At 38.4% G+C, this 72089-nt stretch overlaps 1 protein-coding gene across 1 annotated transcript; it reads right to left on the bottom strand.

Moving 5' to 3' along the window:
- Positions 1-38473: 38473 nt before the first annotated feature.
- LOC139467914 (uncharacterized) lies at positions 38474-44650 on the bottom strand. The gene is made up of 3 exons (XM_071249501.1): positions 44590-44650; positions 41540-41735; positions 38474-38660 (listed from the first exon to the last, which is right to left on the bottom strand). The coding sequence occupies exons 1-3, from the start codon at positions 44648-44650 to the stop codon at positions 38474-38476; spliced, it is 444 nt and encodes a 147-aa protein (XP_071105602.1).
- Positions 44651-72089: the final 27439 nt, after the last annotated feature.

Here is a 72089-nt window from a genome sequence, read left to right as displayed (position 1 = left end):
AAGCAGTATGTGCATACTGATATTAGCACTTACGTCAGGGACACCTGCTTTCAGGGAGGAATACTTGCCTTTTATTTCGAAAGGTGATCAAGTCACATAACAGCTGCCCACTACTATTATAAGGGACACGGGGATTCCAGTCTTTGCTGTTAGAGGGTGTCCTGACATTTTCGGAAGTGCCTCCTGCTAACTCGGTTGTTTTATTAAAGGGTATTGCTGGAGTTTCTGGTGCACCTCTCCATTTAATTGATTTGCAGTCATTTGGTGTCCCTCTAGTGAAAGTTTATGTCAGGAAAACTCTCCCAGTTCCAGACGTTGACTTGCTCGTTAGTAATTTCTTAGCAAGTGTTACGTGTTGATTCCCAAACTGATATGGGAATATTACCCAAGAAATCGGTACGTGCAGAACTAATTTGTGAAATCAATAAAAAAACACACAAGATGAATGAATAAATAACAAAGTATATTGAAACACACATGATTAGGTTTTCATGGCAATTCAATTCAATGGGTCAGATATGAAGCAGTACTTATTATATTGGTCAGTATAATCACGAGGTGAGAAATAGTCACAATCGAATGTCTTGAAAGACAGTGTAGGGTGAGGGCAGAGAAGTCGTTGTTTCCAATAGTTATGTCGTCCGCACTGCGTGAACAAAGTAAAATGTCCAGGAGGCGAATGGACAAACTCATCACAGCTAAGCTCTCTATACCCGGAGGGTACGAAGGTGTCAAGAGCTGGGACTGCGTTTGGACTATGAATAACCACAACTCTAAATTATTAGCTGTCAAGGTCTCTATCAATATTGTAAGACTTGCTGCCACTTACCAGCATCTGAAATAGAGTAACCCTTTTCGCGAACACCTGGTGTCATCACTGATTCTCAGCGGTCCATTCATATAATTTCCCAATTGCGTGAATCAATTCTCATGATATCAATCACTGGATTGTCTGGTCCAGACTCGATTATTTACAGAGAGGTGGAATATTGCTGAGTGCGTCGTAAAACAAAAACAACAACAACAACAACCAAATCATATAATTTCCACAACTATTCTGCCTTTTACTCCAAATAGAATCTGTTTCGGTGGATCAAGACAGGTTATTCTCTTGAATTGATTTTATATTTACATTAAATTCTGCCAAATAACTCAGGGTCCAAGGTTTCAGCTGATCTGTGTATTGGTATTGAACCAAACACAGAGAGCACTGAATCTCTTCACGTTCCAGGTACATTGCATTTATGTGCCGTGTCTTGTTATATGACTAATGTCATTTAGCAATATTTAGCTAAATCGTGTTATTGGCCCGCCTGATAAATCTAACTTAACTTATAGATCTAATCTTAATGTAATTCCAGGCATATCCAAGTAGTCTATGTACATCGTGTATTACCTTTCGGCCACATAGACACATAGGCGCATACTCATCTGTTCATACACAAGCATATTCAAGTTTACATAATCACTCTAAATTATAATCATAATATAATGATAGATTCGGTGACTCCGCAATAATTATCACCCTCCAATTTATGATACGCAACAACCACAACCATAACAAGTGGCCTTGTTGCCAAACAAATTCTTCTCCTTGTTATCGTCTTTGTTTGTTTCTCAAGTGACGTCATATTTATGACGTCATATATATTACGTCATTTCAAAAACACTCACTTCGCCATCTTTAACCGCTTCAGTACACCAGTATACACCTTCATAAAAAATTCCCACCCTCCCTTCCCTCGCTCTTGTCGCACCTTCATGTACATAGCAGCAAAATGTAAAAACCTCATGAATGTTGTTGATGTTGTTGTTGTTGTTGCTGATTATCGCTTTATATCAATAAATACCGTTAGGTGTGGCAAGGTTTGGACGGGCGCTGGACTGATAAGGTTTCGCTCGTATGCTCGGTTGCCTGCTTGTACAGTGGGAGCCCATTCCAGCCCTCATGTTTCCGTGGGTGGACACAAATGTATATTGCTCATCTGCTGTACAGTAGAGAGCACATGGTTTTCGCTGCTGCTGCTCGGAGTTATCTCCCTTTGCTCGGTCTAGCGCCCATCTCCGCCTTCCACACCTGGCCTTTTATTTCCAAACATTCGCTTCTGTTATTAATCTGTTCCATAGTCCATAACATGTCGGCCGATAACAGATCGCCTCCATGGTCAAGTGCTAGAGCGTCCGCCCGGAGAGCGGAAGGTCGGGGGCTCGATCGCCGACCGCGTCATACCAAAAGACGTTAAAGATGGCTCTTGTTGTTACCCTGTCTGGCGCTCGGCATTAAGAGGCTAAAACAAGGTGTGGTCAGCTCGGAGTCTGTATATTGTGTCTGAGTGAGGTTTTCATGTTAAAGGACATGCTGGTTTCTTCCTCAAAGGCTGTGACTCCAAGGTATTGCAAATTTCCCTGTTCCGGTAAACAGAAAGGACCTTTTGAAATCTTTTGGTATGGTTGGCTACTACATAAAATATGTGAATGTAGGGGACCCTCTTATTCCCTTAGGATAACCACTGCTGTGAAGCTTTTGTTGGGGTAAAAACCATAATCATGAATTCTCCAGTCTTGAAAGCACAATACTTTGAAAAAATACTGAAGATGGCAACTGATTAGACGTGTGTCACTGGTGCTGGTTGTGTACTGTTACAAGAAGGTACAAAGGGTATCAGTCATCCTGTTTGTTACTTTTCAAATAAGTTTGACACTCAACAGAAACATAACTAGAAAGCCTTGCTTTGATTTTGTCATGGCAACGTTTTGAGAAGTATTTGGAAACTACAAATCATTCCATTTATGTGTTCACTGATCACAGTCCGCAAGTTTTTGTTCCTAAGATGAAGAACAAACTATAGATTGAAGAAATGGAGTTTTAAATTATTCGACCGCAGTCGTTTTTTTACGAACATGACAGAATTAATCGTTCGAGAAGTTTCGGGATAGGACAGTTTCTACCTGAACAAAAAAAAGTTGGGGATTATGAATATTTTGGGAGCTTTTGTAAATATTTTTTGTGCTCAATCCTTCCTGCAAATATATGCGAAAACATATTCATGATCCCTAACTTGTTTTGTTCAGTAAAAATATAAGAGCCATATGAGGGCGATTGGAGGCCTTCCGACTTGCGTGTCTTATCAGCTTTCCTGGGTTAACCATTACGTTTCAACTTTGAAATTACCTGGTAATAAATCGTAATATGATACATGTACCTTGTTTCAGGTTACTAAGAATAGGATATATCTAAAGATCAATTCTACTGTCTCAATTCGCTCCCTATATCTAGTTCTACTTCTCGTAATCGTGTAAGGCGAGGCCTATCGAGTTATGGTGATGATAAACCAAGCTTCAGTATCAATTAAAATCTAGGATTCAATCCAAAATCATGGAATCTTGGACGACTGTGGATTAACCCGAGGCCCATCAGACGGATGGTCTTCCCGTAACCACACAAAGCAGAACATTTGTATTGCCTTCGCCTACATGCATACTGTTTATTCAATGTAAGAAATAAACAGTTTTTTTACATTAAAAACGACTGTACGCAAACGCCTTTAGAAATTAAGTAAGGACGGAACACCTACCTAAAGTTCATCTGCAAGCAAGCAGAAATATCAAGATTACACGATTCTCTCGTTTAATTTCATGCTATTTGATACACGTGATCTCAAAAATTTCCGCTCACGCTTTTGATAATGTGTGCATAGGTTATCATCATCGCGGTCTCAAAGGTCTCTGATTGACTTCTAGTTCAATGATAGTGGTTAAAGCATTCGCCCGTTAGGCCGAAAGCCGGTTGCGATTCCCAATATGGATAACTGCAGTATGATAAAAGCGGCATAAGACTTTACTCATCCTCTAGTTCATGGCTATAGTTTCACAATGGAAATTGCAATCACATCCATTACTTTTGTTTTGCAAAGAAATACCCATACAATGAATTCCGTGGTTATTTGTTTGTTGTCTCTTGAAGGTAACTTGTCCTATAGTTTTGATACAGTATTAACCTTACTAATTATGGTTAGTTGGTTACAGCATAAGCCTTTTGGTTAGTGGGTTTGCTTGCGAGGTAGACCATTGGAATCCCAACATAGTTTGGAATTGTGCTGGGGTGTGTGGGTATTATGCACTTTTACAAATGATTACGTATTACCTATACTAGTTTAACCTAAAGTATTGTACTTGAGAACTCGATCTTGAAGACGGACGTACAATTTCGCCACACTTGTTACAGTTTTATTTAAACAATGCCAACTTCAATTATTACTATTGACAATACCAAAAACCAATATTGACTAAAATTCATTATTATGACAAACGTGCATCTAAAAACCAATTAGTTTATTTTCAGTTACATGCCACGAATAAAACATCAACAATAACAGTTTAGTTTGTTTATTGACATCTATTTATTCATCCATGATTTCACAATTTAATTGAAATATACCCAACGTTATTTATTTACTGTTTGGGGAAATTATTTGGGAAATATTTACTCATGGCTTTAAGCAACATACAGACACACTCAAAAACTTAAAAGTAATACTTCCAATGAATACGTCTATATTGTATCAGGTCTCGGAGAAGTCAGACAGCACGCATATATTCACTTCAGACACAATCTTCTTTATGAGTCAAGCAATTTCACAGTTTTCCTCGTGACCTCCCAGGATGATCTAGAGAGTAATCTGCTTCACAGTCGGTGTAAATCCTAAATTTAATTTGTACATGTAGCTGAGTGTGTATTGGGGTGTAGACAGAAGAGCCAGGATCCCAGAAATACTGCAGTCAACGGAAAACACTCCCACAGTTCAAATGGAGGATGAACACAGTGAATTCAACTGTGTCATTGCTCTTAAACAGTTTGTCAATGCTCTGTATATAGATGCACACGATAAAAGTATCCAGAGAATGTTGCTTTATCTTGGGACCATGATGAAATTCAGGAAGTTGTGCACTTAATTGTCTCAGTTGGAAACTAGTCAAACAAAGAAATACATAATCTTGCTAAATTAAAATATACAGGTCAATCAAACCATTTCCATGATCATAAATACAAACGCCAACGCCAGGGAACAACCAGTCTCGACTATCCAACAAAACAGACTCAATTTGGCACAAAAGGCAAAACAGCGGTGAAAACCCATACAACTGTACCACTGGAAATCAGCGATGACACCAGCAATGGAATGAATTTGTGATATGAACGTCAGGCGTACTTAATTTCTAAGATGACCAGACTAATCATTCCTTGTATTTCGGGAAGAGCCATACGCAACTTGTAACTCATATCTAAAGTTGTAATCACATATAACAGTTAGGACAGCTATGCACGTTATCATTGATTGATATACAATCAATGTAAACGTGATGTAAGTTTCATGTGTGATAAAGGTTATTATACCCCAAGTAAATGAATGACATTTGTCATTCGGCGACGGAAAGACATTATCCAACAAAAATACATGGATATTTCTGTACCTATATATATATAAAAATATATAAACAAGATTCAATAATCCTAAGAAATCGTTTAATCTTCGTAGAAAGAGCATGCTCGATTGTACTTCACAAGCTGGGCAATATACACGCCAAATTTAAGGCCGGCGCTAATGGAATTTTGCTCACAAAACGGGCAAGTTGACATTTGGAAAGTTGAGGTCATCCCTTATCTTACAGTCTGGTGGATACATTACTGTGAGTCGGAATATTTATGCATAGATCTAATTATGAAACAAATGAGGCAGTTTCATTGGTCTCTTTTATGTTTGGTTCAGGTGTGTAAATCAGTGAAGGGGAATTGCTATTTGACAATTATTGAACGGTATCAGATCATCAGTATGTACCGGACATTTAAGTTGAACTTCTAGGCCAAATTACAAAGTTTTAATTAAGCAAATCCGAACAAACGAAGTTCTTTGAGCATTTTCAACTTTAATTATAACTTTTCACGTTGGAAGGCACGCCATTAATTGGTTTCGTTTGTATAACATGTATATTCCAATTTTCAAGTTGTCGCTGATTGTGAGTTATAATCAGCTGTTTTTAAGCCGCTTTCTGATCAAAGCTCAAATTATTCTTTTCACTTATCATCTGTAAAACCAACAAAGGATGTTTGTTTTGGATCATGAATTTAGTGTAGAACACATAGGTATAAAAATGTATTAGGTTATAGGATCGTTAAAAATACCTGTCGACCATGAGTGAAAAAAACGCTGCATCGTTTTCATCATCATATCTTTGCCATGTTGACGCCATAAAGACCGTCATGATATAATTACAACAATGTATATTTTCAAACATGTAAACAACAAACATCACACTCCACTCCGAAGATAAATTGATTTATCGCAAATGACATTGTTAATAAGAACACATTTTATTTTGCGAACTTGCAAATACTCTTGTTTCTTTAATGCAATTAAATGCATTGAAGCTTAAACGTTTGTCTACCTTATGGTAATTCACTTGACTATTGCTTGTAATACTTGCACCTTTGATGGATGATAACTGGTTTGCTTTTACGCACATGATACATCACTTACTGGTATACCTGGAAGCATGTACGGAAGTGAAGAAGAAGTCGGCCTCCCTTGCCAATAAAGAGACGATTTGGGTCATCACAGGCGCCAGATGCCCAATGAGTACAGGTCAAAGGCTGACCTTTGGGTAACAGATAAAATATCCCCGAGGGACCATCACAAGAACGTAAACATGGAGGTCAAAGATCTGACCACTAACACTGCAAACACGAAAACGTCGTTTTTTTCCGTATATGGTCATTGGACGGAAAAACGACGTTATTTGGACGTTTTCAAACCATCGTTTTTCCGTCCAAATAACGTCGTTATTTGACATCGGAATTTACTGGGAGAGAACGATAGCGTTAAGCTCCTCCCTTTCTTGATTGACATTGTCAATCAAGCAACAGCGTCTACCGGTATTTCTACTTCTCAGTTTTCATTGGTCAGTCCCCGCGTGTTAGATTACAGGCCCGCGTTTGACACTGCACTCGAAGCGCTTAGCGGAAGTACTGAAATCAATCGTTCTGCGCATGCGGATTACTTAATGCCTTGACCAAATTTTCCGTTCTGTGCATGCGCGATTTCGCGTATTGTTTCCTAGAATTAATGTCACCACTATTTTTACAATGGTTGATAAACACAGTCACGTGAAGGTTCGGAATCGTAACGAGTAACTCCATTTAAATTGAAGAGTATCCCCAGTGATATGGGAGATTCCAAGATGAAACTATTCTATGGCTATCTAGGCTGCCACCCAAACCGATCTAAACGGGACCCGATAGCTTATTGTATGCTATTTAGTCATATGGAAGTGGACAAGAACTATACATTGTATTCCGGCCGATTGTTCTTGCATTTACTTATAAGTCAGGAAAATGGACTTAAAAGGGGAGTTGTTGAATGTAATTTTTTTAATTATTAAATGTTGCCTATACACTAATCTGGACGAACTTCTCATTGTTCTGTTTATGTCATCCTATATACTATTAGTATGTTACCGTTCTAAAGTCATCCTCTCACATAACATTATATTGTTCATAGTATCAAAGTTTAATCAACAATATCAAGAGCAGCGATTTAAACCACTGAAACACCCAAACACAAGGCTGTTATCAAGCGCTAGTGCAGACGTGATGCATCGTAAAACTGTATCGTGATGTCTTCAGAAATACAATTATACTACGAGATAGTACGGCTAACGCGTGACTCACCGGTGGAACAAAGACAATATCGCTAATACAGATATAACGTATTTGAATGTTAATACTAAAGACAAACAATCATTTTTTTTACAGTGACGATATAACACGTATACACGTTTATTGTTAACTTTCATCAGTTTTGCTCTTCATTTTAATAACTTTGTTTTCACATATATATGTAGCAATACCCGACAAGCATGTCATACATAATTATGGGGCAGTTTTCAATCTTGCACTGACTTACTCAGTGTTCATGAGCGAAGTTTATTGGCTTGTGTGTAAAACCCCGTTTTTCTGGTAATCCTATTATTACTTAGTTTATTTCTATCTAATGACACCCTGTTCTCTGGATCATGGCTCCGTGACTTTCCATAACAATTAAGATGAACATTCAGTTCAAGTAAATGAATGAGTTTGTTTTGACGCTACAGTCAGTCAAAAAACCAATGCTGTGAGGTTTGATAACACACTTCCACCAGATCGAACATCGTGGATCCTCATTTTCTGCCTAAAGAGAATCATAGTTCATATGCTAATCCATCTGCGAATACCCTCCCACTCAAGATGACCTTACTTGTTGCTGAATCTATCATCTATCCCCCAAATCTCACCCCCACGCCCCCCCCACACCCCCCCCCCCGCCCCCCGCACGCACGCGCGCACACACGCACACGCACACACACACACACACACACACACACACACACACACACACACAACTGACCTAAATAACCTGGACAGGAAATACTGCTGATAGCCTCTGGTCAACTCAGCCGCGCCACCGCAGAATGTCCGTCCAACTCTGCAGGGGGCATTCTCAGTGGCTTCAAACGTGCTGAAATGTTTTCGCCTTGCATCCACGATGGTGGACAAGTAACATCCAACAAGCCCACATTTACGCACGCATGCACGCACGCGCACACACATATTTGGATTTACCAATCCCTGAATTGAGAAGACGTGCGTTACGAAGCTCCTCCAAGTCATCATCAATATCCGTTTATGTCTGTGATATCATTACCCATCCAAAGCCGAATATACATTTATTGTGTTTTCTTGACAACAAATGTTATAATTGGGATAACACTTTCTGAGTAAAGTACAGATTCTCGTACTTTCTTTGGTTGAGTCCCGTCCGGGATTTGAACCCACACTGTGAGTGAGGCACCCAATCGCCAGAACACAATGTTGGCGATCTAACCCAGCCACCGAACCAAAAATGTTAGTCCAGATGACGTATACTTTGTGTACTCCTCTGACAAGAGAAAAATGGCACGGCTTCTATGACCGAAAGCTTTGAACCAACAATGCCTTTAAGAAAGTGGTCAACAGTAACACACATTATATTTGGATACCACTTTCTCAGTAAACTACATATTTTTAGGGTGGAGATAATAGACGTTGATGGTTGATTATCAATGGACAAATTAAAGCCAAAACTTAACTTATGAATGATTGGTAATGGGAAATGGACAATGGGCAAACGGGAGGCGGGGTAATCAGCGCCATGCCAGTTATCTGTTGGCTTCCCTTGTTGCGTTCCCATCTTTGATATCTTTTTACTTTTGTTGTTCTTACAGGTACAAATATATGTTCTCTGCCTCATAGCATTTAATAATATGCACCTGATGAAGGAGAAAGTATATATTCCGAAACGCAGTGTTCCTCCGTTGACATCCATAAATATTTTTCCTTGTGTGTATCAGTTCTTAATGCCCTTCAAAGACTCAATATAGCTTTGTTTTTAAATGTGGTGATATTTGCGTAGAATATAATATGGTCATGCCTATATACATTTGGGTCTTTGTCTACATAAGCATTTAGACATACAATTTAAAGCTAAGGACATTGCTAATTCTGCAGGCATGAAGTACACGCCATAGCAAGCTGTGATCTTTATTCATACTTTAGATATTCGTAATGGAGATCTGTAACTGAAGTTTACCGTAATCTTCCGCAACTCTCACCTCCTGACCAGTTGAACGTCTTAGTGCATTCAGATCCCATTGTAAAATTCCAGGCTGCCCCTCTTTCTGTGATGTTTTGACGGATGAAATCTATTGCGTTATAATAATCTCTGTTTGCTGATATATAATATGTACATGTTGTAAAATATTTACGATATTTTAAACGTGTAATTCGATGCATATGCAATGCAGTGTGAACATAAGTACGGATGCACGAAGGCGGTTATAGTCATAGTTATACTGCGATGGATGTAGGGGAATGGTAGGGGGGTGTATGTATGTATGAAAGCACGAATACCGATACATGAGGGCGGATATAGTTATAGTTCGATGGATGTTGGGGAATGGTGGGAGGGTGGATTATGTATGAAAGCATGCGCATGGATCCATGATGGCTGACGTAGACATACTGGTGGGTAAAGAAGAATGTGTGTGTGTGTGTGTGTGTGTGTGTGTGTGTGTGTGTGCATGCGTGCATGCGTTGTGATACGAGGGTTGGCGAACATGTTGTCAGATGATTGTGTGAGTAAGTTAAGTGGTTGAGGATGTGGCGGGTATGAGTATTCGTACATGCAGACTTGGGGTTGGGGGACTGGGTGTGCCTGTACTGAGGTCTTTTGTTTCACTCACTTATAGTGTTTTCTTTCACTCAAATACTGTTTTACGCATTTTAATGACTGAAACTGTAGTGACTCAAAGGTCATACTGGCCGGGCATTCAACATATCTACCCCAACTACATACGTAGCCATTTATATGGTGTACAATTCTTCTTCTACCTCTCTCACACACACACACACAAACACACACACACACACACACACACACACACACACACACACACACACACACACACACACACACACACCACACACACACACACACACACACACACACACACACACACACACACACACACACACGCGCGCATTAATTGTTTTATTAAATGTATCTTCGAGAGTCAGTAAGAAACTAGAAATAACTGCCTTTGTTCTGTAAACCTCACCAAGTTTCAGCTTTCGCCTCTTCCTTTGTGGACTGAGGTTTCACATTTGTAAAATGATCTCTCTTATCTGTCTGTACCATCAACTTAACTGCCCTCACCCCCTGCAGTTTTCCCGTCCCATATTGCCAAGCAGGTGACCCACAAGGAGGAATACCGCCCTCCCTCAGTCCAGTGATACTGTTCCTAGCACAATATGTTGGGGATACGTAGCCTTACTGTGGGCAAACATTTTGTAACAATTTGGCAAACTTTGATATGTAAACAGCAAATATTATTCAGTTTTATTTCAACAAAAACGGAAAAAATCGGATCCTACTTATTTTGTGGATACCATAACAATAAATCAAGCCAATAGATCGTTTGAGCAGGCATGAATATAAAATATAATTAGCAAGTCGATAGTCATAATTCCCTCTGTTGGTCCCACGTGAAATGTTCTTCACGAATAGAATAGATGGCTGATAGACGTTCGACCGAATAATATCATTTGCTAACTTCAACTGTTCTCCTAATTTCCATGAATGTATGTTACATAGTTCATATGTTCATGGGCTTCTACACTGAATGTATAATGTGGAGGACTACTTCGCTTGAGGATAAGTAACATAAATAATGATGATAATTATGATAGTATTGCCATTATTATTCCTTCAAATTATTAAAAAAAAAGTTATTATGTTTTCATAGAGAGAAAGAGGTATGGAGATTGTGAGATTATTTTTAGCATCGGAATTGTTAACATAATTCTTAAAGATATTATGTTTTGTTTGTTTGTTGTTAAATGCTGCACTCAGCAACGTAAGGATATTAAAACATTACATTTAGGTTCAGTTGTATTTTTATATTTGTATCATTTTGCAAATGTTACAGAGACCTGATAAGGGATATATAATAATGTATAGTCGCTATTCTTAAAGTAAGAATATGTTAGATTTATCAACCAGAAATATTGCACACAAGAGGATAATCATATTTCATGACACTATTCAACGTCGAAGTCAACGATATTTGTGTATGTTATTGCTACATGACACGGATACGTCATGATAAAGCAATTAGAAATTGGCATTTGATGATATAAGATAGCTACGCGATAAATCACAAAGAACAAAGAAGGAAGCGATATTTATTTCACGATAAAAATTGTTCTATCATGACGTCATTTATTGAGATTCGAACATGCACTCGCAACTTGAAAAGTAAAATTTGTAAATTTGACCTTATTTTTGAGAGGTATGTGTCTAGTGAGTTGTTCACAATAAATGTTGCTGGAGAATCCGAAAGTGAGAGTGATATGACAATCGGTATTGGGAGATAAGGTACAGATGATTGACGAGAAAATTGTGAGAATATGCGGGACCAAACTCAAATCCTAAAATGGATTTATCTAGCATGGCCGCTGTCGGATTCTATTCAAGGAATCATCATTATTTAAGTACGGGTAAATATTGTAAAGCGTGTATTTTTTCCTAATTTAACACCCTAAAAGAGGCTGTACGTAATGTTGATATCTCATATAGAAATAAACGAGTCTCGGTCGTTGTTTATCGTACAATAAACAACTCCCACTCGTCGTTTGTTTCTTAATTACATGACCATATACACTAACTTTATATCTTTTCATGTTTATCGGTCAACAAAAGCGACATAAGCATTTCCATTATCATGAGAAACCCTTGCCAAAAGTAGCGCCAACTGCACCATTGCGACAACATCAGGAGCATGTTTCATGACTCACCATAATAAATGATGACATTGGATGCTCGCAAAAACGCGAGCTCATTCCGATCCACTAGTGGCACCCGCCACAAACACACCCAAAGGCAAGCCAATTGTTCACCCGAAAAGGCAGAGAATTGCATCTGACATCATTTTTGTCATTGATACGTCAAACCTGGAAATGCCGTCTACACGTCCAACACAAAGCCCAAGCCAGGACCCAAATCCTTCAAACCGGGCCAAAGTTTAATTAATTACATACATTTCCCCCTAACCTTAAATAATCTCTACTAGTTCTGAAGTAAATCGTATTTACCCGTATGAATCGTCTTATGTTATTTATTGCCGATAAACAGAATATGCACACTTTCTGAAAGTACTGTGTGATAAGTCACGCACCAAACCTATACTCTCGATATACATGCTGCTCTTACTTAAAAAAGAATAACAAGGGTTAACAGGATACGTATATTAAAATACCATGCTTTCCTGATGTGCTCTCATTCTAATTTGAAATAATGGCATAAATAGTTACCACTCATCTTTCAATATTTTTCAAGGTTGGGTTAATCACGAACATATTTGAATATGTACAACATCTATACTTACTTATCTTTATACTTAAAGGCATCAGGTTTGTCTGTCATAAGACCCCGAAACAAATATGTCCAACACAGCCCAATATTTGGCTCTTGGCTCCTTGTTCTTATATTTTATAAATATTGTTTAAACAACTGTTTTTTTCTGTAAAATATGTTCATTTCAGAAATTAGATGTTATTCTAGCATCAGGTCTGTGGTACGTTTACTGCATCAGCATTACATTAAAACGATATTACATTATATAAATTCATACAGAGGAAATGCTTAACATTTATCTTTTAGGGAAGAGTGCAGGAAGACTTGCTTTATACATATAAATGTGGACATATATGTATGGACATTTGGATGATACAGATATACCTCCTTAAAGATAGTACAGTGTTCGTAGATGACTGTAGACAATGGAATAATTATGTGAGTAATCGGGTTAATACCACGTTCAGCAATATTTAGCCATATTGCGATATTGGTTTCCAACATACAAGACGGACCATGAAATTATGACTTGAATTTGGACCTGGCTTTCTGGTGTGATGTAACACCCCAGAATCTCCGGTAGAAAAAGGGCTCAAAGCACGAATTAAGATCACGAGATGATACTGATGTATGCATCTGGACACATATTTGCGTAGTATTACTACCTTAATTCATCAGTATATATGTATTTTGCATAAAAGGATATTATAGGATCGACGCTGACGCGCATATAACCTATTCACCAGTGCTGTAATATTTCATTTCTTCTGACACATATCGACACGAGAAATTATATTTAAATTTAAAAGGAGCCCAAGTGGGATAGAAATTTGTGGGAAAGTGGGAGTCTGAGCTGTTGAACAAGGCTTGTTTCATTTTGGGCTATAGCATTGCCGCAAGGCCTGGGCGGAAGGGAACACCTGTTTGCACCCATCAGATACCAATCACAGCTTCTCTCTCCAAACAAAAACAAAATACGAAAAATGTCGGAAGTGTATTCTTCTAATTTTCTATTTAGATACATGTTTTAACTTTAAAGTAATTATATGTATCTCATGTATTATTGGTATCTGTGATGCTGGTACCGTTTTGTTGCCATTGTGTAGCTTTTGTGGAGTTATTATGAATATCAAATACATGCCTTGAAATATGGACTTCCATGACGAAAGAATACAGAGTATACATAACTCGCAATTCTATATATTCAGCAAACAGCCCAAAACCGAAACTCCACAACATATCTGATTACACTGATTAAGGCTGTCCCAGTTCTCCATGCGATACTGACGCCTGTTCGTCTCCCAGACCATACAGAATAAATTTAAAAGGAATCCAGCTCAAGTCTAGAACGATTTGGCAAGCCTAGATTGCCTTAATTCTATCCATGAAAGTAAGCATTAATAAAAAAATATTGTTCTTGTCTGCTTCAAATTATATTTTGTAGATACTTATTTTAACTAAGAAAATTGTACTGACACCGGCGCTGTCCCTATTGAAGCTATCCATAAGAATTTCGAATTGCCGTCCATTGTTCGATGTCAATACATCGATGACAAGTGAGGATATCATAACGTAATCGTTGATGCCGCGCTACACTTTGATAAAAATTATAATCAAGTTGACTGGTGTGTACATTACTACAGTGAACATGTACATGATCATGCCCTAATAATCAAATGCCGTAATGTCAAATACTAATTTATTATTGTGTGATGAATTTAACTGGATCAGTGGTAACATGTGATATTAATATTCCATCAATTTCTTTCCTGGTTGGTCCATCCATGTCTACAAAATGAAAATAATACAATTAAAATGGAGCATAGAACAATCCTTAATTTCAGGCTAGAGCTGTGGAAATCTAGACTTTCCCAATCATTATAGACTTGAGTTGGTCTCATGTTTTACATTATTCTCTTGGGTCAACGTCACAGCTCATACCATACACTAACAAGACCAGCTTGCCCCCCGCCGGAGCTCCCGGATTTTGGTTATATCATCTAACATGGCCAACTCTGCTCTTAAGTAAACAAGAACCTAATCAGCGAGGGGTCCTTTATCATCCCTATGTGGCTGCTTATGATAATCTGATATCTTTTCCCAAAGACCTGGTTAATAATATATTTTCTGCTGAATATTCGAAACAAATAGAGTGAGTTGGTACTACATGTACATATGTATACGGTTCTATTTTAAATGACTGCAGCGCTCCATTATGAAAACAATTTGTTTTAACGCCGCTCTCAGCAGTATTCCAGTGATATATGACGGCGGTCTGTTGTATATGAAATATATGCAAATTGAATCTTGAATCTTGAAAGTTGTAACATTTCCGCAAATAAGTATCACATGCAGTATACAGTATATCAACTGCAATATACTGTATACATCAGTATACAGTGTGTCGCGAGCTCTGCGCTGGGCTGGAGCACACATTTCCTACACCTCTCCCTTCGGCAAACACCTCATGAGGGTTGCAACGAGGTCACAGGTCAGGCGTGCACTCGTCAGTTGTCTAATACGGTCAAGAGTAAGATCTTCCGGAAGACCACTGCACTGGAGGTATGTGGATTATTGAGGAGGTACTACGTGTTTGGAACTGGGAGTTGAACACTAAGCACTTTTAGAGAAGAGCTCATAATAAAACGTTATGGACTCGCGGACGGACTTGTGTTTTCATTTCAAGACGTACATTTATCAGGTTGAACTTCCTAACTGTAACAATAACTGAACTTTACGCCTTTTTATACACATTTGTGATGGGGCGACAATGCGACAACGAGACACATTTTGACCTTGAAAATGTCGCGTTACGGCATCGTCGCCCTTTTGTAAAATAAAGAAAAGGATTATCAAAGAGCGACAATGCGAACACGCGACAATGCGACAAATGGCCAATTGTCGCGCTTTTGTTAATTTTGACAGGTTTTGCTTGTTGTTGTAAAGGCGTCAATGCGACAATGCGACAACGAGACAATGTCCCTTCCATAGTAATCCGTGCAAATAAAACTGAGTAATGAAATAGAAGTCTGACATGCCAGTTAAAAGATAGAGTGTTGCAGCTTCTGATTTCATAGATCTTCAAGAAGGGGTTATCAATAATGGGATGGGTGATGAGTTCAACTGCATACTCTGTGATTAACAATAATGCTCCGAGTCAATACATTTTGTCAAATGTATGACATGTATTACGTGAATAAACATATTGTTTATACTCGTCCATGTTTTTGACGGACAAAATAATTTACATGCTCGGTAAAACTGAGGACGGGCATCATTGTGTGTTTCCGTGCTTTGTTCAGGTGAACAATTGACTTGTCCTTGCATGTGTTTGTGACGGGTGCCACTTGTGTGGCAGGATACGCTCACCTTTTCCCGAACACCCATTGGATGACCTGAACCACTTCGGATTTTTATCCCACAGCAGTCTGATACACCATGATATAACTGAAATACTGAAATACTGTACAGTTGAAAATGATGTTTAATGCGATTACCGTAGTGTGTTACTGCAACTGTTCATATTTTGTGCAGTGATGTTATGTAATAAGTAAAAGAAAGCATATTCAATTATCCAATTGATTTGAATAGAATATACTTGCGTCAGTGTATTTTATTAACGCCCCAAATCGTAATTTAAACACATAAAATAACAGATCACGCATGGTGCCTTGACTTACTACTAGATTTAATGGGCCACCCCGGAATAAAATAGTTCCCCCCAAAGCGAGGAACATATGTTTTAGTATGTTTACAAGAAATATATTCCAAACAATATCCTCATAAGATGAGAAGATCTTTTACAGAATTACCTCAGTAAGTCAATTACAATGACAGCGTCGTAATACATTTACATCAAGTACAATACGTCAAAATGGCCGACACGATAAACGTGACGGGAGATATTTTCGAAGTTGTTAATTAACCTGTGGCTATTTCAAGCCTTTGGCATCACTGATCAATTGGCCGATCATTGAAAGGTGATTGTGAAGATGTGTCAAATAGATACTAAGGTAAATTCATAGATTTCTGTAAATTGTCACTGCGACAGTTTGGATTTTTTTTCGTGTTTTTTTTCTCTCTGGGATGGGTTGTAGCGAGGGTATCCTTAAATGGGCTTGCAACCACGCTTCTGTATGAATTCGTACCAGGGAATTCCAAGGGTTTTCCCCAGGAATGTGGAAGTAGTCAGTGTTTACGGCTTTTCAAGAATACAGTCACGTGAAGAACGTCATGTGAACGACCTCGCGTCCAAGTCGTATATCTTGTAAACTTCACATTAAAAAATTAGTTATTGTTATAACCAAATGAAACACAACCCATTATCCGATAGGGGTAACTGTACATAGCCGTTACCACAATAAACTTAGTAACATTGTTTGGTTTGACTTCTTGGCGCGTGTCTGAATTCCATTAACATGTAACATATCCTAAAACTAGCTTATCAGCAAATCTCGCTGCACTGCGCGCGAGAGATACTAGAGCAAGGCATGCCAGAAATACGAAACCTAAAGCTTCCGAAAGGAAGCCTTGGACATCACGTGCGTCGGGGGACCAGCGCCATCTGATTGGCCGTTAACAGTTGTACAAGGCGGAGCAAAAAGCATCGTTTTTCCGTCCATTTTACGCTTGAAAAACTCGACCCTTTTCTGGACACTTTCTAGACGCTGACCAATTAATCAATTTTAATGAATTTTTAGTCGTTTTTCCGTCCAATGACCATATACGGAAAAAAACGACGTTTTCGTGTTTGCAGTGATAATCTGTGATTAGACTTGTGGACGGCTGAGCGTGGCTCTGTCTGGTTATTATAGACTGAGGTCAGTGTAATATTTCAGTGTGGTCTCGGGGGTAGGAGTACTGCTTGATGTGTTCACGTTCCTAACATGTAGGGGCGAGGACAGTGCAGACAGTGCGGACCTTCGATAAATGATCAAACACCTTGATAGTTACTTAACTTTTCACCCAAATCTACAATCAGGACGAATGAAGATAAATGTTTACATTGAAAATGAAGTAAAGTACACCCAGAGGAAATATTAAGGCTTTCATTTTCACATCGCCATACAACAATATAACAACTCGTTTGTGCTATACTTTTGTTTAACCACGAAATTATGCTTTTTAAAATTTTGAACATATCAGAGACGGCAAATGTCTGTTTGCTTGCTCCTGCTTTCATAGCCACGTCAACATTGTCACTTAACGTTTGGTCAGTCGTATAGGGTCTTTATGCAGTGTACTTATAGGACGATCTATTAAATCTGACCTGTTTCACAAGGCAGTGCCGACTGTTAAAGTGTCAGTTGAACATCCTACTTCTTTCCTGAACTCTTTCCCTATCTCTAGAATCGGGATCACAGATATAAATAAATGTCATTTTTTAATTACAAATATGATACATTACGTTTAGATAGAAACAGTTATCCATTTTTAGCAACACTAACTGGGAGATTAGAGTAAAATTTAACATCTCATGTGCTACATGTCTGTTGAACAACATAATTATTCAACGACCATATGTTTCCAAATAATCGAATAGATGAAATACAACAGATGCTTGCTCAGTGAAATCTTTAAACATCAGTTGCTTCTTGTTTTTATTCCTAAGTCAAAGTTGTCCCCTAATGGTTGATCGAAGAGGTCGCGTGCAGGATACAAATCAGAGGATAAGGTGAAGAAGGAATGTAAATGAATCTGCCGAAGACAGCCTGCCCTGAGTCTGACCCAAGCTATAGATTGTCAGAAACTACCATTATCAAAGCAACCATGACCTCTCCTTAATGAAATGGTTGCTGCACAGTTCACGAGGTGTACAGCTGTTTGCCTTTACATTCAAAAGTATGAAGTATACATATGTGCATTAAAAGATAACACAATATTTAGTGAAAGAAAGCGGGAACAAGTATCTTTTTATACTACAAGTGTGAGTGAGTGAGTGAGTGAGTGGCGTTTTTAGTAATATTACCACAATTTATTCTACAAGAAGAAAGTAATTTATTTAGTTTAAAGTATTTGGTCGTGTGAGATTCTTAGTGGTGATCATATTTTATCGATAATCACCTCTCAGCATTATGTGTTTTTTGAATAAGTGAATGTAGTCGAGAACACACTCCTTACTATACCTTACGAACGGTGGTTATAAAGCGTTCGCGCGTCATACCGAAGACCCGGGTTCTATTCCTCTCATGGGTACTATGTGTGAAGCCCATTTCCGGTGTTCCCCGCCGTAATATTGCTGGAATATTGCTGAAAGCGGTGTAAAAACATATCCCCTCACTCATACGTATATCCGCTGCCATCACTGTTTATTACAGAAAAGTAACAAATTCATGTGTGGTGTGTGGGTTTGGATCATAATCTTAAAGACCATCGGTTAGCGACCTTCTTAATGCTTTCATATTGAAACTAGCGGATGAAAAAATACATACAGAATACCTGTTTTGTAAAAATCAATATACAGATATTAAAATAAATCTCACAACATTAACGTAAGAGAATAATCAGTTTAGATATTCTGCAGAAACAAACTCCAGAGGGCGCAAAAGGCAGGATAGTGATGAAAATTATACGTGCGGATGTTAGGGTAACATGTTCTGCTCTACTGGTAGCACCAGCTACTCACAGAATGTTCACCTTAATGTGAGTGTTTGTTGCGCAACGTCGCACACAGCAGCACTCATGCCATACGACGGCGACCTGTAAACAATCGAGTCTTGACCAGACCATCCAGCATCATGAGCAATGATCCACGTCTCAAGGTAACGGCGCAACGCTGTCAACCAAGTCGCCATCTCTGACGACCCGATCCTTGAACGTAAGCGCAAGTGAGTAAGGAGGTGTACATGAGAAAACTCTCCTTAAAGGCCATACCTATGTAGTTCGGGACAAGAACCGGGTCATATTTGGTAAATTCCTCTGAATTTTCTGCCTTTGAATAAGAATGATGGTGAAACCTTGATATGGCTTTCAATGAAATTTGTGAAAAATGTACATGCTCTATTAGTACTTTTGACAATGAGAAATGATGGTATATTACTCGAAATGAAGGAAAATTCACAAACTGGAAAATCGAAATCATCCCTCTTGCCATACAGCTTGGTGCAGAGGTTGCCATTATTATTTATTTCTATTATATAGATGCAGATAGGACACTGAATATGGTTTATCAGTTGTTTCTTTCATTTCCAACTTAGACAACTTGCTGGATAGATAAAGGGAAGATAATATTAATTTATCTATGAATTGTTGAAATAAATAAAGTAATTTATATATCTGAAACTGAGGCTGAACATTTTGAATATTTCTTTGATGTAACTAAATTAGAAAAAAAACATCCGTAGAAGAGGGATACATTTAGTACGCATGGGCTATCTACTACTTGTCTAAATGTTATATCTCCTAATTTGACAAAGATATTGTGAAGCAGGAAAACCAGCAAGTTACATATTTGGTTATCTGATAATTTCTGAGTAGAGTTTCTGTCTGCTTCAGCAAATTGACCACACCCATTAAACATTTCCGAACTCCTTATTTGGACACAAAACGCCTTTGATCTATTTTCAATACCAATAAGGGGTTGGTGAGGTGAAATGGGGCGTAATGTCGCGTCCAAGATTATTGCACGTGCTTGCACGTTTGTGTGTCTGTGGCAGCTTGAACTAGTCTGGACTAATGCCGATTCAATAGTGCTAGCAAACTCAGGTACCATGCCACAGTTTATCATGAATACCCCACTCAGACACATTATGCTGACTCCGAGCCGACCACTTCTTGTCTGATCCCCTAAATGCCGAGCGCCAGGCAGGGTTACAACAAGTACCATCTTTTAACGTCTTTTGGTATGGCGCGGCCGGTGATCGAACCCCCGACCTTCGGCCACTAGACACGGAGGCGGACCAAAACCAATAACAGCAATTTGGTAAATGCTTTGGTTTCACACGCATGATCGCCACTCTATTCTGAAACAGGATAAGTTGATTAGGTTTATTTATAATGCATGTGACAAGAAGCACTTTCTGGCAACATCAGAGGCTAAATAGATTGCCGTGATGGTATGATTGCTTGTTGCTTGTCATTTCCATACAAAAAACATTATATTGTTTCTACATGTACATGTGTCTGAATAAATTTATGTGTCTGTCAGTGACCAGATGATTTGTGATCAAAGCACTGTTAATTAATTTCATAACTTGATCCTTTTCACATATAAACGGCGTATAAACTTGTATACTGGCCTGTACACTGCACAATAACAACATTAATAACAGATACATGTACATGTATCATTGCATTTATTAGCGAAAATACAGTGTTAAGCTAAATTCACTCACTCGTTAAAGTTTCCTATCAGATACAGTAGAGCCCTTAACCAATTAGACACTACAGCAGTGTCTACAATAGACAAGCAGGCACAATATACTTAACACCTTCTATATTACTAGTACCTATTGATAGACGACAAGATCGGAAATATTAACCCGCAGTGGTAAACGATTGCATTAAATTTGTTTGCCATTAAGTCTGATGCGTTTGACGTGAAATTAATCTGACATAAATAGCAATGTAACTTCCTGTCTGCAGATGGTGTATCAGAAGAACTTATTATCCTTCTTGGTGTCATCCGTTTACATGACTTGTTTACCAATTTCAACCCAAGTGTCACTGCTGGAATTTCACTGATTAATTTCTTATTCATAAATTGCATCCACCCTGGGATGGACATGTATTCACCTATTTAATATCTCCATATAAACCTACACATCTGATGTGCTATTGAGCTTTTCCAACTTTGAGCTAAGGAATACCTACAAGGACAGGTGGAGCAAAACATTTTGAGCCAAGTCGTGGAGGATCACAATGATTACAATGAATTTCCGTTGAGCAAAGGTTGCAATACTTCAACATCTGTGATTATTCTAATGACAGCTACACATTGATTTGGCCATGTTACTGTGACGCTGGAGACTTGTCAAATACAGTGGGTGTCCCTGAACAGGGTTCTCAGAAAATTCACAATTATTAGGAAGACGAAAGAAACATCCATGACAACTAGATTATTATGTGGAGTGTGCTCATCTTTCGAAGAATAATGTGTTGAATCCATATCAACGACCAGAAATGTTTATAATCAATAAACATTACGTTATTAACTGCGACTGGAATAATAAATTTCTTGGTTAAGTTGTTATGTAAGGTTGTAAAGAGATGGACTAACAGGCCCTAAAGACTATTTCGACCTTTGATTTTAGGATATAAGTTGTTAGTTATAAGCGGTTGGTGGTGCACTATGAGCTTGGCTTAATTGCCACAGGCCATATGCAAAACATGGTAAAAGGTTTTTAAATAACTACCGTCGTTTGAAACGAACGGACTGCAAAATTAATCTCTCCAAAATATCTTGACACATAGCTTTTGATGTTTTTGTATTAATAGAGCAGCTCAGGATGTGTTGTCACATGACAATTTTATTCTAGAAACAGTCAATATTTGGCGTAGTTAGTTTAATTGGGATTTTAGACCCTGAATATATCATCACATCTTTTCTTGATATACAGCAGCATATGAACTAATATTTACACCGCCATACATGTAGATGTTAATAAGGCTTGAAGAAATGTAAGTAAGGAATAATTTATATCCAATACACATACAAGAGTATTTACATTCAATGACCATACAATGAAATACATATCGATAAAGGCATGGAAATAGCTCTGAGCATTGTTGCCATGGCTCTGATTTCAGTTCAGGATACATCAATGATAAGCGCCAAACAAAGAATGGTGCATATTGTGCTTGAATATTTGTTGTGCTTATTTTTGAACATCCATATGCTCTATTTGCATACAAGTATTTTGCAGGCATAGAAAGTGTGTAGCAGAGCTACTTCATGAGCCAGCATGACGTGGACACCAGTAAAGGAAGAGTAAAAAAGCCCTGCAAGGTTTAGTTTTACACCGTACGTCACTATTTCGACACCACACTGCTCATTGTGACGCAGACAATATGACGTCACAGTCGTCTATCCAAATTTCAAGCTCTCTGCTGTTCCGAAACTTGGAATACACTCTCTCCGTGTTTTCTCAACACATTTTGTGTTTTCTTCACAAAATGTATTGCCATACATACTTTGAAAATCGTAGTTACCGCACATCTGTACTTATAACCTATTATTGTACATATAAATTTTTAAAAATGTCTTCCGACAATGACTGAGAAATAAGTAATCTATAAATATTATTCTCCGGGGTGGTACATTCTTCACATCGTCTGTTTCACTCAGGGGTGTTTTTTGTGATTTTTTGTGACCGACCAATCGGTATCGAGTGTTTCCCAAACTGATTGTAGAATTTACATTTGGGAGTTATATGCATATCAGTATGTTTGCTCTTGAAACTCTTAAAATACTTGATTTATAACACATGTGTTGTACCTTTTGTTTATTAACAAGCAAAGAAAATCACCTCATGTACATTTACAAGGTAAACACATAAGACATAACACAACTGCAATCTTACACTTGTATAAGCAAACTTGGACAGTTCTATAATATAGAAATGAAACTGCCAATAAGCTCGATACTGTATCTGTTATATTCTGCACTCAATTGTAAAATTGGTTTCCTTTCTACATGTTTTCAGTGATTATTTTTAAAATTCACAAATAAAAAAAGGCAGTCATAAATCATAGCTTTATTAAGACATTTTCATCAGCTTGTACTCCACATGATACTTGTTGTCCAAACATGTGCATTAATAACCAGATTTGATGAAGGTTCAGCGGCAAGATTACCGATTGACTCTTACATGGGCAAAAGTTGATGCAACATTCTTACAATGATAATAGATATGTATATGTCTCTACATGTTACATGTCTTCTGTCAAGTTTTTGTGTTTGCGATTTATTGAGAAATGGGTTTCAAATTGTCACTGATAAATATGTAAAGGTGTCAATATCCAGGAATTAAAACATTACAGTTTGAAGTTTTTAAAAATAATTGTCACATTTATATAGATAATTAATTTTTTTTATTCCACAATATTTGACCGTAGTAACGACAATATAATATAATTATATATAATTATAATAGTATATAACTAAATACCATTTGTCATTTCCAACAACATGGTTTAAAGTAGAATCCAATGAATTATAAACACTTGAACCGTATCATATTTGTACAGCACACGTAACTACATGTATATTTAATACACCCGAAATTGGTCTACACTATAATTTCTTGAGATTTAAGCTTCGTGTTTCCTGTTCACGCAGTGGTGGTTGTGTGACCAGAGAAGCATCAAATGTTATCGAACTTCAGTTATTCCGATACGTTTTTGTTTGTTTTTTAACGCTGCAATAAGCAATATTCCAAGTATATGAAGGCGGTCTGTAAATAATCGAGTCTGGACAAGACAATGCAGTAATTGACACCATCAGCATAGAAATACACAATTGGGATACGATGACATTCATCAACCAAATCGGCAAGCCTGACTACTCGATCCGTTGAGTTGCCTCTTACAACAAACAAGTGCCGCTGAATACGAGTGTTACATGTCGTGTGAATGTGATCCATATACTCAGATAGTCTCCCAAATTATCGGAAATATAATAGATGTATTGTTGAGATTGTTGGCATTGTAACTATTAACGCTACGTTTACGTTTTAGGTAATGTACATTATGCTAACAGTACAGTTATCTTTCTTAAAATAAACGCGACAAAACCATTTGCATATCAATAAACAATCTCTGCCAAAAGAGTCGACTGTGCGTTTCCGACAATATCATGAGCAACTGTTTATGAATCACTATCAAATAGTGATAATACCGGTGGCATCCGTTACAAACACATGCAAAGGCAAGTCAATTGTTCACCTGAAAAGACACGGGAACATATACTACTCAAAATTTGATAAGGATCACTAGGTGATATGTGTGTAAGTTACCACAAACATAACAAAAGACATGACTCTGACTCAGAAACGTGTTTAATCATGTTATGAATGAAAATGCATGAACGGCATGAACTTGTATCAATATGGAATGTTTGAAATCTGCAAACACCAAAAGGCATTTCATTAAAAAATGTTAACAGCAAACAAGAGAAAGAATTACACACTTATGAGGGATAGTCCATCATTACACTTAGTCGATGAAGTGTCAATATCGAGTATGACCTCCCCTTGCATCAATGACGGCCTGACAACGTCGAGATATGCTGTCAATAAGCACCCGGATGTTCCCAATGGGAAGGTTGTTCCACTCTTCCACGAGGGCATGTCCGAGCTCTGCCAAAGTCGTGGGTTGTGCTCTACGGCGTGAAAGGGCAACCTGCAGCATGTTCCAGACATGCTCAATCGGGTTCAAGTCCGGCGAGCGCGCTGGCCAATCCATGCGGACAATTGTCTCCTGCTCAAGGTACTGCTCAACCACCCTGGCGCGATGAGGACGGGCGTTATCATCCATCAGGATGAACTCAGGGCCAACAGCACCAGCGTAGGGTCTGACGTACACATCGAGGATCTCATCCCGGTACCTCACCCCCGTCATTGTTCCTCTCTCCAGGACATGAAGATCTGTCCTTCCATCTCTGTTGATTCCACCCCAGACCATGATGGAACCACCACCATAACGGTCATGTTCACTGATGTTGGCATCATGGAAACGTTCACGTTGTCGTCGCCACACCCGCTGCCTCCTGTCTGTAAAGTCCACACAATACCTGGACTCATCGGTGAACAGAACTGGAACCCAATCGTTCCGTGTCCAAGTGACATGATCTTCAGCCCATTCCAATCACTCCCGCCGGTGTCGAACAGTCGGGGGGATTCGGACACATGCCCTTCTCGAGTAGAGACCTGCATTGTGAGTGGACACATTCACCCCTGAGGCGTTCAGGAGGTCGTTACGTAGGCTGGTTGCTGTCCAGAAGGGATGACGTCGTGCCTGAAGAGCCACAAAATGATCTTGGCGTTGGGTTGTCGACCACTGACGACCACCCCCATGTCGGTGTGCTGCTGTACCAAAATTTTGCTGTCGGGACCAGGCCCTGCTTACAACGCTCTGGCTGACGTTTAGTGCATTGGCAACGTCACGTTGTGAATAGCCAGCATCAAGCATTCCAATACATCTGCCCAGTTGTTCTGTCGTCAGGCGACGCCTTACACGTTGAGGGGGCATTGCGTAGATAAACGTAGTGTAAACACTCAATTGAGTTTACAGTTTCACAATGAATCAGACACCGTTGCCTGATTGGAAATCGTGCAATGGTAGCAAAAGCATGAACTGTGATGTGAAACGCATTTCCCATGGCATGAAATGCACGTGCACGTGTGTTGGAGACGTTTTTGATTTCACTTGAACACAATATTGCCAGTTATGCAGTTATTTTGTTTTTTTATTAAGAAAAATATCTACGATCCTTATCAAATTTTGAGTAGTATATGATACAAGTCTTACGTGAATCAATGAATGACTGAAACAAAGGTAATTTACCCTCCAAAATATGTGACTTTCTGTTTTACTTATCTATAAACACTAAAATGTGCATATACCATAACTTGGACCTTGGCGTTCGTCATTAACATTATTCTTGGAACTCCAGGCTCAAAGACCCTTTAATTAACACATTTGATTATTTAGGAAACACCAACATTGATCATGCATATGATCATGCGACGTTCGCAACGTGCCATATGCATGTTGCAGGTTGGCACACGTGACCAAGGGCAAGGACTCCATCCCAAAACAGATTAGTCAGAACGATGACATTAAGAAATCGGTTGCAAACTGCCGCTCTGATAAGGCACCGAATGCAACAGGCAACTGGTGTAAGAGAATAAATGAACATGTCCAGACGGTGCGAAAAGGATTGTGTACCAATTCTTCAAACAGCAAAACATCCATGTCATGCCAGGGTCACCTACCAGTCCCGTCACAATCTACGTCATATTCCACCAACCACCCCCGATAAACTCGGTATTGCTCTCACTGATGAAAGGAACAGCATGAGTAATTGGTCAACTGATAACAAGGATGCCTCGGGGAAGTAGTTCGTGCATGTCAACAGAGGTGTTTTACCTGATATTAGTTACGTTTGCTGCAAAATGCAAATTTGGATTTTGATCCTCGACTCCTTTAACGACCTAGTGCGCCACCATCTCATCACACCAACCATTAGAACCCATTATATCTGATCGCCAACTCCCAAGCAGATATGAACATGTATTTTCCATTTACCAAATCTAAAGATCAGAGGAAATGTTTTGATGATTCCCACTATCCCCTACTTTTTTGGCATAGTATATTTTCAATCAGAGTCTCAGTCGGCTTACTGGAAATATTCTTCATAGCTTTAAGGTGAACAACCAAACCCATACCCTTATACCTTACATTAGTTCCTAACTGCGTGTCTACCTGATTGAAGAAATATATTCTTCATGGCTTTGAGGAGAAATCTCCTCATCTATACAGTAATACCTGACAAAACTCTAGTCTGGAGTCATATATTCTTCTTGTCACTGTAATTTCAGTTTACTTTGCTATCGGTAATACTTTTACATCATCATACCTTGTCTTATGGATGATTATGGATTATTTCAGAGAATAATATACCACTTAATGTGAGCTTATGTAGGAAAATGTTGGCGTCAATAATAGATTTGAGTCCATAAGGATGATAAATGTGTACAAAAAGCTTGGCTACTTGATGCCAGCTGATCCCAATACGCATTGGTATGACCGCTCTGGACAGAGTTGATCCACCACTCCATCAATATGTGTTATATGTTTGCAAGACGTCGTTGATAGCAGTAACACCGTGGCAACAGTGACTGTGTGTGATAAAAGAATGTTAGGCTTAGCATATCTGTCAATGTCAAGTAATATATGGCCTCGTGGATAACATAAAACCATTTACAGAGCTTCAAACACCATGCACTGTGAACCTCAGATTACAGCTTCAAACAATCTTTGTTCTGTGATGTTTAGTCTGATGTGTTGATCTTTGGTATGTTAAAAGAACATGAAATGAAACAAACGCTACAACATATTAATAGTGATATATAGATGAAGTTCATAGGGAAGAGACCAAGGTAGAAACATTGCCATTAATGGACTCATGGGTTCGTCTTTCCATACATCTTGCTGCTTGATGGCAATCTTCACACGTTGGAGAATACAGCACTGTTGATTTTCTTTACACATGTATACATATTACATGAATGATACTATCCAATAATCTGCGATATCGTACGCTGTAACCTATTTGTAATGCCATAACGTAAACGTTGGGAAAAACTCTGCGTATATCAGGAGACCAATATCTCTGAATATTTAAGACTGAAACCGTAAATTCCTAAATCGATATGTGGTCATTGTTATTTGTTTCACCAAGGCATGATGGCTATACACAAAGACATTGTGAAAGAAAGATGAATGCAAAATGTGATGCAAATACATATAAAATCACCAACTATAATGATATAATGTTTTTGTATAAACATGTTTTTTTTAAACTGGGAGAAGTGGTCAACATTCAACAGGAATTGACATTCCTTTAAACGCAAGAAGTATCTTTAACCAATATTTGACTTAAACACACCAGGTAAAGAAAGTAGATAAAGACGCCACGTCCATATCATTAGTGAATATCGATGTCATGGCATTCCGGTATTACAGAACGACGGCAAAACATTATTTCCTTCGCGTTGGGAATAAGAAGTGTCATTCCACAATATACAAATAATCATGAGATGTGTTAAGTGTTTTTTAAACTGATTTTTTTCAAATGGTTACAGCGAAACATTTGAAAGGAACTTTTCCTTTGATATTTGAACACTTTCAGTTTCAGTTTCAATTTGTGCTATGAAGGTCAGAATGAAGAAAACCTAACTAAGCTATTTTCATCTCTTGATTCAACGACCATTCCTCATTTCACTTCAATCTTTAGATGGCGTCATAATTGTTTGCAAACAAGTATGTCATGGCACAATGTTCATTCGTCTGTCCATCGTTAACTATAAATTGCATCTTATCTGAAACACAAACAACATATTGATTGCATTCGTAATACCTTTACAGATTTATTCTAAAGCGATTACAAATGTGTCGACAAGGGTAGCCATATTTGAAGTGTGATTTAAAGGCTTTAACCCGGTTAGGTTACGCATTAGTCTGTCTTACAGACCCTGATACAAATATATATCAAATTCAGCCCATGCAAGTCTATAATGTTTGGCAAGTCTAGATCACTGCAGTATCTGAAAATGAAGAGAGTCACTGGGCTCCTTTTTATTATATTTTTATTAAGATAACTGAACAACTGTTTTTATGTACGATATGTTCATTTCAGAGACTAGATTTTAGTCTAGTTACGCATATGACTAGGACTATTATGAATGACAATTTCTTTAGTATACATACACAACGTTTCAGGCCTACATGTAGCATTTTAAAATGTGAACCATAGCGGGTCGTCGGTGCAGTATACAAGATCATGTTATGTCTCCAAACAAACAAAACTTAGCATGAATTGTCTCTACTATTGTCATTTGTAGATTCCGTTTGTAGATTTTGGTTGGTGTGGTCGGAATGGGGAATAATGTGGACACAATAGATATGTTACATGACACTGTCTTTAATCATATCTTACTGTTTGGCTTATTGAAATCATATACAGTGTCTGATATATATATATATATATTTATATATATATTAACATGAGCTGCAGAGCTCCGTAGCTATACTTTTCATACATATAAAAGGAACACTTTTGACATGAATTTAGATGCATGTGTGATTTACTTTATTAGTGGTGTCAAAGTGAAGTATGAATTCTAAATATTAATACATCTTCAAAGAGAACATGTACAATATATGTTCTCAGTTTGGTCACACAACAGATGATTTATTCACATGTGGCACATTCTCAATTGAATCAAGACTATTTGCCTCCTGACATCCCAGATTTATCTGGAGAAACATCGGGTTTATGTATCTGCAAAGAACTGAAGAACTTCAAGACACCAGAAATGCTGGACGAACCAAGATAATCAAACACCGTCCAACTGGAGGATCAACACTGTGAATTCCGGCGTGTTATTTCTTTCTAAGACTTACCAATGGTCTATATATGGAATGCATACAAAATTCTATCTTTCCCACAAAAAAAGATGTCTTGTCTGATATTTAAATCCTAACAAATTCAGAAGGATATGATGCACGAATAGGATGACGGAAACTTGAAACGGCAGGTAATCGGAAATTATATGCTTTAGAAATACACACACATACCCATTTAACACACATACTTCTCGGCAACCATTCACATACAAAAACTGGCCTTCCCAACTGCGTTTCAGGATGATATTCCTTACTCTGGCCCATTCGGTGAGTCAATCAATATAAGAGTTATCATTCTGAGGAATTAATCCAGCGATCATAGAATAGAATAGAAACAGGTACCCACAAGATTGCTACGATGACTGTGCTTGTGTTAACGTCTACGTCTGACGTCTCCTGCACCACCAACATCAGTCCACTGTTTCTGTGATTATGACCCTTCAGTCGCTTAGACACTATTTTCTCACACGACATATTTTGTGTTGGATAGCTTTCGCGTAAAATGAATTAATATTTGCACAGTGAGGCAACATATATATTTACCACTTAACTGATAAGTCTTTCTTGTCAAAGCAAGTACTATGAATCATAACAGTTATCAATGTGTGGTTTTGCATAAATATGAAATGTAGATTATGCAATGAATTTAATGAGACTGTCCAACAAATTAGCACAAACACGGTGTCTTAAGCGCCATGATTGAGTGGCTGGATCCTTTTATTACCGTCTTCGTCATGCTTGTGGTTTTGACACAGAGGTCCATCCATGGTACGACCCAGAGTATGAAAAGGGCGTCATGGAAAATGATAAATACAAAATTCTTTGGAATAGGCCCGTATACAACCTCTGACCTATCCAGGCCAACAAACCTGATCTTGTCGTTTTTGACAAATCCAATGAAATCACTTATATCCTTGAATTCTCTGTCCCGTCTGACACTAATGTGATTGACAAGATTCAGAAAAAATATGGCAAATATGCGGACCGAAATGCATCCCAAGCACCAAGCAGCTCCACTATTGTTCTCAGGGCCTTAGATTTGATACCTCCCAATCTGTTGACTGACATTGGAGAGTACCCGGGTTTGCTGGCAGGAATACGGCCCTTCTGTCAATCTGGGTAATGCAGGAGGTTGCAGTGTTGGGGAGTCTACACACTCTCCGAAGTGTTCTGGATGGGTCCGACTAGGCAGGGCTTCCTGGGAGAAGTCCCTTTCGCTAATTCCATTCACCAAGTGAACATTCCGGGCATTTCATTATTATTACCAGTGGATCAGAGTGCACTCGATTTTCAGTTTCAGCTCTCTTGGGAGAATACAACCCAAGCTGCTTGCGAGATTAACAGTCACGTTACCATTTCATCCTACCAAGAGAGGGAGTTAGTGTGGTTTTACGCCACTGTTTGCAATATTCATATTCCAGCAATATCACGGCGGGGGACACCAAGAATGGGCTTCACACTTTCTACCCATGTGCGTATCGAACCCGGGTCTTCGAACGCTTGAACTACTAGACTACCCAAACCACTCTACAAGTACTACATAGATCACGGATAGGTCAATACTTTTCCAAGATTAACTGGTTATGAATTCGAATTCCAGACTTATGGTGTTCGATGGTTCCAATAAAGTAATATACGTTATGCTCGTAAATCCTATTTTGTTTGAGCCAGATAATATTTTATTTCGAGGTCTCATTCGAAATTCCACAAAAGCTCAACCGTAACAGCAACGGCCAATAAAGAGACGATTCTGGCCATTACAAGCGCAAAAATATAAGCAACAAAACCTTTCCCATGACTATAAGTGTCCGTTGTAAGATTCAATCGGTCACCTGAAAAACACATGTCTGTGGTTGACCTTTTGTTAAAAGATAAAATAAACCCCAGAGGCCAGTTGAAGAACGTCAACGTGGAAAGCAAAGATCAGATCGCCAAATATATAATCTGTGACTAGACGTCTGGATAGTATGAGAATATTTTTGTTTGTTTATTAAACATTGATGTCAGTGGAATATTTCAGTGTGGCACCAGGGTAGGAGCACTGCATGATATTATGTTCCCGTGCAATAGATGAAGGGATGAGGAGGACGATATGTGAGCCATGACCTGCTTCCCAATTGCAAAGCAATGCTGACTTCTGATAAATGATCTGATATCCTGATATTCTTAACACTCAGAATCAGGGCCCTGGAGTATCATATTTCGGAATTGTAGACATAAAATATACGTAGATTATTTTCCGACGTGCATACGAAAACTAGTAATAACACTGAGTTATTATTACAATCCAATATATCATCTCCAATGTGCTATTTTTCTGTTCAACACTATATTTTCTACAAACAAAAATATTGATATGATTTTAATGATTGTTGAACATGTCAAAAACAGCATATGTTTATTTGCTTAAGCTTTAAATAGTTGTTTCAAGTTGAAAATCCAACGTAAATAGTTAGCCATACCAGCACATACAGGCTACAAATTAGAGGATAACGATGTTGGCGGTCTGTCGAGGACGGGTTATCAGCTGACTCTGAGTCTGACCCAAGTGCTGTTGACTGCTACAGGTTGTCAGATCACTGCCATTATCCAAGCCACAAGGGGCTCCTCTATGAAAGAGTCGCTGGGCTGTTTGTGGACTACTATAGTGAGTGAATGAGATGTCAGCTTTGGAAGAGATTTTAGATGCTCATCACTTTGGTGGAACAAACGAGCATGAGCACAGTGCTGACCAACGTAGAATTATAATCAGGGCGATCCAAAATTCAAACCCACAATCATAGGTTTCTGGCACGACTAAGAGGCGCAACTCTTCACCATGAAATCTGACGACTGTACCGCCAATTTGCTTTTACACTCAATAGTATGAAGTACGCGTGACAGAAGGTACTTGGCGTAATAGTCTAATGTGTTTCCCATAATTACCCTGAAGGATGTCCAATTGTCTGCTATGAGATTAATGTAGTCTTTCTAAGATAGATATTTAATCCGGCTGTTCAAAATGTTTTAGTGTAAATTATATTTTATAGCATTAAGTGCATCGTTTACGACCGTGCCATATTCACGCTTTACAATAGAGGCATATTGCAGAATCTCTCTCCATGTTTATAATACAGCTAAAAGGTATAGGTATAATTATTGAGAGTATTTACTTTTTAGATCTTTATCTATAAGAAAACATCATAATATATACATGTAATTGTGCTATATTCTTTCGCAAGTGGATATAAAATTGTGTTTTCTCTCAAAATCTAACGTGCAGCGAGTGATGTGACATAAAGTGACGTGACATGGCGTAACGAGCTTAAACTGCATAGTTTAAGAATGTTTCTTCTTTGCTACTACTTGTTTGATATAACACGCCATACCTGTGATGCTTTGCCTCAGCTCTAATGTTCTCGGTGCGCTTCGCCGCTTCATCGCTCAACGATACAAGACAGACTGACATTATGTGACAGGATTCACAACGGCTCGGGTTGCGCAATGATTGCACAGTTATGCCAACGGACACCCTTAAGCTTAAGCATTAATAACACTCCGTATATACACATTCGTGGATACATTTCTTAAAGTACATGGGCGTCCGACTAGGAGTACAGAATCTGAGAGACTTTAGCTGTATGTCAATTTTGTAAATGTTCCAGCCCATTGCACGGAAACTGGAAAATATCTGACCCTGCTCTTCAGCGTGACAAACGAACGCTTACAATTCCGACCAGTGAATAGGACGTTCGTGGACGTACATAATTCTGTCACTTGTCTCAGTCATGCGTCATTTAGGGCTTTCCTAGGCCCCCATTTAGCTGATGCACCATAACACCAATAAAACATTTTCCTAATCCACCTCACACACATTATAATTAATCAATACTTCCGTGTTCCTTCTTTAACTTTAACGTGCATTTAGCTTCAATAACTTATCATTGATCAACCTTTTCAGTCGAACAAATAGCCAAATAAAACCATTTGTCTTGTTAGAGATTGTTACAAGATTTAAAAGAAATCCCAGAATTTCGATTTTTACAAATATAACACCTTTGATCAAATTTCAACATCAATAAAAGCAATTGAAAACCCTTTGATCCGAAAAGTAAAATATGACATTTTGTGACATAATGCATTTTGAGTAAACATTACAGTTTCCATCGATTTCTGTGATTGCACGTTTCTCGTCATTGTAATGAACCTTTTGTTGTTTGTACATAAATCATGTCTGTCATTGACTCGATGACAGGAGATCAAAGCTGTGTAATGTTTTCATAACCACATTCTGTGCAGATGTATAGAGCCATTAGCTTGTAAAAATGGCCTGTTGGACAAACACGCAATACGTTTGATATACGCTGATATCGGATGCCAAGTATGCAACTATTTTATGAAGGTTTCTTTTAAAATTGGTTCAGGCTACTTTTGAATCAACGGGATGTTGCAAGAAATATATATAAGTGGGACCAAAATAACCTTGCTAAAATACAAAATAAAAAACGAAATAAAAACAAACAAACCCACAAGAACCATACAAAGTGCATTTGTATAGCATGACTAGTCTAAAGTAAAAAGGCATACCCATGGTACTCTCATTCCACATTGACAACTGGAGATATATGTCTTCGGGGTACGAACTGCCTAGTGTTACAGTACAAGGCGCTGCAATTTCGAGGCAGGTATGTCACCCGAATTCGAAGCCACGCAGGATTCATGCACTTATCCAATGATTTGGGGTTTATGAGCATCGTTTTCAATGACCATGTGCAAAAATCGACTTTCTTCGCACAATAATATAAAGCTAAATTACATTTTACTGTAGCAGTGTCCACACATGTATGAAGTATCCACAACAGATGCGCCAATTAACTCAAGGTGGTTAAAGATCGTTATCGTTAACGATGTATCTGACATAAATAGCAGTACTAGTGTATCGTTTCGTATACAGATGATGCAGCAGAGGAATTAATGATCATGTTAGGTAATATCCGTTGCAGGACTGGCTCACCAGTTTCACACCTGGTGTCATAGGCTGTCATTTTAATGAATAATTTATTGTGTAATTTATTTGTCCAACCGTGTAACGTCAGGAACCAAACGCCAAGTTCATTGCAATACTTGAAGACCTTTAAATAGTTTGATGACATCCATACTATGATTTGATTTGAAACGGATTGCTCGCCTGTAGCAAATCTCCTTGAGTATATTTTCAAGTAGCAATTAATCATCTTGTAATTGTGTACAGATCCATCTGATTGCATGTATGTAGAGAGGTGACAGTGTAGGATATAGTGTGTCCTTCCAGAAATATGGAACTTGAATTGCCATATGCGATTTATGTGAACGCTTGGTTTCATCAGTGTTTGATTATGATATAGTCGGAATTGCACAATCGATTCCAGAAGCGATTTCGCTGAGCAAGGACCTTGAAAACTTTATGGCATCATATCAGTGTGTATTTCACATGCGTTAATGAGGTAATGAATGTTGACGTTAACAGTCCCTCTGTAAATGTTCATGAATCTCAACATGAAGGTTCATAAACAAATGGATACAAGGTGTTGCTTTTTATATGGAACGTGAAGTATATTTTGAATGAAAAACATGACTTGTGTTCGCATTTGAAGTTGATACACTGTTTTATTCAATATAGTTACGACTGCTCATTTAGACATACACATGTATAAAAATATTAAAAAAACCACGACGGTTCATTTTAATATTTATATGACTATTCGTGTAAAAGTAATTATCACTATTTTTATTGAATTTCATTTGTGTTTGGGCTTTGAAATAGAGATGGATTTAAATGTCCCAAGGTTTTAACGTATTGGTTACAGGTAGATCCGTATCATGAATTTTGGCTGCATAAGAACGCAATAGAGGAACACAATCCGATGCTGCAATAATTTGGATATCAAGTAAGTAATTTGTCTCATAATCAAATATAAGTAATGTTACCATATCAAATATATAGTCTGATAGTCTGGACACTGGATGAACTATCTGTTGGTAAGAGCGAAATCTTACATTTGTACAAACAGATCACACGTGGGATTGATAGATTAGCAAGACCTAATTTCAAATTCTTTGCCTTCCATTTATTGGCATTGCGAGTCCAGATATTCCAGAGGCTGTTTGTGGGATATTGATGAAATTAGGTGATATATATCTGTTCAATATCCTATGGAAATATTTGAAAATATAAACGTCGACTTAACACAATACTGTTATACAATCTGATCACCAGTTTATTGTAAAATTTAAAAGATTTAAATCATAGACAGAAAACGTTGCTGTCAGTCAAATGAACTCGCCTAATATTGTTATATCAATATTTAAAAGTTTCTTAGTTTAAGAATTTGACATATCTAGTTTGACCTTACCATACCTCATCCTTTGAAACAAAGAGATGCTATGTTACATTGACTAATAAAAATGTGTAGTAAAATGCATCCTAATCACCATCATTACCTTAATTATCACTAGTATTAGGATTTGTCGTTTTTAATTGTTTTAGGGAGCTCGTCATGCAGGTATTTTTAAACAAAGTACAACTATTGCCTTCTCGCTTTTTCATAACCTTGTCCAAAACATACATATGTGTAGAACTGCGAATATATGAGATACACAAATCAGTCATTACATTCATTGGTAAAAAGAAATAAAATATCGTTATTAACTCCGATCATTTGATTCAACGCAAGACCAAATAACCTCATAAATGGTGGTGTATCCATTTTGGAATCAGCTTCATCCTGGTGGATTATGGGTCCGATTCCTCGCGTGTGTACAATATGTTAGGCGTCCGTTTGATATTGTACGCTACTTTGATGTTTGATTATTTTTTGTTTAAGTCCCGAAGTCCCACATTGAAAAGTCCATGCGCGATTACAGAGGTAGTGTGCGTGTGTGTTTAACGCGGTATTTAGCAGTAGTCAAGCTATATGACAAATACTTAGGGATTGACTGTGTATTTGTTTCGGTTCATTGAGGTATGAATCGAAAAACCGATGTGCAAACTGTATGAATCCGCGTAGAGAATTCTTACAAAAGTTTGCACTTTTGTTTTCGATTCATACCCCAATGAACTGATAAAATACACAGTCAATGCTTATAATTAAAGTCGACAACGAAAACCTGTTTTATCTACAATGATTTAACCACAAACAGTTGTATGTATCAAAGCAGACAAACATGACGAGATAGATAAACATTCCAAGTGTATGAATACATTCTGTGCCGTGTCATGGATCAGGTGATTGTTTAATTTATGCACATAACTTGACACGCCTACAAAGTCAGTAGCCATTCACCTTTTCGGACCTGTCAGTCAAGGTAAGAGGCGAGAAGAACTGCAAGTCACACTGTAACGAAGCGGAACATATATGTCCGGAGAAGGCGGCTGTTTCTAATGGTTAGTCGCCGCCAGATTCGAACATTAGTTCGCTGAGAACGGGAAGACACAGTTGGAAAAATGATAGTTACAAATGAAACCCGATGACATGAAAGTTGCGGAACCGAGGCGATCTATATATCACATTAGTGTCTCACATTGCGGTAGTTAAAGAAAACACGCTGCTCAAATTGAAGCCCTTTTAAAATGTCCCTCCACATTCTCAACGTTCTTTATCAGAAGTGATTGGTCTGTGTCCGGTCCGACTTGTCCCGGGCTGTCAAAATCAATTTTAAACTCACAGATGTATCATCAAACGTGTTTACATCTATAGACTAGCATTATATCTACCTATATACCACTTTATAATGCCACAGTATATCGAATTTTAAGAAAACTGGCCCGTTAAAGTCAAGCACTTTTACTGTATTTTCTCAACCAATCTCTGTCAGAAGTGTTCGGTCCGACTTGGGATGTCAATATCAACTTAAAGCTCACAGATATCTCTTCAAATGTGTTAACATCTTGGTGCTCAAAGTGAAGCCCTTTTCCCTCTACATTCTCAACATAGTCTATATCTGCCGGTTTTAAATATATCTTTCGCCACGACGCGGTCTCCCAACTAACGACCGTCCGCTTCACAGACAGAGGATCTAGTCTGGGACAAGCAGACAGCTATGGTGATAACTGTGTTGAGAAAACAAAAATAAATTCACGGAGTAAGCGGAAAACATTTCCCAGAACATCCAGTGGGGCAATTCAGCATGAGATAAGTCCTTCCATCACAGAGGCCAAGAATTGGCTTCTTACAGTGTACCAATGTAAGGAATTAAAGTCTGGTCTTCGGCGAAACGAGAAACAATCACAAGCATGTTAATAAGACCAAACATATGACTAATTCTGATGTATTTAATTCACATTGTTCAACCTGACCCTTCAATGATTGTATTCACCGCTACCCCGGGCAAGAATACACTTATGGACATGTAGGCGAAACCATGCCACATATTTTGTCGTTGTCGTTGAAGACGAGCCCAGGAGGACAGGGTCTGTTGTCAAAGATGCGACCGGCGTGACATGTAACGTACACGTTGCAGCCGTTGCAGGATTGGTGATCGCCGTCGGCCACACCGTAACAGGAACTCACGCATCTCGTTGGTGGTCTGGAAGGTAAAATTAAAGACTCTAACGCTGCATAATGACATCATGGGACCACCTACTTGAGTGAGTGCGTGGGGTTGGGATGTGAAGGCGGGGTGGGGGTTGGGGAGGTGGATGGTTGTTGAGAATGACAAAGGACGCGTGGGGAGGGGGAGGGGGGGAGGGGGCGGGGTGGTGAAGGGAGCATGATGGTGAGGGAGCGGGAAGGTGAAGGGAGCGGGATGATGAAGGGAGCAGGATGACGAAGGGAGTGGGAAGGTGGAGGGAGTGGAAAGGTGAAGGGAGCGGGATGGTGAAGAGAGCGGAATAATGAAGGGAGCGTGATGGTGAAGGGAGCGGGATGGTGAAGGGAGCGGGAAGGTGAAGGGAGCGGGATGGTGAAGGGAGCGGGAAGGTGAAGGGAGCGGGATGGTGAAGGGAGCGGGATGGTGAAGGGAGCGGGAAGGTGAAGGGAGCGGAAAGGTGAAAGGAGCGGAATGGTGAAGGGAGCGGGAAGGTGGAAGGAGCGGAAAGGTGAAGGGAGCGTGAAAGTGAAGGAGCGGGATGGTGAAGAGAGCGGAATGGTGAAGGGAGTGATATGGTGAAGGGAGTGATATGGTTAAGAGAGCGGAATGGTGAAGGGAGCGTGATGATGAAGGGAGCGGAATGGTGAATGGAGCGTGATGATGAAGGGAGCGTGATGATGAAGGGAACGTGATGGTGAAGGGAGCGGGATGGTGAAGGGAGCGGAAAGGTGAAGGGATCGGGATGTGAAGGGATCGGGATGTGAAGGGAGCATGATGGTGAAGGGAGCGGGATGGTGAAGGGAGCGGAATGGTGAAGGGAGCGTGATGATGATGGGAGCGTGATGATGAAGGGAGCGGGATGGTGAAGGGAGAGGGATGGTGAAGGGAGCGGGAAGGTGAAGGGAGCGGGATGTGAAGGGAGCGGAATGGTGAAGGGATCGGGATGTGAAGGGAGCATGATGGTGAAGAGAGCGGAATGGTGAAGGGAGCGGGAAGGTGAAGGGATCGGGATGTGAAGGGAGCATGATGGTGAAGGGAGCGGAATGGTGAAGGGAGCGGAATGGTGAAGGGAGCGTGATTATGAAGGGAGCGTGATGATGAAGGGAGCGTGATGGTGAAGGGAGCGGGAAGGTGAAGGGATCGGGATGTGAAGGGAGCATGATGGTGAAGGGAGCGGGAAGGTGAAGGGAGCGGGAAAGGGAAGGGAGCGGGAAGGTGGAGGGAGCGGAAAGGTGAAGAGAGCGGGGAGGTGAAGGGAGCGGGATGGTGAAGAGAGCGGAATGGTGAAGGGAGCGGGATGTGAAGGGAGCAGGATGGTGAAGGGAGCGGAAAGGTGAAGGGAGCGGGATGTTGAAGGGAGCGGGATGTGAAGGGAGCGGGATGGTGAAAGGAGCGGAAAGGGGAAGGGAGGGGGAAGGTGGAGGGAGCGTGATGTGAAGGGAGCGGGATGGTGAAGGGAGCGGAAAGGTGAAGGGAGCGGGATGTTGAGGAGAGTGGAATGGTGAAGGGAGCGGGGTGGTGAAGGGAGCGGGATGATGAAGGGAGCGGGTTGGTGAAGAGAGTGGAATGGTGAAGGGAGCGGGATTGTGAAGGGAGCGGTTTGGTGAAGAGAGTTGAATGGTGAAGGGAGCGGGATGATGAAGGGAGCGGGATGGTGAAGGGAGTGATATGGTGAAGGGAGCGGGATGTTGAAGGGAGCGGGATGTGAAGGGAGCGGGATGGTGAAGGGATGGTAATCTCCTGCCTATCTTGGCTAGACTAGATTCACTGAATGTTGCTCTTTCGCTGATCTGTTTGCTTTGTTGAACGTTACCCGAGAGCCAGCTGAGACACTGGGAATACACCTCTCTAATAACTCACACAATGGAACAAACTGTCATTGTTAACGACTCCCTCCTCATAAGTAGCTAAGAATGTAAACACACGGTGCAGTTGATAGTGCTCTGCTTACGGGATATCAATAGATCGATGAGGGGTGGGGTTGGGGTTGGTTCTCGCAACGTTTGTCAGTCTCAAGTGAGTAAGTGAGATGGGTTTAACGCCGCTTTTAACAGTATTCACGGCGTGTCAGCTGAGGGAGGAAAGACTGACGTGATGCAGGTCTCAGATGATTACCACTTTTGGCGAAGCCCACAAGCATGGTATGGTGGTGACAAACCTAGAAACATATTCGGGGAGAACCGGGATTCGAACCCACAGTCATAGGATTCTGGCGGGCCAAGGGACGCAACTCTGTATAACTCTTAGAAGCCTGGGCCAAAAAATAGAACATTTTCATGAACCCGAATGTGATTATTTGTCATTCCCTATCCAAACCTAATCAATTTGAAATTAAGTAATTATTGGTATTATTAATAATTATACAATCGTGTTTATATTTGTAGGAAACACAAATACGTACATACACCCGAAACACAAGTGTCAAAACTTGCGGTGTCACCCTGGGCAAGTGACTTAGTTCAAATGTGCCTCTGTTCACCCAGGAGGGAATGGGTGCCCGATAAGTGAGTTGGATGTAAAAACCCTCGAGTGCCCGAAGGCAGATTGGGGTGTATATTCCCAAGGAAGGTGAGGCAGATAACGGGAATGCACTAGTCGGGAAACAAATACTAGAACCTGGATAATTGTGTTTTTTAAATATGATATGATATGATATGATATGATATGATATGATATGATATAAATTAAATATATATGGCATTTTGGGTGAAATGAAATCGTCATAATTACGAATTTCAACCTTGGTCAATTAAATGTATAAATCTAAGTATTGCAAGCAAAAGCACAATTGAACTCAAATTCCTGAAAATAAATGCCATAAATATTAGCCAGACAACGTCACATGCATATACTAATCCTGAATTGAAGGAACGTACGTGGTGGAGCAGGTTGACGATGTATCTTCACAACGTTTGACGGAGTCGTCCCAGACGGTGTTCCCGACACATTGCCTCTCGTACAGCATCCCTCCCAAACACGTGGCGAAACCGGGGCACCCCATGCACGACTGATAGTCCCCATCCGGTATCCTCGTACAGTTGGACATGCACGGGGTCGATACTATCTTCATGCCTGTTTATACAAAATACAGATATCTTAACTGGTCCCAGACACTTGCTGTTAACATATTAAGGGATCGACCAGTTGATATTCTGTGGCCAGGGATTATTTAAAAAAAATCAAAAGTTATAAAAATAGGTGAATGTTTCTCTCTACTTTTAATAGAAGAAATATGTTTTGATATGCTAAATAATAATAAGTTTCCCAAATATCAAATGGTTAGCCCTTAAGTGAAAGTGAGGATGAACGTTGCGTCCATGATTTTTGCACTTTATAGCCTGCGTGCGTGTGTGGCTGCTTGTACTTGTCCGGACTAATGCCGATTTCATAGTGCTAGCCCACTGAGATCCCATGCCACAGTTTAACATGAATACTCAGACACACAGTATACTGATTCCGAGCCGATTTGTACTTGTTTTTGGCCCTTAATACCGAGCGTCAGACAGGGTAACACTAAGTAACATACTTTAACGCCTTTTGGTATGACGCGGCCGGGTATCGAACCCCGAACCTTCCGTTCACTGGGCGGACGCTCTACCACCAGATCACGGAAGCGGTCGGCCCCTGTGTGATGCGTGACGAGATAGTTATCATATTAAAATGTTAGACGATCTAAGGTAGATCCAAAATGTCACAATGTAATTCCCTTTCTGTACACGTCACCACTACAATATTTTGATGAAACGGAATTTATACCTATTGTACAAAGACCCTCCACTCAAGCCGTTTAAAACAAAGCCGATCGATTTCCACCTTTAAGGTTCTTGAATGTATCGCTTCCACTCACTCACTCATCCACTTACTCACTCATACAGCTCTGGCTTCAACAATATTGTTCCGAAGGGATTCTGGGTTAGAGTGAGTGAGTGAGTTGAAATTTAACGTCACATCGGCAATATTTCAGCTATATCGTGACGAGAACTGACACATTATACATGATTATATAGATTTTCATGGAATAAATACCTGTCAGCGAAGGACAGTGGAATAACTAGAGTATCACAGTTTCGATTTTAAAACTATTTGAGAACATTTAAAAGAATACATTTTCTGTCAACAATACAATATAAAAATGGGCTTTAATTCACCAGCAACCAAAGTTTGGCCACCTTACAATACTTCTGCTACCTGCACGGTTCCCCAGCAGGATTTACACCATCCCTTCAGCCGCTGCTGATGGTACGCAATGGAGCCATTAGTTAAAATAGGTCCCCAACAAACTCTGGATTCGAGGTCAGGCTCGGAGACGTGAGCGCCGTACCCGAGTATCACTATATTGATCACTGCATTGTCTGGTCCAGACTCGATTATTTACATGCAACCGTCATATATCTGGAATATTGCTGAATTTCGCCGTTTTATCAGCAGATATTCGTACAGCTTAGACGCAGACATATTTCACGAGCATTTCAGTGAATTCGCCCCAACACTCAGAATATTCCGCGACACACATGTGTTACAGACTGTGAGTGAGTATTGTTTTATGCCTCGTTATGACATACCCCAGCCACGTCACAGCTGGATTGACACACAGTACACGTTATCACGTGTGGAATCGAACCCGGGCCTCCGGCGTGTCGACAAACTCTTAATCCACCGGGCCCTCCTTCTACAATGTTTGACATAGTGAGTTGGTATAATTTTATTGGATTGGACCTAATCGTTTTGAATAATAGGACCTAATCGTTTGAAATAGTGCGATCTAATCGCGGTGAATATTAGGATCTAATTTTTGTTAACATTAGGATCTAATCGTTGTAGTTAGAAGGATAAATCCTGGTAATTCCTGTTCGGATAGATCACATTTCACCGTTAAGGTGTTAAAAGACAAATTAAGTCCTCAACATAAGGACTTAGAAATAACAATTTATAAAGGGTAGATAATCTGTAATTTCTAATCCCTCGTGCGTTACTACTCATTTTATGCACAAGTGCATTTTATGCAATGTACCGTATATAATGTTTTATTGACACAACGCTATAATCTATGAGTGAGTTAAAATTTAACGTCGCATCGGCATTATGTCAGCCACCGGAGACCAAGTTAATATATTCCCAAATGAGCCATTTATGCAAAGTTATATTCATAAACAATTTATGAAACATTTGAGCATAACAATATCATGTATACAGTTTTAAAACACGGGCTATGGCCACCAGTAACCAAAGCTAGGCCACCTCGCTTGGGATCATGGGGGTTACAGTACTCTGCTTTCTGCATGATACCCCAGCAGGATTCACGTCATCACTTTAGCTAATGGTGGTTGTGGTCAATACTAGCCAATATAAAAAGAATTCTCAGCAGTGAGTTGGCTTACATAATTTTATATCTACCCTATTTTCTACACTATGAGGAAGCATTATTTAAGCGTGATCATCCGGGTAATCATGGGTGTAGACCCAGGCATTGTCTAATCAATGGCCGCATCCATTCAGTGAAACCAAGATGGCGGACTCGGTACTTGGGAAATATATGTGTATATGACATTTCAGGTGTCCTGGTTCATTTTGAGGAAGCTTATTAATGAGCGATGGTCGTAACAGAAGTTATTCTCATTTCGTGGATACAAAATAATCAATATGCCAGCGAGATACCTCCCAATGTTAACATTGGAACATCAACCACATGCACCACGTCTACCAGAAGAACCACATCACCACATCCACACAGTGTTTGTAAATGTTGCATGACTTGTCACTGATTCTAGACAGTTTTCCAATGATTCGAAAAAGTACATTCAGAAATGATTTTTCATTCGTAATTTATCACGGAAATAACAATTTCCTCCCTCGCTTCCTCAACCCTTCCTCACTCATTCACTTCTAAGACCGTTGAGTCCTGCCTTGTCCGCGTTATGTCACTTACCAGATGTGACGGCAGCCAGTCCCAGCATGATGACACAGAGTGAAGAGATTACGGCCTGCATAGTTAGTATTCTGAAACGAGAAGATCCGGGATAGAATAGGTCTTCAGCAACCCATGCATGCCGTAAAAGGCGACTATGCTTGTCGTAAGAGGCGACTAACAGGATCGGGTGGTCAGGCTCGCTGACTTGGTTGATGCATGTCATCGTATCCGATTGCGTGGATCGATGCTAATGTTGTCAATCACTGGATTGTCTTATCCAGACTCGATTACTTACAGACCGCCGACATATAGCTGGAATATTGCTGAGTGCGGCGTCAAACAACAAACAAACAAACCAAAATCGCATTAGTCACAATATCGGATGAATGATGAGTATTTGAACAGAATACTCTCACCACTAGACTACCCCACCGCCCCTGATCTAAACTGCCTGGCAAAAAAAAGTATCCACTTCAAACTTGAATTTACACGTTTTCAAAACGTTACTGCTCTGAAAGGGACCGCCAAAACAATAACTTAAGGTAAAAAACACAGCTACATGTATAGTACCTATATCAAATACCTTATAATCGGACCCGAGAAGATCCGGGTTAGGACAGGTCTTCAGCAACCAATGCTTGTAGAAAAAGGCGACAAACGAGGGGTCAGACTCGCTGACTTACTTGATGCTATCGTATCTTAATTGCGTAGATCGATGCTCATGATATCAATCGCTGAACTGTCTGGTCCAGATTTGATTATTTACAGACCGCCGTCATATAGCTGGAATATTGCTGAGTGCGGCGGTAAACAAACAAACGTCACCAACGCATAACCATTTAGTGTTTGTTTCATTTTAGCTACACGCTGGTGTATTATATATTTTGCCCGGCAGTTTACATGGAACACTTTGGGCAACTGTCAACTTTGTTGACTCCTGCTTGGACAGTCCCCTCGTTTAAGATTTTGAGAAATGACACATCTGTGTGCTTTTAGCGAAGGCGCAACCCGCTAATGATGTATATGACAACTTACCTTGATATCTCCTTGAACAGACAACAGAGAGGAAGCTAAGACCTGTATGATGCTTGCCGAGCACAGGCTCCTTTATACTGCCCCCTTATACCCCCGAGCAGAGTTAGGTCTGATATCTCTGAGGTGTAATAACCATTATACTCTTGTGTTGATTAAGAGTAATTATGACGTAAGGATAAGTATCGATGTGCTCATCGGTGATACAATACGGTATCTGTGGCTGAATATGAACGATTGTTAGGCTCGCCCGAGGCGGGATAGATATGGATTTCTTCATATATTTTACAAATTCCGCGTTTTAGTATTCGTGAACACACAGTGCCATTAAGAAAGTGGTCAAGTGTTACAAATGTTATATTTGGGGCAACACCTTCTTAGTAAAGTATAGATTCTTGTACTTTTTGGGGTTGAGTCCCATCCGGTTATTTTATATTCGCTTGTCCAAAATGGACAACAAGTGTTCAATTTCAAATTACAAAAGGTACAGTAGGCCGACTAGATGACTTAACTATATGTGTGATACTTTTCGAAAATGAACGTTTAAACACAATTTTAAGCCATTACTCTAAATAAAAACATATTTGTCCGATAAATGTATTTTTGTATTCCATAAGACAGTTCACACACATGGTAAAACATTCCTTTAGGCTCACAGATCAAAATATTTAAACTCTAAAACATTTGCCCTAGTTTTGACCTGGCCATAGTACCAAATTTGCCAGTATTCACAGTTAAAATCTATCATGCATATGGCAGGTCTTCCACAGGGATTGGTCCTGGGACCATTAGTATTTTGTATCTTTATAGGAATATACGTCTGTTTACAGACTATACGTCACTTTACATAATTGTCGAAGATCCTAACGCAGCAACACATAATTTATATGCTGACCTAGAAAGTATCTCCGTATGCGCATAAATGGCATGCAACGTTTAATCCAGACAAAAACCGAAACCATAATGGTTTCACCAAAAATGAACCCCAGCCCTTTACCTGTTCTTTAAATGAAAGGTACACCTAGGTCTAATTATTCAGCAAGAAGGTTATTTATTGGTCAAATCATACTAGTCGATAATATTGTACACACAGTTAACGCCAATAAGCAACTGCTTCAGAACATACCACCTGTCCAAAACCGTTAGAAAAAATATATTTAACCCACCACCTGTCCAAAACCGTTAGAGAATGTATATTTAACATACCACCTGTCCAAAACCGTTAGAAAATATATATTTATCATACCACCTGTCCAAAACCGTTGGAGAATATTTATTTATCATTTATTTTTACATTTAGTTTTGTGATTAAATATGGGACAATTGTGCTCAAGAACAAGTATAGTTATTGGAAAGGCAAAATTTTGGAACACCAGTCATAGGCTATACTCTGAATATCTGTGGAATAAATAGAGGTTATTACGCGAGTGTGTTTGGGGATGGTAAATATCCTGCATTAGGAATAAACATTGTATTTAGCGAGCCTTGGCAAAACAACAATTGTTTTTACTTGCCTTTCGAGGAAATCCATCGGTCTGTCCGCTAGAGTAACTGTCCTTTGTCAAAGGGAAGCTACTCTAACCCTAGTCTATGAGACGTCACGGCCACGTTCAGACGTTGACAGTCGGCCTGTTCTGTCAAAACGTTAAGAAGTTCAGTCAGATGTACACATAGCGCCAAAACGAAACAAGGTAACAATTCATACATATTTCGCCTAAATCCAACTATTTTTATTTGTGGAAAAGGTTTCAAGCCGCAGAGGTCTACAAGCACAGATATGGCTACTGATCCCGCTTGACTAGGCCTAGTGCCCTCGCAAAATTTTTTCGAAATTCATATCTCCAAAGTTGCCAAAACTTATAAAATGCCTTAGTTACGTCGCAGATAGACACTGATTTTCAGTAGATAAGACTAGTAGGTTTTTTTTAATAATTATAGCAATTATCCCTGTAGTTTATCCACATTCAGGATGGTTAATTATGACTCGATCGCCGAATGACAAGTGCGGCACCATGTTTGTTTATAAACACTGAAAGTAGTCCCTATTTGACCTTTGATATTTGCATCTATATCCGCATATGAAACCAACGGATATCGTTTTTATCCGTTGGCTTTATCCTGCCGAGAAACCTACCCATTATATGATAATATGGAATATATGTACAATAATCTTAAACACGAAGTTAAACCCCATTCACCTCATCTCACCCGTCAATCAACATTATTGTCTTGATAATTGTGTATATGATGTTTGCTTGTTGTTTTAAGCAGCACTCAGCAATATGCCAGCTATATGAAGTCAAGGACAAAAATAATTAATTAATTAGAAGCTGAGCTTAATGTCGAAACGTGTATGCCTCTGAGAACAATCAATAAGAATCATGAACTTATTATGGTATCATAGTAATCATGATCACAAATCTACTTGTTCGACGATATTTTGGAGTGGTTAAACATTTGATCATTCATACTATGCAACATAGGCTTTTGTTGAAGTCATTTTGATTTGCTTCATACTTTCAGGTTGTCTTCTGTAATTTGTTTATTCAATGATAAATGATACCATTGTGAACCTGTTGGTATTATTATGGGCTGAACAACAACCACATTTACAAGCACATAAGGAATCTTGACGGATTTAGTTCAGATTAATCTAAAAGCTAAAAAGCTATTTCCTTTATACTTGTTTGTAGCTACATGCGCTAGAGTTGATATAATAACATTCTCAGTGTGGTCATGGACTTTGATAAATTGAAAATACACATGGAATTTTGTTAAAGTCTACGGATGTGATCTAATTGAGTAGGGTTTAAGAATTCCACTGACAAAAAGCATTGATTCATTGTAATGGTATCAATATGAAGGAACTAAAAGATATTTGTTGGCACTGAATGGTTTCAAAAATATCTGTTCCAGGCAATTGCCAAAAACACGAAGATAAACATTTTTATTTAATATCATTTAATTGTGTGAACGTACTGTCGATGTTGAAGAGTTTTGAAACTAAATAAAATCCGCAATTACAAACCAAACACTGAGACTAGAATCAATAACGTACTTGCGTCTCAAAATTAGATCTGAGCCATTAAGTCCTAATGGACAAAAAAGAGAAAAAACAACCTGACGGCAGTTATTTTTCTAGGAATTCGACTGCAATTGAGCCGCCGTAATGAGAGCAAAGCTCAGAGGGTTAGCTGATGCAACAATACTTGTGACCATCCTTCAATTAGAACTAAAACATCGTTTATACACATTTCTTTAGAAAGAGACACGCCGTTTCCGGTTCGAGTACGGTATATCATTAATATGCTGCAAATGAGGTTTTGTATGCTTTCGAACGACGTTTTTTTTCTTATTCAATATTCATATATAACTCGGTTTCCACATTATTTGTTACATGAATCAGCTTTGTTTCTTTTATCTTTTCTTCCAGTAAATGTGTTACATTCATGGTTGGCATGGAGACTCTTAATACATACTTTTCAAGTATGGGATACGTACATGTACCTGAAACTAAATTTAAGGTTTTCCGAGGGTTTCTGTAGATTATTGAATTTACACCATGAAAGACTAAAAAAGAGAAATGTTTCACAACAATATAGTCTTAATGGTGCTTGAAACTTTGTGGACATTAGCTTCAGCTCAAGTTATAACATCTACACAACAATATTTTTTAAATTGGAATTTTACAAGCTATACAGCTTTTCAATTGGACGAGAGGTCGGTCACTTGACGAAGTGTATGAACGACACAATTTGACGTTCATACGTTTTTCACGAGACCGTGTTCTTGAAATGACGTAAACACTGACTGACTACTTCCACATTCCTGGGGAAACCCCTGGGAATTCCTTAGCACGAATACGTACAGAAGCGTTCTTTCTGATTATTTAGACCCTTTATAATGTTGAACTCAGCGTTTTAGTATACATTGAGAAACGTCAGAGTTTGACTGCACGATCGTTCACGAATATCCTCGCTACGACCCATCCTAGTGAACAAAACGGAGAAATGTACATCCAAACTATGGTAGTATCGACTCGATCCGTGTCTCGGCTGTCAGTGACTGTCTACAGCAACCTATGACTTTACCTTATAGTGTCTATTTGACACATGTATAACCACCTTTCAATGATCGGCCAATAGATCAATGATGACTAAAACATGTAACCGCCATGGGTTCATCAGCAAATCCCGAAATCTCTCCCGTCACGTTTATCGTGTCGGCCATTTTGACGTCTTGTACTGAAATGAAATGTATTACGACGCGTTGTCATTGTGACTGCTTGACTGAGGTAGTTCTTAACAGTTTTTCTCATCTAATGGTGATATTATTTGAATACAAATCATGTGTTTCTGAAGAGCAAGTTGTGCATCCATACGATCATGTCACCTCTCTTTTTTGATTTTATTACGCGATGTAACTGGTTGTTGTATGGCTGTCATTGTAAACATGAAGTCACACGTACGAAACAAAATTGTGTATAGATATTGGCCTACATCCTTAGAGGTAAGAAATTGTGATAAAAATTGAGTGAGGGCCAAACTGTATGAACGTCGGAGCTTGCGAAGACATTCATACAATTTGGCCCTCACTCTATGAAGGTTCATACTTCCATAAACTCACACAAAGTGAAAGTCAATTCTTAAATGAACAAAATGTCCTTTAATCATAACATTAAAACATTATTCGAAACTGCGCTTTCACAAGTTATTGAACATTAATTTGAGTCTGGTGACATGTATTCTTCTAGTCACTGCATATCAAATTTGTTCCACTATTTGTACTCTTATTTAAACAGAATCGAGAGACACATCTCAACTCAATTATTCAATAGCTTTTCCTTAACGTCACCTTTACGTGGAGGAATCTGATCTGATAATGAGAGCCAAATGTAAAATATGCGCGGAATCCGATTAAATTTGTCCATTTCCATAGGGATGATAAATGTCGATGTTACGTTTTGCTACATATGTACTTGTAGTTCAGTGGATATATTCAATATAACTTTGTGCCTTATGCCATAAAAAAACATGAAACTAATGATAGCTCAGTGTGTGGACATGTTTTTAGGTGGGGGCCACTTCATGTCCTATTTCCGTTGGCCATTTTCAAATACAACTTTAAACACAATTGCAATGTAATCTTTGATATGGCTTCAAGGGCAAACAGTCACTTAAGTGTCACTTAATAGAGATTCAAACCCAAACACATATATCATGTGAAATCAACGTTTCGAATATCTGCCAAAGGCGATTCCATAGGGCGTAAAAGTAAAAGGAACAATAGTGATGAAAATCATATGACTGGATCACTGAAAATCAGTGCTGACATCAGATGGTCGCATGTCAAGCTCTACCGATCGAATTAAAGGCTGCATGTAGCGAAGTGGTGTTTCATCCTAATAGACCAGTAAATAAGTATTTTATTGCCATATCTGATCATGTATTATTAAGGATCATCTCATCTGCATGTGTAGATTTCAAGCAACGTCAAACGATCTCTCTTAAGACATGGCATATTGTTTTCAACATTTTTTTGTATATTGGACCATGAATAAAATGTTTATCGATAGTTGGATGCAATTTGAAATGGCGGACATGGCTGTCGCAAGTGACAAACTACTGATAAAACGAACATATTGTGAATTGGAGTTTGTGTAACAGAAACATGGTACCTAAATAAAACAGAGAAATATTCTTAGCAAACGGATCTCGAATGATATGGTTTGTACTTTCATAATTAATTTCAAAACATATTGGAAGATTTTTGTCAAACATTTTTTTGTAAGAGTACGTATCGTCATCACAAACACGTGGTTCATCGTCATATCATGTGCGTAACAAATACGTGTTGTGAGCATAACACTAAATACATATAGCTAAGGCTGACACACACGTATCTGATAAAGCAACAAGGTGATTGACAATTTAAACGTGACGGGGGCACCTGAAATGAGCTTAGCACATTGTACGGTTTAGCAAAAAGTAACCCAAGTGGGGAATCGAACTAAACTACCCCAGACTCAGTTGTGGTTAATAACACCTTGAACACACGTCTCAATAATGTCTTATTCTGCCTCCTGTTTACTCCACTTACATCAACTCTATGTGTCGTTCACGACCATGGAACTTGATCGCTGTACAATCCTTACCGTCAATGTATGTAGTTTGTCACAAACCTTGGATAACTCGATGGTCGCTACAACCTGGAGTAAACGATATTTCCTCTTTACTGCGTTGTAACAGAGCCCTTAAAAGTATTTAGTTTCCTTTCTGTTCACAACCTTACAACTAAAGGACTCAGATTAATTCCTTGTCTCCAATGACAAATGACTGGCATGGTTATCTGCGAGTACAATCAAGCATCACTTCCTACATTGCTCTGTGTACGGATTAGAACCTCTATTCACGTTTCCTTTTGCGTAGGCTTAATCAGACTGTAAAGATAGTGATTATCCATCTTAAACCACCATGAACACATACAAGCGGGTGATTACAAGTATAGTACAGTGTTAATGGACTGTTGTGGATAATCTGCTAGGTCGCCAATATTTTGAATCGCGAATTGAAGTACGGAGCGGCATTGATTTACAGGAAGTTCCATTATGGTTAGGTGTTTCAATTTAGTTGGGTATTGTTGTAACTTACATATATGCATGTAATAACATGACTCAAAAGAGCATCCTTTTATCACTGATTACTGTGCCATGTGGAGTTCTGTATTAGAGCTTAAAATATGTCAAGTGTTTTACACACAAACACAAAGACGCTGCTTGAAACGTGAAACATCCAACATATATTCATATGAAAGAAGATAATGACATGAAGTAAAGATCTCCTGCTTGTCAGCATCGTTTATAAACAGGGTTTTTTTTATCATGGTCAGGTGTAGCCTTTTCAGTTTTGTTGAGTGTTGCAGTATTGTAAGCGAACTCGTAACTTACATGCAATAGCCTAATTGTATTTATACGTGTTATGAATTAAATCTTAAACATGTGTCAAGCTATAATTTTGTTCCTGTTTCCAGAAGGTAGGTCCTTATTACACAGAAATACAAATGAGCTGAAAGCCACAGGTACATGTATGTATGGCATAAAATTATCTGTGTATATAAGAACGCACTGTTAAAATAACTGTTAAACGGATTGTTTTCGTTTGATTCAGAATGTGTCATGTGTTCAATTCAATATTATGTCATATAAGATGAGATATTAAGCCCTATCAGCATGTCTTGCACATTAATATATATTATGTCAGATAGATTAATATCCGCCGTAGAAAATGTGTGTTGTTCTAGGGGATACTTCTTCAATATACAACACAACTCCGTCTGCGGGTCCACAACGTTTTATTGTGCATGGGAGCTTCTAGCTGTTTCGTGTTCAGCTCCCAGATCTCAACTGCCAGCTCGCGCCGGTCTTGATGGATATATCTCTTTCTAACATTCATTACTATTCTTTATAAGGTCATACAGCTATGCTATGTAGTATCTCGTCCACAACCCACATGCCTCACGTGCAGTGGTCGTCCTGGTGATCTTACTCTTGGCCTTATAAGACAACAGCATGAAGTTGCAGTCCCACAACTCCAAGAGTATGTATGGCCGGCCTCCCGCATCCCTCACTAGCCCCCAGTGAAACAGCTGTCCAGTGCACGCCTGACCTGTGACCTGGTCACTCCCCCACGAGGGGTTTGCTCGAGGGAGAGGTGGGAGGAAATGTGCGCTACTGCCCAGCGCACACTGCTCGCGGTACATTGTATATTACCGCATGTGGTATACTGTATATATCTCTTGACATACTGTATACTGCATGTGATATTAATTACAAGTGATCTACAATATGACAGGAGCCTGATACGCTCAGGACGTAGACACGTTGCAATGGTGTTGAACAAGATGACCAAGGTTTGTAGCCTTTTGGCATAAAGGCAAAGAATGAGTGAGTAATTTTGGTTAAATCCCGTTTTTGACAGTAGTTTTGTTCTAGCACGGCGTGTCAGCTTAACATGAGTTGCAAGTCCGAAGTGATGCACGTCATGGACGATTACCACGAAGTTAAACCCAGGAATCCCATGCATGGTGCTGACACACCGGGAAATATAATCAGGTCGGTTTTGGGATGGTGTATCATCACTTTGGACTAGTTGGCGAGAAAATGACTTAATCCGTCGTAAAAGTATCTTATATCGAATTTAAACGATAGCCGTTTCATATAATCAGTATCAGTATTTCACTGCAGACACCTGCAAACAGATTAACACATTTTATTTGTATTGAATACATACATACATGATTTACTTAATCCGTTTTATCACGATGTCACTGAACAGTCCCATATCATGTAAAACTATAAGGTTCATATAGGAAAGACTAAACATTTGGATTGAGCCATGTTATGTATCATTGAATGTGTTTGTAAATAATAATCCTGCAAGGTTATACTCTGAATTAATTCGTAGGAAAATTTGTGAATGTCGTCGGAAGCCACGTCATACTTTCACCTCCGGATCACCCGGTGTCATCATTGTCATAACAATACAAGGCAATGACGGAGGATGTTTGCCAAAGTCGTCGCTTCAATTTTGTTCCGACACCGTTAATTTCAGCTAGACAATTGATACAAATTAAATGCAAAAATTGTTATTATCCGTTTGCCTTTATACGGCTGCTAGCCTCTCATCCGTTAGTCCTCGCTAGAGGGCATTTCTGGGACGTTTACTCTGACAAGGCCACCAGTCACGCTGTCTACTCAAACTGAACAAGGTCAATTAACTCTGATCCGATGGCTGCAGTATAACTTCCATGACAGATTCGACCTTCTAACATGCTGTTTGAGGGTACTGACAGCAGGTCACTCCATGCACTTTGGGAACAATGAATGTCATTGTGTGTTCGTTTGCCAAAATAATTTCTAATTGACGTTAAGCCTTGATATTGTTTGCTAACTGTAAGGTGATAATACTTGTACTCTCTTACATGTAAACGTTTTGTTGTCTTTGAGGTTCAGACGTAAATATTGCTAAAAGCGGCGTAAAACCATACTCACTCACTCAGACGTAAATATAAGGTTCAACAAGATGCATAACTCATGGTTCTGATTACATATCACAATAAAATGAGCATGTGCAATCGTTTACCCTACTTTTTAAGATTCACGTGAAAAACGTGACGAAGTTGTAAACTGGTATCATGTAAAGTTTAGTCGTGTTGATATTATTTAACATGTTCTTTATATTTGTGCGTACACCGATACACAATCTGTTATCATTTAGGACATCACATCAATGTTCCGATGAGTTTGCTTGTAGCATGATATATGATATGTGAATAGAATAGTGAACAGATGCTTAGAATGATCAGCATAATATTTAGTCACAATGATATGCTTTGAATTCTTTGGTGTGCCTGTATATTAATGTCCAGTGTTCATGTTCTCGGCATCATATGCTTTAAGTTTTATGAGGCGCCATTCTCCGTAACATTTCTCTTATTGGGATTTCTGCTTGGGTGTCCACTCTTTGATCATAATCATATAAGAGCTTGAGCATTTGTCTAATTCCCGCCATTGAGGCAATAGAGACGTCATCAACAAGTCAGAAATGTACACGATACAATTATTTGATTACATTGCAACAGATGTCAAATATTCTGCGGTTACGTTTCTGATGACTTTTATGCTCACCATTTCCCGAACACATGGTATCATCGCTCTTCAATAGTGATTCATGAACACATGTATCATCGCTCTTCAATAGTGATTCATGAACACATGGTATCATCGCTCTTCAATAGTGATTCATGAACACATGGTATCATCGCTCTTCAATAGTGATTCATGAACACATGGTATCATCTCTCTTCAATACTGATTTATGAACACATGCGTATACTACAGTCCTGAATGTATAGAAATGGTTGTACATGTGTCACTTTAATTTTTAACATCTTCAATAAATACATATAGGCTCCATTTCACCATTACATCGACTATATTCGTGTTTCAAAACAAATGCAGCACAAATTTTAAGAATTGCGAATAAAACCAAAAGTTTTGAAACACACGAAAAGTTAATAGTTCTCTATTTGTTTATAGTTATTTAGTATCCTTCGATTACATGTTTGAGCGAAATCAAATGATAATGATTAAAAAGTTCCTGTTTATGCTTTAACGACGAAATAACCAAAATACGCTTTGTTCTTAGATCTACGATTATTGTGGCAAGAGTCATATAACAAATATGAACAATTTTTGTCCAATCACGATAAATCGAATGACAGAAACTAAGAGAAAAGTAACCGTAATTGCATAATCATATCATTCAAGGTTATCAGTAGTAATTGACAAAAGATAACGTCAGATATGATACTGTACCAAAACAGTTCTTGAAGCATCATTTCATTTTTTGAGATTTGAAGGGCAGAGAAGAATGGCTGTAACACCATCACATTTGAATTTTTAAATGCATCTTCAAATGAATTTTTGTCGTAATTACTACGATTATTTCCAGATTTTAATTGGCTATTAAAAGAATGACATTTATTCACATACAACTATATACACACATATTTTCGTTTTAGGTTTAGGTTATACTTTACTGAGGAAATATTTCCCCTGAATAATATAATAAATTACGAGCTTTTTGAAAACTGCTACTGGTTTGTTTGTTTGTTGTTTTAACAATATTCCAGCTATATGACGGCAGTCTGTAAATAATCGAGTCTGGACCAGACAATCCAGTGACTGCATGATATCATAAGCATCGATCCATGCAATTGGGATTGATGACATGCTTCATACAAGGCACGAGTCTGACCACCCGATCCGGTTAGTCGCCTCTTACGAAAGAATAGTCGCCTTTTACGGCAAGTATGGGTTGCTGAAGACCTATTCTACCCCGGGTCTTCACGGGTGCACTGCTACTGGTACCTTGAGTCTATTCTTCATGTGTCATTAGCCATATCTTTAATTGGACTAAAGCTAACATAACAAGGTTAACATTGAAATAATGAATACGAAAAGTAATTATGTCATCAGTGTGATAACACAATTGCTTATTTCTTTGTGTCTTCATTTACATGATAAAATAAAATATAACTAACACATTATATTCCTTTATGGTTGCATTTCAAGACGTCTATAACATTATTCATCCTTCGTTTCTACACTATATATAATACATACATGTACACGTTGATATTGTAAATGTAAGTTCATTTGATAAATTGGAGGAAACGTTTTAAAGACAAATTATGTTGGCGTGGCATAAAAACTGATTTACTTTGGATGATGTAAACACGATGTAAGGGAAAACATTAAAACAAGCACGACCAGCAAAAGAAGACAGTTCATCAGATTAAAATTTATATATAGCTGAATGACAATACTTGTGCATAAGTCTAGTGTTTAGGGATCCAGATTGCAATGGTAATGAGATATTGTTAAAGGTTTTTATAGCTGTGTATTATGTACCGGTTTAATTGAGCTATCATAAGGATCGATGTATGTCTGATCACAGTAATGTAATTGGTTTTATCTTGGCACCACTCGTATGATCAAGGGACAGTGTGATAAAGCCCCTGCGGATTCAATATTGTGCTAATTTAATATCAGCGTTGTACTTGTGTCAAAGACGTGACTCAGATGAAAATCAATAAAAAGAATAAGCTTTTTTTGTGCATTTTTCGTTGTTGGATTAATGTTGATGATTTGATTGTCTGATATCCTGTGATATATTGAAAGCCTTGATAAATTGATAATATAATATTAATTTACATAATTCAATTCATAACAACACAAAATTTAATTTCAAATATTGAACTTGTAAACATGAATTTTAAAATTTTGATTTTGGCATGTGGTGGTTGTAGTGGTTGTGGGAATGTGTAGTGGTAGTGATGGTGTGTGTGTTGTAAGAGTCGACGTATCCTAAATTTATTCATGTTAGCTCCATACTTGTATCTATATTAACATCTCTGTCACAAATGAACTACGTAGCTTATCGAACATCTGTCATATAACACAGAAGAGTTATGTGTAAGTGAAATGGATGGCACCTGTCGTGAATAACGGCAAAGGTCGTGGAAGGTTGGGGATTGTAAGAACGGTATTAAAATCAAATATGCCACCTGCACGTGTATGCAGAGAAACGAGCGAATTTATTATCACGATGGGGATATCAAAGCAACATTTCATGTCAACAGAGATAATACATCTGGCTTATCGTGCAGTAAGAATAGATTCCTTGGAAAACGAAGTACGTCGTTGCATACAATTCTAATGCAATGTTTAGAGATCTAGATAAGCGAGCTTGTATCGACACGTTGCCATTGTGGAAAACTTACAACACTATGCATTAGTTGAAAATACATGATTGCTTTAAGCTAAACAACAGACATTACCGAGAAGCGCTCATGATTCGCTTTCAATGCGTTGGGTGTTAAGAGGCTTTCAGTTAGGTATCTCATGGCTCATGGCTACTGCTGAGACAACCAAAGGAGCATCGTGACTGTAATGCAGTAAATGTTGGTGTATGGGCAAGTGTTTTTGGTTAAAACTCTTGTGCACGAGCCAGTGCTTTTCATGCTAATCACTTTATATTGTCAAATGTAACCATACTACTGTGTGGTTTATAATTCTTATAGAGTATTCCTGTTCATTGAGAAACATTACAACGTTAATGAAGATAGGATCAAATTCCTTAAAATATCATTAAGGTACACGTTGCTTACAGAAAATGTGTAGAAATGCTGTTTGATTCGTTTTCAAGATAATGCATGTAATGTCCACGATGTCAAATTTGAAATTTGCAAAGAAAAGGAATTGATGGCTTAAATCTAAATAACATTTGCCGACAAAAATCAGTTAGCCCAAATGTTCCTAATTTGTCAAATTTCGGGCCACCAAAAGTTCACTTTACTATACAAACACATTCCATCCAAGTAGTTCAATTGATAAGAACTTGGCACAGAACATCGCTCACCATGCTACAAAACTGTTTGCCATATAGTCACAGGTGACTTCACAAACAACCTCTTCATGTATTCAAATATGGATAAAAAGATCGTGAGGAGCCTGCTACAAATTGGGATAGGAACTTTAAAATCCTTATAAATGCTGTCGAAGCTTATGCATAAAACTGGGCCAGTAGAGAACATGAGTCTGTTGAATGTCTTTCAGAGTCAATGCGGTATGTTGTCATTGGTAGAATGCACATAATGAAAAAAAAGAGAAACATAATTGAAATATACTCTTTCTGTCCCAACCAACTGTCTGGCTATCCTACATAAAACGTTTGTAGTATCTGCCACTGACAAGGCCCCAAACACGTAATACTTATATGTAAGCATTGCCACATGTACATTTGATTAAATAAGTTGATATAAGTGACATATGAAAGAATGCAAGAGATAAGGCCATTATGTTAAGTGAGCAATATATCTGCTAAATCCACACATTAGTACTATCAACGCTTGTCTAGACTCTTAAAACCTGAAGATAGGTTCATTCCTCACTACCCAACACGACAAACCTAAGGAAAACCTCATTCCTTGATACATGGGGCATTTGCCGATAAACGTCCATCGATGTAGTTACATGTCCAAATTGAAAGCAAATGTCGTTTACTTGGAAAACAGTATGAAAAATGCTGCACTTCCTCGCTGATAACATCGGTGTAAAATTTGTGGATGAGACATTTAGGTAAGAAGTAGGCATCCCCATGGGCACAAATTGTGCTCTTCTCCTTTCCGATCTGTTTCTTTATGCATAGGAATTTCTTTTTGGATTGGCAAAATCAAAACACAGGAATCTGGCTAAGAAATTTAACGTTAGCTACAGGTATATCGATGATCTGATATAGTTAAATAATGGTCAAAGAGACAATGTCTTTCCTCTGATTTGTCCACCCAGTTACATCATAACCTGTCACATAGGTCTTCGATGTTAACACTGTTGTGACAAATCTAGAAACACAATAAGAGCGAAACGGGTTTCGAACCCACGATCATAGCCAGCTTGCATGCCTAAGTCACGCAACTCAGCACAGCCACTGGATTGCCTCCGTAGATGAGGCTCCATCCTTTTTACGTCTTTTGGTTTGAGGCGACCAGGGGACCGAGCCACCAACCACCCACACTCTGGGGTCAATAGTATAAAGTACGCGGCACATATATAAGCATCCAATCAACGATATCATAACATCCAATAAAAAAACAGAATGTCTTTTCTATTCTGCAAGTAAAATATAGGGGTTAACGTGCTTGTTTGTGCAAGTCTTACTATGTATATGAAGGCAAATAGTGAAATAATTCCCTGTATTAGCAGTTACCACTATAATTAATAGTATTTAGACATTTGTGAATGTTTTAACCACGTATGGGTGAAAGAAAAATGCATAATGTTTAGTTTGCTATTGTTTTTTCGCAAATTGATGAGCACAGTTTAACATTTCCCTCAATTTCTAACGTGCAGCGACATTCCTTTGACGACTCCATACAGTGCAATGTCGCCACGCTTTCTAAAACTAATGTGCACTTAGTTTCAACAAACTTTTCTTTCGGATTAATAGTCAGATAAACTCTTTTTCTTGTTCAGAGTTTCGAACGTGACCACTACAGTTGCGAGGCAATCGTGAACGATACAACGGAGCCTGGAGGGTGAAGTTACGAGATCTAGAGAAGGTCTAATATATTCAGCGCACACGGACGTCGGGGACACAACTGACAGAGGCGATAGGCCAACGTGTGTTTCTAGTCACTGGGAAAACACTAATAGCAAACTCACTACTATATCTACACTAAATATCAAAATAAAGCGCTGAACACAAGCTATCGTACGGTAATGTTAAAGATTCACAACAAGCTATGTAAATTACTGACGAGGCAAAAAATACCAAAAATACATGAGAAATATCTGAATGTATAGATAAATTCCCCTAATGTTTGCAAAACATGAATACAAAAGCGCTTTCAATACAAAAATATAATAGCACATAACAGATAATATACAACCATCCATTACATGGTTTGAGATTGGCATTAGATTACAAGAGAATAAAATAGTTGGGCCACCAAATGATAACACACTGTACAATGACGTCCACAGGTGTTTACCGAACAGTGTCGGAAATAAAGTTAGGAAACATAGCGGCACTGGACCATCACATGGGTAAAATTGATCCACGGTGACAGTATAAAATAATTACTCTTAATTATACATGGCAGAAACTCAAACTGCTGGCGAAACACAGTCAATAATTATTTATACGAGGGCAACAGGTGGAGCTGTGTTTGATCCCTTCTCACATACATATTCATGGAAATGAAAAAGCAGACGCACTGACGTAGCTAGCGCTCGACAAAGCATAGATATAGCATATTCCCTTCAGTAAACTAGAGGCAAAAAAACAAAATCAAAGCATCCTTAGCACAAAGTAGATGGCAAGCCCAGTTGGACGCAAGTAAGATCGACAGATGGCTATACAAAATTCAACCCAAGGTCCACCAAAAGCCATACTCATACTCAAATGAAAGGAAAGTTGAAATTACCATCTCACGCCTCAGACTCATTCACAAAAAGCACTATGATAAGGTTTGTCCATATTGCAATCAACCTGAATCCATTGCTCACTAGTTACTGGAATGTCAAGACAATGCCCCTGCCCGGGCTCAGTTAAAACAAGAACTGCAGTTAGATCCGCTATCTGTCGTAGATCTAAAGCGAAGAGATGCAATAGCGAAGGCCAAACTAACTCTTTTTCTGAGAGATGGATAGCTACTCGAACGTATTTAAACAGAGCAGTCAAAGATAAAAATGAAATTATATCAATATACGAAAATAGAAATCATATCAATACAAAAACAGAAATTCTAAGACTACCAAAACTCGCAATAGATATGTGTCCCTACTCACACACATTAGTCCCAGAAAGGGACAGGTCAGCCGAAATTGCTCAGACTGAAGGCGACCTCGTAAACACTTACTTTTTAGAAAAGCATATGACAGTGTTGACAGGCAAATGTAGTAGGATAAGTTGTACAAGCGTGGTGTTGACGGAAAGATGTTCCAGGCTTTGAAGTCACTCTATTCAGATGTGAGGTGTACTGTACGTGTCAACCATCTACAAACGACATGGTTCCAAGGTAACAGAGGTGTCAAGCAAGGATCTATACTATCGCCTAACTTCTCCATCAATGACTTAATCGAGATGATCAATGCCCTGGACATTTGAGTGAACATAGATGGGGAGTCTGTAGGCATTCTGGCTTATGCAGATGATATCGTGCTGATTGCCAGTACAGAGGCAGACCTGAACACCATACTATCAACTTTAAACGTATGGCTAAAGAAGAACAACATGGCTATAAACCCCGAAAAATCAAAGATTGTTCATTTCCGACACCCCTCAATCCCACAATCCAACTTCAACTTCAACTGTGGTGATATCAACATAGAAGTCAACGACTGCTACCAATACCTGGGAGTTCTTTTAACAGAACACCTCGACTACAGTTCAATAGCGAAAACAGCAACGATATCAGCTGACAGAGCCCTGGGCCTTTTAACTTGCAAATTCAAGTTACTTGGATGATGCCTTTTAACGTGTTTACTAAACTTTATGATACAATAGTGTGGTCGATAGTTGAATACAGTGCTGCTGTGTGGGGAACAACAAACTACAGCTGTGTAAATGCTCTCCAGAACCGAGATTTGAGATTGTATACTCGGACCCCATGGTACCGCGGCATTCATCGTATCGCGGCATTTGTGATTTCCGATAGTTCACGCGGGACACGCCTCTTAGCGGCTGTCTATTAATGCAAATCAGTAGCCAGGAAGTGCTCACTTCGTAAACAATTTCAATTTCCTCGGAATGTTCCGTCTGCTGTAAGTAAGGAGTTATTACATATTTCTGGCATCTGTTGTAATATTGCCTTACCCCCATCTATCAATGGCCAACGATATAACCCGCAGTTCCCCAAGTAAACTTTCTCTATCGACCTGAACTAGATCATCTGCATATTCATGGCGACTAATGAGGTAACGGAAGTTACGTAGTCCGCACATTTTTTCCCGCTCTGTGCCCAGAATCTATTGGGAGATCATAAGGGCCATAATGCCAATCTTAGAAATACGTTCTTCACTAGTAACCAAAAGATAAATACATACTTTGGGCATACTAGGAGTGCTTTTTATATATTTATTGTTGACATTTAACATTTTTCCATTTTGTGACCAATTATTGTCATCCAATTATTTTTAAACAATCTTAAAATATCATTTCTGATATTTTGATGTTGACTTATAAAAATATTTTTCTCTTACTTTTCGGTAAATATGCATTGAATACCTATTGCTGATAACACATTTAGAATTTTACTTGTGCTGTCTTTGCACTTGTCTGGACAAATCACTGATGTCTGGCATGATCATACAAAGTGGTTGGTAGAATTATGTCCTCTTTTTGTCCAATTCGGACCTCCATACACAACTTTTCTCTGTACCGCGATACGATGGAGTTCTCTCCCTTGTCAGACATAGCGCGAGGCCCGGCTTTTACTCGGAGCTACTAATGTAAATAATGAACTTTTTATCAGTAAAATTTGCATTGTTTGATAACATGAATGATATCTGATACAGAGAACACGAATAAACATAAAGGTTAGTGAGTGCATTTTGTTCCGTTTAGTGTACATGACAAGTACCGCGATACCCCGACGTTGCAGGCTATATGGGACTCGGGAAATACGCCCCTAATGCTGCGGTCTGTGGTGAAATGGGATGGAAACCGCCTATTGTCCGTCAGGGGTCAAACATCCTCCATCACTGGTCAAGGCAAATTAACTCGCCAGATATTCGTCTTATTAGACGAATCTTTATCTGGGCTGACTCCTACGCGGCTAAAAAGACGAAAAACTGGAATTTCAGATGTAGATCAACGCTAGAAAAACACGGTTGTACTCCACTCCTGCAAATCCGAAATAACATTGAAAAATCACAACTCGTTAAAACAGTCTCTGATGCCATATTTAAAGACTTCATACTCAGCTGGGAAAGAGATCTTAGAAGAGACGTCTCGACCCGTGGTTCCGGAGGCAACAAACTTAGAACCTACAGCCAAGTCAAGTCAAATTACCAAACGGAACACTACCTTCAAGTCCCTTTGAATAGATCAGGCAGAAGCGCCCTTGCCAAGTTTAGATGTGGGGTCGCGCCTATTCGAATAAAGACGGGTCGCTATGAGGGTATTCCGAGCGATCAGAGATTTTACTTCAGCTGTGTCAATGAGATCGAAGATGAGATGCATGCCCTTCTATTATGCCCAGTATAAGAAGAAGAACGAAGAGCTATCCTAACCAAATGTCAAGAAACGCTAACTTTCAGTATCTCAATATACAAGAAAGTTTACTGTTTATATGTTGCTATATATATATATATGGTTATATATATATATATATATATATATATATATATATATATATATATAGTTATATATATATATATATAGTTATATATATATAGTTATATATATATATATATATATATAGTTATATAGTTATAGTTATAGTCTCTCATAAATCGCTGGGCGATTTGTCATGGTTTTTTGTTTTCATGTATTTTATACGAAGTGGTAACCATATATCTAACATCGGCAACTGGAGATACATGTAGTTGGGGAATAAATTGCGCTGCACTCTCTGGGCAGCTTTGCGGCCCTAAGCCGCATTAGGATCTACTGATCGATTCAAAATCCATTATGGTATGTGGTTGGTTTTCGATGATCATATGTCAAAATCGTCTTTCCTCGCACATTAATATGAACCTAATACAGTTTGTTATAGTATTGTACATGTATGTAGTAACCATAACATATGAACCCATGAGACATAACGAAACAGGAATCAGGAAACGAAACAGGAATCACAATCCCTGTCTCCATCTCGCTTCTGTATCAGTAGCTTGCTACCTGATGAGCCTCCACGACAAGATGATGAACATTAACCCAAGATATTTAAAGATTGATTTTGTTAGCAATAAAGTCTGATGCGTTTGGCGTGAAATGAATCTTACATAAATGGTATTATTATATCGTTTTGTCTGCAGATGATGAAGCAGAAGAACTAATCATCATGGTATTAGTTTCTGATGACAATTATTTGAAGATGTATTTTCATTTAATGTGTGTTTGTTGTTTAACACCGCACTTGGGGTACGTTGACATGCATCAACCAAGTCAGAGAGTCTGACCACCCTATCCCGTTAGTCGCCTTTCATGGCTAGTAGGGTTTCTGAAGACCTATTTTACCCAGTTCTTAACAGGTCTTTTTGTAATGCGAGACACATATCATATATTTAATCTTTTCTATAGCTACACATGTATGGCCCATATGACCGAGCCACTCCAACTTTGTAACAGCAGGAACCAAAACCATGTCCTGTATTTAAAGGCAAAGATGACAATACAAGTAAATGGTGTCATCTACTGTCATTGCTGCCATCTCACTGATTTATTGCTCATGGGGTAGTTTTTCTGCTGGTTGTGTATGTCATGTAAAAAGATGTGTTATTGTATTGGAACCTCTGTGATAAAGGGTGTATCGTTTCTTCATATAAACCTTCACATCCCACCTGCCATCGCTCTCTTCATACTTGATTTAGGTAAGGACCCTTCCACAACCATATTTTTGTGTGCATTTCCATTTGCAACGTCATAAGACGACGTAGGGGAGGACAAGTAGCAGTAACTGACTCGGGCATATTATACTACTAATAAATTTAATACCACTGAATGGCTCGTTTAGCAATTGTTTCAGCAAACCAACATAAGATCACCTACTACAACTTGAAATACACATGACAGGTCGTTCAGGAAAATATATTGCGGCTTGTCGTGCCAAGGGAAAATGAGTTAATTGAATACCAGTTGAGTGAAGGTTGCAATACTTCATAATCTGCAATTATTCTGATGACAGCGAAATATTGATTTGACCATGTTATTGTGACACTGTCGATTTGGGAATAGTGTGAGTGCCCCTGAACAGGGTGATGTGCATGTTGTTGTGATTAATGAGAACATGAAAGAACTTTTCAATGTATTGAAAAGGTTACCATGTAAATTGTGTCCTCTTTTGGAAAAATGTTGAACCTTGCGGAATAAAAGATGAGACACATACTGTCAAAATATCCAATGACACTTTCTTGTTATTATGATTTTAGATTGTAGAGCTATATATTTTTGTTCTAAATGAGGCGTTGATCTTTCTACAACAATTATGTTTTGACAGATGCGAACAGAAAATGCATAAAACAAAATTAGAAGGCCACTTAACTGTGTTCGTATACATTCTGCAAAGGAGAAGGACCACGTAATTTTAGCGATTGGTTGGTGAATAAGAATCGCCAACAGTTACGAATATGTTTTCCAACTTAAAACACATACCTACTTTCCCAAACGTGAAATATTTAATCGCCATTATACTTTGACAAAATATTCTTTTGTGGAAAGTATTTGAAAAAAACCAAACCAGTCTGCAATTACTCTTTGCGTCGCCCTTGCATGGTGCTCGAGAAATATGTTGATGACAATTATGCACATGTGCCAAATTCCATCTTCACCATCTCTGCATTGTATATGGCTCTTTGCTGTTTCAAAGGATCCCCAACGAGTATTTTATCAATCACGTGACCGGTGTAACAGGAAATATAGAACGTGAACAAAGACATAATAAAAAAATATATTTTGCTTCTCTTGTTTAATTCAGTGTTTCTTTTCAAAGGGTTATCTACTTATTTTTAGATGAACATGGTTATAGGTAACATAATGTAACACAACATTACGCAATTATGAACTGAGCTCTTGACGATTACACAAATATTTAAAAATATTTAATAGTTATTTTCACAATATTTTGGCAACACTTTCGGCAAATTTTAAATATTAAACTTGAGAGTTAAAACAAAAATATAATAATTCAGTTAATTCCAAGTGTACACACGCGACAACTAACTGCCCATTCGTGTAAAATAATGGATCATGGTGTAAACAATACTGTGACGTCCCAGTGAGTTCAAGAGGCATTACGTTGCTAATTGCTGTTGAGAATGAGAATGAACTAGGTAGTTAAAGTTGTTAAGAAACGGATTAAAAACGGATTAAAAATTTGAAGCTTCATTTGACCTTAACTCTACACACACAAATACCTGGTTACAAGCGGTTTGTATTCAGTGCACTACTACAGTGATTGGCTTAATTGTCACAGGAAACATGCCTGACATGGAATAAAGTAATTGGATGAGGTCTCATGTGGTTTCAAGGAAATGGGTTGCTCACCTGAAGCAAAACACTCTTGAGTATTATATTTCCAAGTAGCAATTAATCATCATGTAATTTTAGAAGGATCTTTCTGATTGCAGGTCTGATGAGAGATCGACAGTTTAAGATGTAGTGCGTCTTTCCAGAAATTTCAATTGCCTTATGCAAGTTACATATAAATGAATTTTGCTGCGTAGGGATCATAAACAAACCTTATTACATCATGTCAGTGCGTATTTCATTAGTTAATGATTCACTGTGAAAATTTCCATGTACCTGTAGGTTTATACCTTTGTTGCCTTTAATATGTAATGTGAAGTATATTTCGAATGACAAAACATGACAAGTGTTCGCATATGTAGTTAAAACAATTGTTTAATTGGATATAGTTACGCGTGTTCACTATATAAAAATGTACGTGTAAATATGATTATTAATGCCAATTACATGAGTACATTAGTCTGTGAGACGTGCAAGGACGAATTAATGCAAATGTCACTGAACCAATTCCAGAAGTTATGTTGATGCAGCGATGCACAGTGTTTATGCATCCATTCACTTGAGCTTTTGTGAAAAGTTGGTTCACTTGATGAAGGACACGTGTAGATCCGGGGTAGAATAAGTCTTCATGATCAGCAACCCATGCTTGCCGTAAAAGGCGACTATGCTTGTCGCAAGAGTCGACGAACGGGATCGGGTGGTCAGGCTCTGCTGACTTGGTTGAAGCATGCCAACCAACTTAATGAAAAAATGTGAACAGCCAGTGGTCCACAACAAAGGCATCGATCACAGACCATTTCCTAATATACACTACCTTTTTTATTGAGTTTCATTTGTTTCGAGGCTTGTGTTTGTTCAAGTGAAAGACAGTCAAGTCTCACAATCGGTTTTATCCGACACTAATGATGGAAACCGATCATATCAATGGTATTTAGACCCGTTTATCCGACAGTCTCGCATTCCGACTCCGACACACCTATTTTGCATCGAATTACCGAAATCACTCATTATTAGTCTCGAAAACAGTAGACGGAATTCTACATTCCAAATCGTCATTGGTGTAAGTAACCAGTAGATATATGTCATGATCATTTGACTGACGAAGAACATAACAGAGGAGCACAATCCGATGCTGCAATAAATTCTTTGTGGTATCTATCAAGTAGGTAATTTGTCTGATCATGACCAAACATACGTTAATATAAATTACCATATCGAAGATACATACTGATTAGTCTGGACATTAAATAAACCATTTGAAACCTGTTCTAGCCGTGGTAAACGTGAAGTTTTTCCCCAGTACAATCTTATCTATCACCTATGGGTATGATAGATTAGCAAGAGCTCTTTTAAAAAGTATTATACTGTTTGAAGACAAATAAAAGGAAACCTAAACAAACAGCCTTAAAACTAACAGGAAACATACAATTCTGACGACGAGATATCAGTGCACGTATAATTTGGCAAAGGACAACAGCAGTATTTCTCTAATGTAACAATGGTAAACTGAGAGGCAAAAGAGAGTAAACCGAGGTTTTTTTATGTAATCAGAAAATAAACTTTTACAAATAATAAGTTGCTTGAAAAATAATCTTCACCACTTTGAATAAATATACACACAAAACCATGGTTTCGTTTAGCATGCTATACAATTTAACTTAATTAGTTTTTCAGAGACGAATCCAGACTAGTGTTAATTTATAAAAGTATCAAGTATACGATATAACATGGTTATAACGAACATCTCGGAGCTATTCGAAATGTGTTCAATATATCGGGCGTTTCTTACGCGAGACCAGCTTGTCGGACATATTACATAACAGGGATATATTTAATTTACATTTATACTTAAGTGGTATTATCTCTCTCTGAAATGGAAGAAAAAGTTTTTGCAGGCAAACAAATGTGATTGAATCATCAAGCCAAGTATATCCTTGTTGTATTCGTAACGCCTCTTGCATTTCAAGGTGTTCAAGAAGGAAACCAATTTGTTCTTTTTATCTACGGGCGTTAAACATTACCGAGTGTGCTGTCATCCTAGCTAATTCTGGTAAATGTATTCATGTTTGATAACATTTGGTCATTCCCATATAGGTTTTTATCTTTTATTTAGTTTGCTTAATATTTTCAGTTGTTTTGAACAACAAACACACTTACAGGTCCATAAGGAAAGTGCAGATTAATCATCAAAGGGATTTCTTTCACAATTGATGCAACATTCAACATGACAAAAAGTACTACAGATGTGGGTCTCTGCTCCTAAGTCTCATAGAATTTTGTAAACGTAATTATAAACTGATGTGATCTAATACAGAACTGCTTAAAGAATTCCACTGACAAAATCATTGATTCCATGTAATGGTATAAAAATTCAGGAACTAAGAGACATTTGTTGGCGCTGAATAGTTTGAAAAAAGTCAATTCAAGGCAATTGCCCAAAGCACAAAGATAAACATTTTTATTTCATATAGTTTCATTATGTGGACGCAGTGCTGGCATTATTGTGATGTTGGGGTGTTTAGAAGCTAAACAAAATGTGTAATTACAAATACAACATTGAAAATAGAATCCAATATCGTACTAAGACTTGCGTCTCAAAATTGGATCTCAGCCATTAGATCTTAATGGATCAAACATAGAAAAAACAACCTAACGACTGTAATGTTTCAAGAATTCAACTATGAATGAGCTACCGTAATAAAAGCATCGATATTGCACAGATTCCTACAATTAGAACAAAATAATCTTTTGTTTACATTTCTTAAGAAATGTTTCTGTTGAGTAACGTGTAGCATCAAAGCGATGTAAAATGATGTTTCTTATGCGTTCCACCATCGTTTTTTGTTAAAAAAAACCCCATACTGAACTAGGTTGCCAAGTTATTGTTGATATGAATACAAACTCTTCAAGTTTGGGACATATAAACGTGTAAACCTGAAACTAACAGCATGGTTTGCACGACTTTCTGTACAATATCGAATTTAAACAAGAATGACTACAAAAGAGAATTGTTACACAACAAAATAAGCATAATGGTGTTTGTAACTTTGTGGAAACTGTCGTTAGTTACCTTTAGTTTCAACTACAGTTGACATCTGTACAAAAATGTACAAGAAATCCTTTAATCATAACATTTAAGCATTAATCGGAAGTGCGCTTTGATAGTTTATAGAACATTTATTTGAGTCTGGTGACATGTATTCATCTCTAGTCACTGAATATCAAATTTACACAGTTATTTGAACTATTATCAAAACAGAAATAACAGACTCATCGTCTGATGGATTATTTAATTTATAAGCTCCATGATCGTGTCACAGCGATGGAACCAAAATCGTTGGGATCCACCGGGATGACTGAACATGACATATTAGGCTCTTTGTTATCGATCATAGCTACATGTACAATCAAAACAACACATTTGTTTTCAGCTTTATAAATACATAATATCAGATGCGTCTCATGAATACGAGGGGCGGTTAGGTAGCCTAGTGGTTAAAGCGTTAGCTCGTCGCGCCGAAGACCCGGTTTCGATTCCCGACATGGGTACAATGTGTGAAGCCCATTTCTGGTGTCCCCCGCCGTGATATTGCTGGGATATTGCTAAAAGCGGCGTAAAACCTCACTCACTCACTCATGAATACGAGTTCAACAAGTATGTATTTTACTGGGAATTTCCACACATTTATTGCAACTAAGTTCATATCTAAAATCTGTTGACATTTCAGAGAAGAAAGTATCACCTTCATGTGCAGAAATTTACATAAGTATGATCTGATGATGTTAGCTGTGAGGTGAGGTGTAATTGGTGTTGTTTATATAGTAATTTTGAAATTTGGAATGAATGCCAAGAGTGGGTGGAGGAGGAACTAAGCGAGCTGTGTGTGTTGGGTGGTTGTTAGATTAGGTAGTTTTGGTTTTAATATTTTATTTGGGGTTTAAATGCGACTAATTAGTCCTGTTTTAGTTAGGTATATGCCTAAGGCTTTGAATTTTTCTAATTTATTTTGTGGATTCAGGATTGAGTCTAGTGTAAGTGCGGTTTTAAGATTTAGGGTGGTCTGTAGTGTTGTTCGGTGTTTGGTAGTGTGTGCAGTGAATGAGAACATGTACGTGTTCTGGTGTTTCTTGTTGTTTGCAATGTGGGCAGTTTCCTGTTGTGTGTAGATTAGCTATTTTACGGTGATTATTTAGTTTGGTGTGGCCTGTTCATAGTTTATTAATTATTCTGTCGATTTGTTTGGATGGGTGTAGTATTTTTGGTTAAGTTAATTTTTTTTGGAGTACCTTCCTGATTTGGCTATTTGAATTTTGGTAGATATTTTGCCATTTTTGGTTGATTTTTTGTTTAGTGACACTTTTGATTTCTGATTTTGAGCTGGGTAAGTTTAAGCTTATTTCTGGGAGTCTAAGGGATAATTTTGCTGCTTTATCTGCGTTTTCATCTCTATTTGTTTGACTGCAACACGTCTCATTTTAATTCTGGAAACCCCAAAGCCCAGAAACTCTACGGTCTTTGCCGACTCTCGGTCAAAGGTATTTACAAAATTAAACATGCTATTTTCATGGGAAAAAGGTTTGGCCCATGGGCGAGAATATGTTCCTTTACTTAAATCTCATGTTTTTGTTTCGCAAATACATTAAATGTATTCATTCAAGTATCATGACACAAAATTTAACTCATTTTAACTTAATTCAACTATTAAAATATTTCGCCCATGTTTTCGTCAGTCCCTTTAAATAATTAACTAATTGTGTACAGAGTATAATGTATCATGTGAAATATACTTTATATTATATCATTACATTACTATTTAAAAAGGGCCTTTGGTTGGATGTTTCCTTTACAGACGTTTTACAAATTTCACCTTTTTACATATTGCAACGATACGCCAATTCATTGGCGACATTTTCCAACACGTTAAAGTTTAGTTAGTTTCTTTTTCATTTCCCATTTTATGTCTCGTTGATACATCACACTGGGAAAGTAAGTGACACTAAGTATGCAATATACAGGTACACGTGCGCGTATTTTAATGGCAACAAAAAACGATTCGTCTTTCATTGCATAACGTCTGGCTGAACATCTCACATTCTAACGAAATCTCGAAATAATTATTTAATATATGCGGTGTCGAACTGACCAGTGGGAATTATGTTTACAGGCGATTG

Source organism: Haliotis cracherodii, unplaced genomic scaffold (assembly GCF_022045235.1).
Source record: "Haliotis cracherodii isolate W230 unplaced genomic scaffold, xgHalCrac1.p SCAF_2, whole genome shotgun sequence".
Lineage (NCBI taxonomy): Eukaryota > Metazoa > Mollusca > Gastropoda > Lepetellida > Haliotidae > Haliotis > Haliotis cracherodii.
The sequence above is the reverse complement of the archived record's forward strand: the minus strand, read 5'-3'. Positions and strand labels throughout refer to the sequence as shown.

Excerpts from the sequence above, each read along its gene's own strand:
- LOC139467914 (XM_071249501.1), bottom strand. The coding sequence starts at position 44,650 with ATGCAGGCCGTAATCTCTTCACTCTGTGTCATCATGCTGGGACTGGCT. Across the intron at positions 41,736-44,589 it reads ACTGGCTGCCGTCACATCTG|GCATGAAGATAGTATCGACC; the intron begins GTAAGTGACATA and ends TTGTATAAACAG. Across the intron at positions 38,661-41,539 it reads TCGTCAACCTGCTCCACCAC|ACCACCAACGAGATGCGTGA; the intron begins GTACGTTCCTTC and ends TTTACCTTCCAG.